The sequence below is a fragment of the Marmota marmota genome, unplaced genomic scaffold (genome assembly GCF_001458135.2).
Source record: "Marmota marmota marmota unplaced genomic scaffold, marMar, whole genome shotgun sequence".
Classification (NCBI taxonomy): domain Eukaryota; kingdom Metazoa; phylum Chordata; class Mammalia; order Rodentia; family Sciuridae; genus Marmota; species Marmota marmota.
The window spans coordinates 8,038,761-8,110,849 of NW_025999961.1; positions in this window are offsets into that span (position 1 = coordinate 8,038,761).

Sequence of the window (72,089 nt, forward strand, 5' to 3'; positions counted from 1 at the left end):
ATTATCTAAAGTGAAGCTTCATAGCAGTCAAGGGGTTTGTGATGTTTTGCAATGGTTTATAAAATTGTAGATACCATCAACTCTAAAACAGGTATAAAATATATTACAATTTCATGGACTTTTAACAAATGCATCCAAACAAATTTTAGTCAAAATGTAAATTTATGTATTAAATACTTTATTGCCTTTGGATTGTGATATCTCTAGAAGTGCTATTGTGGACATGGCACTTTACCATGTATGCTTAACAATTTCATTTCAGGACCATGTTAACAGATCTCAAACTGTATGCATTCATTTTATATCACTGAATTTTTTACTTTGAACATTTTGTTTCCTAAGTCAAAAGAGGTTTTAAAAAACTGTGTAAATAAGATCCAATTGAATGTCATATGTTTCCCCTTTATACCCAAGGGTCATTCTCAGGATGTAATACTGAGTATATGTTAAAATATTGTTCTGAGAGGAGTGTTGACATAAGATAATGTGATTTATGCCTCCCATCCATCATATTGACAGATTTTAGACAGATGTCACTGTTTGTCAAACATAGTACAAAACAAGGCAAAAACCCCATAATATCATAAAAACTATTTGCCTTTATCACCATCTCATCCATCTTTCATTTCTATGAAAATTTCAGTGTTAGAAATAATGATTGATTCAATAGGAAATTTCAAAATATGTTTTTGTTAAACAATTTTCCCTCGAAGACATTTAGCACTTGTCACTCAGTTGTCATTCCAATAAAATGCGATATTTTAACTTCAGTCAAGTAAACATAAAATGCATTGGATTTGAACAATATGAGCATGGGTAGAGAGATTATGTTTTAAATAAATAAAATAAATAGAGAAAAAGTTATCTCAATTGAGTCTTATTTTTGTCTTGGCAAATGTTAGATACTAGTGATTTAAAAATCTAATTTGCAGTGTGTTTAGACTGCCTTTTATGTAAACATGCTGGATGTCCTTGTGATATATACAAATGTGCATTAACAAATCACTAACAGTACACTAATTTGGTCTCTAAGGCTGGAGAGAGAACACTTGAAGCCATCTTCTCACAACAGTAAACACCTATATTATTTATCATAAAATGTCATACATGGGATAATTATTAAAAACTTTCTTCCTACCTTCACAATTCCAATCTACACAATTTTTCCCTTTTCTATGTCTATTTCTCCATATTATCTGCTAATTCCACATGTGTAGATCACGTAAACACAACCTTGTATATCTGTGGCTTCAGTTATTTGACTGAATATTTAACATGTATAAGTTCATTACATTGTACCAACCTGTATTCAGGAAATTATTTTTTAAAAACTTACAGGGGCTGAACATTTTTCTATTCTCTAAGGGAATAGAAGTCTTGGACACATTTATCAATTGCTGCTTTCATGTACTGCTTATTTTGGATTATACTCTATGGATAAAAAAAAAGAATTAAGACTTGAACCTAGCATTCCAGAGGCATACATTTTATTTTAGTAGAAAAAGCATGTGAAAAGCACTTATCAGAAGCTTTTAAGTAAAAAATTCAAGCTAGTGTATTATCAGAGGACTAATGTATAGAATACTTACATTAGGGTATTATTTCTAAGTGAGATCCATAGAAAATTCCATATTTCACTAAAAATGAATATTAAAATGCAAATTTTTAGAAATAAACTCAACTCCAAGTGGCTGTTTGAAAATCACTTTTAAGGGTAAAGAAAAAAATCTGAACTGTAATGTGATTTTCGATGTGTTTTTTTTCTGAACAAGAAATTGGAGGCATTAGATTCTAAGATTCAACCTCAAATGTTTTCTTTAGTATTCAGAAATATAATCTCCCAAATCCCAATCTCATTTAAAACAGTTTATGTACTTTGGCGCAGGATGGATCAGAAGGGTATGTTTGAAGGCAGATAAGTGGTTAATTACATTTATTAATGGGGTTTAATAGATGCATTCTGAAAAAGTACTGGAAAAACACAAATGTATCAAAAGATAAACAAAATAAAATATTATCATGAACACAAAACATAGATCAGGACAGGGCAGACATCAGGCAAGATGTTGTAGTTGCCTTATGTTTTTCCAGAAGATGATGTCTTCCTGGCTTTTTAAGTTCACAATATGCGACCCAATAAAATTGTGTCTCTTCTACTCATTCTACTCCCATAAATAATTTCCTCTTACCCAAGTCTTGCTTCAAAATGTTGCTCTTCATTTTCTTCTCTTCTTTCAGCATTTTTGTGCTGAGAGCCGTAGCCAAGTAGGAATGAAGCATGGCATTTTTGGTTGAAAGGTGACCCTGCTCAGGGATTAGGGTGGCTCTGGGTTTAGGGTGGATCCTGCTGGATTAGGGTGGCTCCAGGTTTAGGGTGGATCCTGCTGGATTAGGGTAGCTCCAGGTTTAGGGTGGATCCTGCTGGGAACAGGGCATATCCTACTGCCTCAGGCGCCCACTCCTTGAGTTCCCCGTGGAGTTCTCGCAGGGTTCTGAGAGAATTGGTACACAGAGCCCGGTGGAGGGAGTGTATTTTTCCCACATGTAGAGTGCGGTGAGAGTTCAGGAATAAAGAGTTGCTGTTGGAATCTACAAGTTTTTGTGATGGCTCGATTATTTTGTGCCCAGCCAGACTGCGGCATTTTTGATATTTAAAAATATAGATAAACATTTAGGTCTCTCTACATAGGCACCTAGCCTATTCCTCATAACTCAATGACACAGATAATTATTATGCAGTTTAGATAATTTATTCTATTTCAAACTTATAGTGTGAATCCTACATTGCATAGTTGGAATTTTACTGAGTACATAATATTTTTGAATTTCAATGACATATTTATCATTGAAAAACATAATTGTAATTGTTGATGAATAGTCCAAAACATGCAAACTTGGTAGAAGCACCATAACATATAACTGTAGTGTATGTGCAACATTTCCATATAAAAACACTGTATCATATTATTTTAATTGTAAAACCTTTAAATATAATGCACTAATTTTAAGGAATAAAAATAAAACTAATAATTTCAGTAGTTTCCAGGTGTGATCTTATGTATAATTTTTCAATTTCTTCAAAACACAGTGATAATATGCCAATTATTTTAAAATATCATTAAATTTAAGATTCACTATAAATAAACAAGAAGGCAATTTTTGCTCAAAAAATGAAGAACAAATATATGTTGTATACATACTCACATAATGTAAGTTTTCTCTCCTTGTTCAGTGGGCTTCAATCTAGTTCAAACTTTCACAAGACCTTCTCCCATAGAGTTTACATTTAGAAATTGTAATGTAAATACATAATAAAGAACTTCAGTATATTTGAGTTTTTCCTTTAATCTGTCTTCTTCTTCTTCAATTCCCCTGTGGGTTCAACTTAAAGGATTTTGGAGAGAAAATACAATTATAACAAGACAAAATGAAAACTTAAACTTAAGAGAACTTGCTATTCCATTCCAAAAGCACAAAGAAAAAAAAATCAAGCTATTATTTAACTTTTTGTTCCACAAATGTGAACTACATAAGACTATAATTAAATTTAAACTGGAGTGTTATAAAGATGTGTTCATTAATTTTATATGAATGAAATATTTGTAATAGATTTAACTTTGAGTCTAGAATATTAGAAAAATTCTTAAGTGTTTTAAATGTATCATTTGTAGGTATGTATATTCTATAGAGTTTCTAGGCATATACCTTTTAGAATATCACAATAGTTGATACTAATATGTCTTAATGTGACTCTATGAATAAAATAATAGAATAGCCTTCTTTAATAGAAATTAAATTTCAGTGGGTTACTACTTTATGCATAGAAACAATGATCATCAAAGAGTGTTGTTGCAAGAATAATATTTTCTAAGACAAGCAATAAGTTTTATATCTGTTAGTATCTTCTAGTTAATATAGATTAGAAAACAGACATCCTAGGTATTGTTTTAAATATTTATATAATTAATATATAGTATATTAGTTGAAAAGTTTGTGTGTGTATATATATATATATATATGCATATGTATATATATACATAAATACATACATACATGTATATACACATACATGAAATAAATAGAAGGCCAATGGATTTTAAAAATTGATTAGAAGTCCTGATATTTTATGGTAATGAAGTAACTTTGATGTCAAAATCCTTCACTAAAATGAAGTTTAACAATGCTGCAAATACTAATTGTCTTCATAAACTTCTTAGCAGTTTATCTTTTTACAGCTAATATTTTCTGGTAAAAGAAATCTTCATAGTCTTTTAGCCATTGATTAATTTCAATAATGAGTAGCAACTTTTTGAGCTAATCCTCAAAGCACACATTTCATATTAATAGTCTGATTCTTTTAAGCAGAAAATTAACAAATTTTGTAATCCAAGGGGAGAATAAATTTATAATTATTTGGCAAATAAAATGTCTTTCCGGTAAAATATCCATGAATTTATCACTGAGTTAAGATTTTTTGTTGGCCATTTGTCATTATGGCTTACTGAATTGTATTTTGTTCTCCATGTTCTATCTGTCTTTCCTAATTTATGCTAATTAATACTATTTAATAAACTAGTTTTTAGATGAAAAGTTGCCCAAATTATTGGAAAAATTACTATATTTATGCAGAAAAATTCATTTCTTTAGCACACCTCTTCCCAAGGAGAAATAAAAAAAAAACAAACATTGTTTCCTTCATAATACCAGGCTGTTTGTTATTGACTACGATATGTGCCAGAGCCTCTCTACAGACATATTATTTTATTTAATCTTATAATTTACTTTTTAAGTAATGAATTATTTTATGCATTTTATGGTATGGAAATGTGCAATGAATAAGTCATGTAACTCAATGTCTTAGATATGGTCAATGTAATCCTGAAAATTTGAATATGGTTATCTAAAAAACTGTCACAAAAAAAGGAGAAATAAATTTTCCAAAGAAAGTATTATCTGCCTTTCTCATGACATGGGGAAACATTTCCAAGTCAGTTACTTTTCCTATTTAGAACAAGAATTTTTATTTTTCTTTTGGCATGATTTGGCTTTAAGGTATTTTTAAAATTATTTTCTACTCTTCTGTAATCTCAGTGGCTCATTAGACTAAGACAGGAGTATCACAAGTTCAAAGCCAACCTCATCAATTTAGCAAGGCCTTAAGGCTTAAGCACTTAGGGAGACTTTGTCTCAAAATAAAAACTAATTTAAAAAAAAAGAATGGCCTGGTACAAAAAAATAAAAATAAATATTCTCTACTCTTTTGTGTAGTCAGCTTTACCTTGCTGTACAAAATTAACTGATAAGAACACCTCAGAGGAGGATAAGTTTATTTTGACTCTTGGTTTTGGTGGTTCAGTCCATGGTTGACCAATTCCATTGCTCTGAAAGTGAGGTGAGGCAGAATTTCCTGGTAAAAGAGCATACCATTGTAGAAGGGCATGTCACAGGAAAGCTTCTGAGTTCATGGCAGCCAAAAAGCAGAGAAACAGAGAGAGAGAAGAAAAAGGAGGGGACTCAGGTACAAAATCCCTAAGGTCATATCCCCAGTGCCCAACTTCCTCCAGACATGCCTCATTTATCCATAGTTACCATTCAGGTATCCATTCAAATTATTAATCCATCAAACAGCATAATTCACTGATCAGGTTATAGCTCTCATAATCTAATCATTTCAATTCTGAGCATTCCTGTATCAAGACATAAGCTTTTGGGGAGACATCTCATATCTAACCATTGAAACCTTTGAAAAATGGCATATTCTTGTCTAAAACTTTCTTGCATTAATTTAAACTACGAAATTATTTTCATTAGAATATACTAGTCTATATTAAAAGTATGTCTTAAACTAAATATTTTGAGCCATTTTAAGAATTTTGCATTTTTTCTAACAATAAGACATAAATAATAAAGTATACTTCATATTTAAAACATTATATTTTATTCATTCAATAATGTGCTGGGTGCCCTTTGATTGAAATAAGAAATTTAATCAAATTTCAGTTAAAGTAAGTCATTTATCTCTTTCATGATTGTGCTATGTAAGAATTAAATTCAGCCATAAAACAACTAAAGTAACTATAGATCCTTTTTACTGTACAAATAATTATCTCTGCTCTGTGGATTGTGACAAATCTGCATATTTCCTAACATACAGTTATTGGTATTTTCCATTTCACTTGATTCCATTCATTGAGTTAATGTCTATTTTTTTTTGCTCTTCTTGTGACTATATATATATGGATTCACAATAGTTGCTATTTTAAATGCTAACGATATAGTAACCAAGTGAATTGAGTATAGAAGACAAGGGTATTGAATAGAAAAGGCAGATGTTGATGCAAAGTAATGTGGGTACAGGAGAATTAATGTGTAGAACATTTGGAAAAGAAACAGAATATCTTGAAAACATGCTATGCTCTCTTGAGATTGGCTGAGCTTGTTATGGAAAGCCCTGAGTTGCTTTCATTCTAAATCGGGGGCAAAGATCTTCCTCATCTGCAGAAGATGATTCAAGGGATAAAACAAGCTATTTTTCCTATTGCTTCTTTCTATTAACTTTCTGTATGGTCTATTTGTTGGATGAATGCAGGGTATTAGTCATTATAGCACCTTCTGATTGGACAGGTCATTGTTGTTAACCTTAGATGTTCTTCGGAATGGATATATAGATAGACAGATATATGATAGATTTAAAAAAAAAGTTCAATTGTTCATTATTTTCCTTGATATATAAAAAACTAAAGACATTCTTATCTCACAAAATAAGCCATGTATTCATTAGATGCAAAAGTGGTTTGATACATATATAGAATAATGATTGTTTTCTTGATGTAAATGACATTTAAAAATTTGTTCTTTTTAGTTATACGTAACAATAGAATTTTTTTATATAGTATAATACATGGAGTATAACTTCCCATTTTTTTGGTTGTACATGATATAGAGTTACACTGGTCATGTATTTACATATGAACATAGGGATGTTATTGTCCAAGTCATTCTACTGGAACGGCATTTTTGATACATGTTCACGCCTCATAATTACCTTAGAGTAAGTTGTTTTTCTAAATTACTCGACTTACCTCTAAAATGTGCATTTTTTTTTTTTTGCACTGAGAATTAAACCCAGGGACGATTTACCACTGACTATGTCCCCATAAACCCCTCCCCCCACTTTTTTTTCCATGTTTTTAGGATGAGAAAAGGTCCAAGTAATTTGCTTAGGGCCTTGCTAATTTGCTGAAACTGGCTTTGAACTTGCAATTCTCCTGCTTCAACCTGGTAAATACGCATGTGCCACTGTGCCAGATCAAAATGTGCATATTTTTGGTTTAGAAATTAGTTGAAGCTGATAATTAAAATAACTTATGTTTGGTTACAACTGAGAATTTCAAAGTCCCTTTCCAATAAAAAACAGACTTCTGAGGTACCCAAATTCATGGCTACATTTTCAGAGACTGCAGTAGTTGTTTACATTCACATTTTTGACATTTTTACAATGATGGAACCAAAAACTACTAAAATCCATCAGGAGCTATTCTTGATTTTTCAGTTGAATGTGAATGTAGACATGAGTGTAGTGGAGGGAAATTTTTCATTTTAGAGTACCCAGAAAGAGATTTTATCAGGGAACTTTCATAACCATACATGATCCCATCTGTGTTACTTAATGGGTTAGAAGCAATATGAAATTATACATTATTACATTGATTAAAGAGTTTATTTACTTCAAAATATAGTACCTACTCTGCATACACGTGTGAAAGAAATATTGAATAAATGGACTTGGTAAGGGGTGTCTAATTTTAGAAGAATCTAGTGTCTGAGTGATGCTTAGAAGGCATAGCTAAAGATGAACACTCTGTGTCTGGTTTATATTGTGCTCATTTAAGAACACCTAGAACATTATTGGTAACTGGGTATTATGAAAGGAAATCTTTAAAGCCCCATAAAAAGAAAGATCAAAAAAGATTTTTAAAATTCACAAATTCAAAAATTCAGTTTGCCAGTGTTACTTATTTTAGTCATGTTTATAATTCTGTATAATAGGTATTATGTTCATGTTTTAGGTGAATAGTGGTGACTTATTGAGGTTCAGTCACTTGTTCAGCTTAGCAAGCAACTTGAGAGTGAATGGCAGCTACGTTGTGTGACAGGCTGCAGGGCTTGCCTTCCTGTCACTCACTATGAGGTCTCTCTATATATATTAAAAAAAAAAAAAAAACACTTGATAAATTAATGAATTGTATTCATTAATTTATCAAGTGTTCATTGAACATATAATATACAAAAGCATGTTCCCTGTTTGTAAGAGCTACAGTCTCATCAGAAGAAACAGACATGTAGATCCAACATACCAGATGTTCTGATTTGCAGCATGTATTTTTATTTATATAAAAAGTCATGGTAGTAACCCCTTATTACCTTTTATTTTATGATAGTCTATCTTTTATTCAACATGGGGCCCATTAAATCTCATGTAGTGATGATCAATATTAGCAGTAAAACAACAGTTTTCTTGATATGACTTAACAGAATAACTGAACATTGATCATACCCCATGATTTCCCATAGGAAAGAGCCAAGGAATCCAAATGAAAAGATGTCCCATTTGTGGCAAAACTGTGGTATCCAACTGTTCTCATTCAATCTAATTCTTAGAGGGAAAGAGATAGGCCTTATTTCTTACCATTAATACAATGGGTATTATTTGAAATTCTCTGGGAATGTGAATTCCCACTTGACTTTCAGGCAAATTTTGCATTATATTTCCTTGTGTTTGAAAATTTAAAGATTTACATTATAACATTACTTAATTATGGTGTATTATTTGCCTGATTGAAAAAGAAAAGAATATTCTATTTCAACTGAGTAGTAATATGCCTAACTTATAATTCCTCTAATTTGAAATAATTATACTCTACAAAGTGTGAAGCCATTTATTATATTTGATTAGTCATATTAATTTTCCTTTAAATAGTTTCGGATACAGCAGCCTTGCATGAATCATTTTTGTAGTTTGACAAAATTTCAGGAAAATAGACAAGATATGCACATTATTTACCCCTGAGCAAATATCTCAAACTATTTAGACAGTGGAAATTCATATATATTCATATGTGGTAAAGAAAGTAGGAAATACAGGGAAAATTAAAGAAGGAAAATATAAATCCATTAGGAATACAACAGAGGAAAGTTTGGCAAATCTCTTAATTTCTCTCTTTTCATTAATTCTATATATCTTTCAATTTCTAGTAAAAAAAAAAAGCCACACTTGGAAAAATGACTAATTTGTCTTAACTACTCTATTCTAAGGCTGGACATAGTTATAGCCCAGGAGAAAATTACTGAGGTGGAGAATTACAAAGCTTTCCTTATCTCAAGAAATACACATTGTCTAATTTTGAAGGGAACGTGTGAGAAGAACAACCAAAATAGTTCCCTGGGAAGCACTTATATTTAAGATGCATTTAACTATACTCATTTAAGTATCTTAATAAATATCTGATTTCACATCATGGACTACATAACAAAAGAAACAAATATAAATACTAGCTAATCTTATGTATTTTATATGATTAAAATTAGGGAAAAGGAATATATAGGTCAAATTTGCCTGGACATTCCCTAAATTATTTTGCTGTCATTTTTGGAAGAGGAACAACATAGCACACTAAGAACATGATATAGATGTAGCAACCATGCTGCCTGTGTTCCTTCAGCTGCACTTTATTAGAGGAATTCTTAATTTCCATTTCATAAAATGGACACCATAATGCATCTGGAGAAGGAATGATGATGAGTTTTAAGTATCATCCTTTCCATATTAAGCAAAGATGGGGTGGTAGTTATCATCAGCCATTTTGCCTATTGCTGTAGATGGAAGTTTTGTGCCCAACCCCCACTCATGTTCAAATTCTGATCCCCAAAGTCGTAGGAGGTTGGGAATAAAGAATAATTAAGTCATGATAGTGGACCCCTCAAAATTACAATTAGTGTCATTATAAAAGGAACCATAGAGCTAACTTGTCCCTTCTACCAGACAAGGTTGCAGTGAAAAGCTAGCAATCATAAATACAAAGAGGACCCTCACCAGAACCTGAGCTTGCTGGTACTCTGATCTCAGATTTCTAGCTTCCAGAACTCTGAGAAACAAATTTTCATTATTTATGAGCTATATTTTATTTTATTATAGCAATCTAAATAGACTAAGACACTTTTAATTTACTAAATATGGGAAATTAAGGCATTTAAAACTATATGCACTTGGTATAATTAAATTTTGATTTTCAGACTCTACTGTAATATAATTTAGTTGTATAATCCAAACCTTTCTCAAGGTTTCTACTTAAATCTACTCACTATATGGACTGCAGGCACTAGCTAGAAATTCAGGATACTTCTACTAGACCAGGATCCAATAGTATGCTTGTGTGGGGTTTAGATAGTGACATTTCCCCATCTGACAACAGAAAAATCTCTGTGACACCTTACTGTCTATAGAATTTGGTGATTCTATGATTCTAGTCAGAGTTACCATTACATTAAAATAGATAATGGTTTGGGCAACAATTCCGGAGGACTACTAGTATCTAAGTTTGAAGATACATCCTAGTCATTGAGATTTCCCTCTAGTCCTTTCTAGTATCAAAATGATAAGAAATGTAAAACAATAGCTTCTTTCAGGAACAAAACAGAAGATAGAGAAATGTGAAATACTAAATATTCATTGAATATATTTTTGAAATTTCCTGGTATATTTTAAATTTTATTTAAGATAAAAATGTATCTATGGAACAGTTATACTTCTCTTTTAATATTAAAGGTGGGGGTTGGAGTTACCGACCACAGTGTTCAGTTAAAGAAATATACTTCAGAAAAGTTGAGATTCTGACCAGACTAAGAAATGACAGACCTATTCAAGTGATTCAGTCTTCACATTTTTTTTTCAAATAATAACTTTTTAAGTTAAAAAATTGTTGTGAAGGAACAATGAAAGATTTCCTTCAAGGATGTAATTGATTGAAATGCAAAACAAGTTTTGAATAGTCATTGGTGAAGTACTATATAATTATTTTATTTTTGGCTTTAAAACCTTCAGTCTGATAGTTTTCAGTTATGTGTTATAATCAATACGATCTTCTCTCTCTGACAGATAATTCAACACTTATTAATTTTGGCTTTGGAATTCTTTCAGAGAGACAATCATATAAATGGATAAATACTATGAAACATCTTTTTTTTTTACACAGTGGTAGATTTCTTAATCTTCCTACGTTTTTACTTTGTCTTCATCTGATAAAATAGAAAAGAATTGTTTTGCATTGGTGTCCAAAAATCTGAAGAATGACTAGTGTTGCTACCCTTCTTCAAACATCTATTTTATCTAACAAGAAAAAGAAAAATATAGAAAACTGTAAAATAAATTAGTGCTGTAAATTATTCAATAAGAAATTATAAGAAATACTCATGTGTTTTTTTGGGTCTATCATTTTGTTTCCTATGTACATCAATAATAAATGCTAACTTTTTGGCACATTGAATGAGCTACATTTTACTCCAAATATTTTCAATTGAATCAATAGTTTAGTCAACAGTATATTATTTCTTAGCTGGTATAAAATACTATGTTTTCTAATATATAATAGACTTTTTATTTTATTCAGGAGTCTGTCTCTGAATTGTGTCCAAAAGTGTTTCTGAAACAGAATTTCACTTTGTAGATTATTTGAGATTCATTTGGACCCATACACATGAGTTCAACTTTACTCCTCAGGGTTCTTTGTCATATTTTTTGCTTTTGAATTTAATCTTTTTGATCATTTCTCTATGAATCTGGAAAAAATAATTATATGTTTAAAAAATCCTTAAATTTGCAATTTGTTGCATTGAAGTTATGAATAGATTTGTCATTTTTAAATACTGACCTTTTCCTCCAGAAATATCATTATTTCCACTTATTTAAGCATTTATGTGCTTCAGTAAGATGTTTTTCTAATAACAAATATTTAATCTTTTAATTGCTCAAAGTCCCAAATAGTATTGAAAAGTATTGCTATATAGGAATCCATTCTAAGGAAGATTTTTATTTTTAAAAATCATGTAAATAAGACAAAAATAATATTTAAAATACTATTTGCAATTAGGATTTGGAGTCAGGCAATAACTAAAGCAAGAGAGGGGCTATAATGCAAATATGTTGCTTTTTAAAATTTATTCTGTATTATCTTTTTTTAGAAATTTAGTAAAATTTTATATTGTGTTTATACCTAGGTCTTACATATTTGAATAAATCTATTTTTTATTTATATTTTTTATTTAATAATGATATTTCTGGTAACTTTTGACCTAAGTAATGCTGATGCATATGAAAGTGCTCTTAGTGTTAGAAATGACTTATTTCTAGTTGAATTAATAAATTTATGTGGTATAGTGCACAAGTCATAGATGAGATAATTTGATTACTTGTGTTCAAATCCCATATCTGACACTTTCTATATGAGTAACTTTGAAGAAATTGTGCCTTACTTTATTCATTCACAAAATGGGAATAACAAAGCACAACTGTTTCATAGAATCTGGCAGATATATTGACTTATTATTTTGGGGTTAATATACATCTCTGAATTTCTCAAGGAATATAAAGCAATAAAAATAATAATATCTCTCTTTAAAACAATATTATTCTTTATTTTATATTGCTTTGGCTTCTTAAAAGACCCTTAGAATTGAAGAATTAACTCTTTTTAGTAAGACATACTATTTTTTCATGTTAGTTTAATAATTTTTGACATAAGAGCTATACTTAAAATAAACAGCGCAATGTGGTATACTTAATGTAGGTTCAGCATTGTACAGCAGATCTCTAGAACATATAACTAAGGTTTTATGCCCATTGGACAGCAGATGTACATTGCTTACTGCCCACAGTCCCTGGTACCCCTAATTTTCCTTTCTGTTTCTATGGATTCACTATTGTTGGCATCTCGAATGTGTTAGAGCATGATATGTTTGTCTTTCTTAGACTGGCTTCAGTTGGCACAATGTCCTTCAGATTCATTCATGTTCTCACATCTGACAGCAACACATTATACTGAAGAATATTCTTTAGCTTTAAAGAAAGAAATATATACCACAGTTTCTTTATTCACTCATTGTCAATGAACACTTATGTTATTATGGTATACTAACAATTATTGTTAATGCTGCAATAAACATGGGAATGGAAACTCTCTTCAAGAGTCTAATTTCAATTATATAGAACTACAAAAGACCCTGAATAGCCGAAGCTATTTTGAAAAAGAACAAAGCTTGAGGTACTATCCTTCATAATTTCAAAATAGTGCACAAAACCACAGTAGTTCATATAATGTGATAGTGGCATAAATACATATGTATAGACAATCAGAAGAGATTAGAGAACTCAGAAACCAACCCGTGTATCCATACATGGACAACTGATTTTCAACAGGTTGCCAAGAATACTAAATAGGAAAAAGATAGCCTCTTAATTAGGGGTGATAGAAATTAGTTATTAATATGCAAACAAATATACTTGGGTCCTTACCATATACCCTACACAGAAATTCATTCAAAGTGGATTAAAGACCAAAATATAAGACCAAAATCTACAAAACTCCTATAAGGAAAACATGTGGATAGGTTCATGGCATTGCCCTTGGCAATGATTTCTTGAGTATTGACACAAAAGCATAAGCAACAATAACAAAAGTAGACAAGTAGGATTGTATCATACAGAGACGCTTCTGTTCAGTGAAGAAAATAATCAGAATGAAAACACAGTCTAATTAATGGAAGAAAATATCTGCAAACCATAATGTAATAAAAGGTTAATATCCAAAATATACCTAAGTAACTACCATAACTCAATAACAAAAACAACCACCACCAAAAAAAAAGACCAAAATTCCTAAAACAAACAAAAGCAAATATGCCTGTTAAAAATTGGCAATGGACTTATATAGGTATTTCTCCAAAGAAGATATACAAAAATCTATTCATATTTTGAAGGGAACCTAGGTTGTTTCCATAGTTTAGCTATTGAGAGTTAAGCTGCTATAAACATTGATGTGGCTGCATCACAATAGTACGCTGATTTTCTCCTCTGGGTATAAACAGAGGAGTGGGATAACTGGGTCCAATGTTAGTTTCTTTCCAAGTTTTCTGAGGATTCTCCATAATGATGTCCATAGTGATTGCACCAATTTGCAGTCCCAGCAGCAATGTGTGAGTGTACCTTTTCCCCTACATCTTTGCAAAGTTTATTGTTGTTTGTATACCCAAAGGACTTAAAATCAGCATACTACAATGACACAGCCACGTCAATATTTATAGCAGCTCAAATCGCAATAGCTAAACTATGGAACTAACTTGGATGCCCTTCAACAGAAGAGTGAATGAAGAAAATGTGGTAAGTATACACAATGGAATATTACTCAGCCTTAAAGAAGAATGAAATCATGGCATTTGCCATTAGTGGATGGGGCTGGAGAATATCATGCTAAGCAAAGTACACCAATCCCAAATAACCAAAGCCAAATGTTTTCTCTAATATACAGATGCAAATTCACCAATAAGGGGGAGGGCTAGGGAAGAATAGATTAGAATAGATTGGATAAGGCAGAGGGGAGTGAAGAAAGGGGAGAGCTATGAGAATAGGGAAGGAGAGTAGAACAAAATGAACATTATGACTATTGCATATATGACTACAAGACCAGTGTGATCCCACAACATGTAGAAACAGAGGAAAGAGAAGTTATATTCCATTTATGTGTGATGTGTCAAAATGCATTCTCTTGTCATGTATAACTAATTAGAACAAATAAAATATCTGATAGGTTGATGAAAAGATTTTCAATGCTAATGATCGGGGAAGTGCAAACTGACACCATAGCAAGATATCATCCCACAACTATTAAGATGGCTATTTAAAAGTAAACGGAACAAACATCTGATGAAGATGTGAAAAATGGAAACTCTTGCACACTGTTTTTGGAAATGTAAAGTGGAAGGTGGTATGGCAAGGGTTATGAAAGCAATATAAAATTTCCAAAATATTTTCAAGAGAACGTAAATATGATCTAATGACTCCATGCCTGTAAATACATAAATAAACAGGCTACATTCTTCCCACATGTCAAATATTCTTATTTGTTTTACTTAATTATTTCCTCTAAAGTAAACAATAGAAATACTCTATTTGGGTTAACATATGAATCTACATTTACAAAGCCTCCAGACAGGAGCTGTTTAAATTGCTTGCAGAAATGTAGTCGCTAATTTTAAAGGTGCCCACATTGGACTACAGTTACGTTTTGAGAACATTTGGGGCCAGGATGTCTGGTGAATTACGTCTCTAGAATATTCAGGTCTCACCTGTTTACTGTGTGAATAAACACCATGCAGGGCACTTCCCTTAACTTTGTTTTGCTTTCTCTGTGTATGAAGAAGTAATGTGCTGCACATGTTAAACTCTTAAAATAAATCACGAATTTCCCCAAATCCACAGTTGCTCTGGCTTCCACGTTTCTTACTTCTGAGATTCACATTAGTTTTGCTCATTATGATTTTGAAAACTAAAATATATGGAGCCTTCAACAACATCTTGTATTAAAAATCCACACAATGTATCTATCTTGGAAATATCGCCCCCCCCCCACTCTGGCTTTTTAAAAAAAAATTCAGTACCAACTCCAGTAATGTAAACTTATTCTTATTGCTTTTCAGTAAAGAAAATCAGGAGTTACAACTTGTCTTTTATGTTCAAGATAACATGCTTGATATTAAGATTATTTTCAGTTTGATTTTAGGACATTTTCGCTTTATTCTCCTCTAGCATTCTTAAACGGGAGCGGATATTCTATTCATCTCAGAGGTCACATCACAGCTGTTCAAGTCCTCACATTTTATTATGATCATACTGCAGGGCAGTATGATAATTCCAGGGTGGGTATGTAACTAGCTGTAGTTAACTGTGCTGAGAGCCCTTTCTTCCACAGCAAGGATGTTAAGTCTTGTAACTCTCCTGGGTGTAGATTTTTCAGAATATTGTCATGCACATTTTGTTTTTCAGAATGTCTTTTTAACTATCTGACTTTCAGAAGAAAGTGTGATGTTTTTTTATAATGTCAATGACAACCTCACTGTATTTAAATAAATCAACTACTGGATATTCAAACACATAGAGATATTTCACATAGAGATATTCTATGGGGAGTCATCAGGCATAATATGTTCTATCTCCTTATGTCTAGGCTCTTGGTAACATAGTCAGCCTTTGTGTGATTTTTTTTTTTCTGAACCTGTATTGTGTTATAAACAGAGAGATATGAAAATACCATCTTTGGGTAGAGCTCTAATTGAACAGATCAAAAGTTACTGATTGCCTTGATTCTCTCTTTGGTAAATATCTATTAGGCTGAGTAGAGGTGAAAAAGAGTGTCATATCACAATCACTACATGGTGTTTTTTTTTTTAAAAAAAAAAACTGGTATATTTTGTCTCATAGATTTGAGGAGAATAAAAGACCATTTCCAGGTGGACTGGATTTTAGAGAATATCACCTTGACTAGACAGTGGCTTTCAAAGAGAAATTGCTTATGATTGCCAGATCTGTATGAGGACCCCAAATCACATCACTAAGGTGAATTAAATCTCTTGGTGTTTTATGCTATTCTGCAACCTGCCCCTGTCTACTGATGATTGTACCAAGACATGTATTAACCCCACCCTTCACTTGCCATGTTTCTAGAAATGAAAATTTCAGACTTAAAAGTTTTCTATCTTTTAGCAACATAGGAAGGAAACTGGGTTCTTTTTGACATGATTTACAGGAACAAGCATTTTAATAGACAGACAGATGGTTTCTTAATGCTATGGGGCTATTGTAAAAGTAATGTCTTAATTGTGAAATATATGGTACAAATTACAATTCATTAGACATTAAAACGTACCTACAAAATTTTCACCTTCACTGTAACTTCCACCATCCTCAATTGCTTAAGTTCAGGCACAGGAAAATAACATCTTCATCTTTGATATCATTGTTATGGACCACAAAGTACAGACAGCATTTTAAATTATGTAAGCCTATTTTCTTCTTCGTTTTATTTATTTATTTATTTTTGTTTTCCCAATGTATCTGATGATTTCTAGGGAGGAATCATACAATTGGCTCTTCTGAATTTTCAGAAATTAGGCTTGATTCTTTGTTGAATAGAACCATGTACATAAGATTTGAAGCATTCATTCTCAGCAGTGCTCAGTCAACAATAAACACATTTTTCAGAAGCCAATCAGCTCTTTTCTTTAGGCTAAATGTGCTAATTTGAGAAAGAACACATGTGAAATTTTAGTCTGTTTTCCTGTTCTGATGCCTATTATCCATTTTGGGATCCCTTTGCTCTAGTCTCTCTCTTTCTTTTAAAATATTTGGTTCCTAGATTGTTATTCTAAAGTGACACTAGACTTCCCCATGTGAGAAAAGGGGTTCTTATTTTCGTGAAATTTTTGATACAATTTATGGTAATTACTTCATGGCCAAATTTCAAGCAGATTATCTTACTGTAGTTGATGCTTAAAGATATTTCCTGAATTGAATTAATCACAGGGTTGCTAACAAAGGACTTTCTATAATTTGACACATAGAATTACATAAATAGGTAATCACTTTAAATGATATGTTTCATTATTCTATTTCCCTACCTATTCATTTTTCTCTGTGAGTCATATATTGTTTATTCCAATTTTGAATTTGAGTTATTAGCAAAATGCAATTTTAAGTCTTTCAAATTGATATGTAAATGTCATCATAGGTTGTTCATCATAGGAATACCCTCATATATTTCAAGGTTCAAAATTCTGATAGCTAGACATGACTTCTATTTACTGCAAACTTGTTCCTGGTTACAATCCGTAATTCTGGAAGAAGGATGATGATGAGGAGGAGGAGGGAATTTGGATAAATAAGGCTTCTGCTTTTGTAAAAAGTCAAATAGTTCTGGAAGAGAATCATACAAATGATTCCATTCTATCTCATTATATCAAGCTATAAGGTTTTGTCAAATATATTAGAGTTTCCATTTCATACTTTGTCATTTGTGGCAGCACCCAAGTGAGTTTCTTGTTCAGATGTTACTGAGTAAACCATGGTATGTCTGTGAACTAATATTTATATTAAAAACCTATTGAAGAATTATGGAGACTACAAAATGCCAAAAAGGCAGCTAATTTAAGCATTATTTCTGAAGCAGAAGATGGACATATAAAAACATAAGTAAATAAATCCATTCATTAATAAATTCTCACTCAAAGAAGGCAAATCACTAATTCCTGTGGGATCTCACTCTAATACTAGAAAACATTAAAAAATTAGACATAAAATTGCTTTCTTTAACTATACTTTACTATTCGTAAACATATTTAAATTATTCCTTTTCATCTCCATCAATGAAGCATTCACAAACACAGTTTGAAGAACAGGTCTATAAATGACCTTAGCCACTCATGTAAATATACTAGTTACATTATAGATATGAGAGGCCCTGTTAATTGCTTATTCATATTTAGTGAAGGAAAGGTCACAATTAGGTCCAAAGCACAGTTGAGCAGCTTTGTGGAAATGTAAGATACTACTGGGTAAGAGTTCACAGGTCAAAAAGAAGTGGCCAGATGATATGGCCTCCAGCATGGAGCACCTTCTGTTTCCCTTGCTGACACAGGAATCTAGCTCAGTCAAGAAAATAATTTACCAGATGTAAGACCTCAGGATAGCACACAGATCTAATTATCACCACAATCAAAGATAATGCTAATGTCACTTAAGCAGGATCAGTTTCAGCACTGATAACTGCTAAAAGGTGAATTGCATTTGCTGACGCATTTGGGGGAAAAATTGTCCTGGGTTTAGCACCTATTTTCTCAATGACATTTTTAGTAAGCAGTAGTATTTTCAACTATTTTAGCCTTTATTTTTGGTCCTATATAACCAATTTCCAGAGTGCACAAAGATTGTTACTAACATGATGAGGTGATAGGATAGAAACATGTGAGTCACTCTCAGCAATCCCAAGGATAAAAATCATACTAATGGATATTCAGTGTGTTGTGTTTTGCTCTTCAGACTGCCCATGTAGCAAGTAATAGCCTAAATTGATCCCTTTATTGATTTATTACATCTAGTTTGTTGGGTCAACTGAGGCCAGTAAATTACTATTATTATAACTGAGCAGATGCTAATAAATATTTGTTGTTTTAGAAAAGTAATTATATTCTTTTATAAATATCCTTGTAATTTCTTGGTTGATTGTAAAGGAATGGTAAAGAAATAACTATCTGCCTACCTATATATATCTCCCTCTCTCTCTCTCTCCCTTCTCTTTCTCTCTCTCTCTCTCCCTTCTCTTTCTCTCTCTCTCCCTTCTCTTTCTCTCTCTCTCTCTCTCTCTCTCTCTCTCTCTCTCTCTCTCTCTCTCTCCCTCCCTCCCTTTTGACCNNNNTCTCTCTCTCTCTCTCTCTCTCTCTCTCTCTCTCTCTCTCTTTCTCTCTTTCCTCCTCTGTATATAAATAGACATTTTATATACACACATATGTCATGTGTCATCTAACAGGTACCAGTTCTGAGGAATGCATCCTTGGGTGTCTTGTGCAAATACCATATAGTGCACTTACACAAATCCATATGGTCTAGATCAGCCACTCAAGGTGATCTCATGAAACAGCAGATGCAGCAACTAGGAGAGGTAAGAGGCTGCTGCTAGGGTAATACAAAATTTAACCACAATAATCTTCATTAGTAGAAATACATGCTGAAGTAACAATAGGTAGTACAGAGTAGTAAATGCATAAACCAGCAACATCCTCAGTTATTATATTTTCAAGTATTATATGCTGCCGCAGTCCGGCTGCAGCAAAATAACCAGGGAGTGACAAGGAACTTGTGTAGATTGATACAGCAGGAGTGGGAGCTGTTTATTGTAGGACCGGAGGGGTATATATACATTCCACACAGCTTATCTTAATTAACATAAACTAGATACAGCAGTCAACTAATAAGGAATCTCCACACTTAATGGCTCCCTGGAGTTACTTCACAAACCACTCCCTCTGCAAAATGCCAGGCGCCATCTTGACTTTTTTACAGACTCTAACAATATGCAACACACAATTGGATCCACTATATTTTTTCTGACTGCCAGCACAGTGATTTGTTTATACCAACATCACCAAAAACAGATTGCTCTGTGACATTATAATGTCTGCAATATTACTGGGTGTGACAGAAAACTCATAGTTTCATTAAAATTGTATGGGTACACTTTCCTATATGTGGTTGGTCCATCATTAACTAGAATGTCATTTTGTGGTGCATGAGTATATATAGTCCACTCAATTTGAATGGAAAGGATTATCATCACTACCTTTGTGTTTGAGGAAAAAGAGACTCAAGTAAGTCAAAATATAATTAGTGAGAAAGGCAAAATTAAATCATGATATTTTAACTAAAAAACCATCTGCTCTTTCAATATTTTTATTTGAGAAGAACTGACACAAAGGACAAACAAAGGCAAAACATAAATACTGAGAGTTTTATATGCAGCAGTAAGACTTGTGAGTCCAAAAAAATCCAGGTCAAAAATCTGCTTCTTATTTTGTCAGTGGTATTCACGATTTATCTTCAGAATCCTACACCTAGCTTCATATTTCTCAGAGAAATAGTTTGATGCTCCTAATGATAGAGACATGAACATTTCTCTTCCTTCCTTCCCGTGTTTGCAAAATTAGAGTTTAAACTAGACATTCTTGAAGGCTTCTTGCATTTCTTATCCTTGAATTCTCAAACCCAGACACATTGATCTGATGGCTGATCCACTGCCATATGTTCTACCTATCTGACTTCCTTTTTCTTCTTGATGGATTTTTTTGGACTTTGTTTATCTAATAAAATAACTGGTCCCCCATTTTCTATATGACAAGTCTTCAGAGACAGAGCCCTATATCCTCTTCTTATTAAGCTGAAATTGTAGCTGGTTTAGCTCTGTTTACTTTATTGCTATCTAAAAATCTTTAATTTAAAGATCTAAACATCTTCAAATAGCAATGTGTTCAGTCCATAATAAATTCCTAGAAGTTATTGGAACCATTTCTAAGACAGTGATCATATTAGGTCATATAAAATATTTTCTTTTATCTTCTTTTACATGAACAGAGAATAAATTAATTAAAATCTCAATGAGAAAAGCACTCAATATTGCTCTCTCTTCAATTTAATAGTGTTGAAAAATCATTTCTTTCAAATTTAGGAAAGTTAATCTTGACTCTTTACATGTGTGATAGGGTCTAAAGTCAAAACTTTTCTATGATTGTGTATTGTGTTAACCTTCTACTCGGAATTCTTCATCTTTTAAAAAGAGCAATGTTATATGCCTTACATCCATGGTTGATAAATGCAGAATAAGTGTAGAACCTTGTAGTATCTGAATATTTGTCACATCTATTTTTGTACCAATAATTGCTGTTACAGTTTAGACATTATGTCCCCCAAAAGGTGAAATGTGAGACAATGCAAGAAAGTTTGGAGGAGAAATGATTGGGTTACAACCTTAACCTAATCAAGGAATTGATCCCTGATAGGATTAATTGAGTGGTAACCAAAGGCTGGTGGGGTGTGGCTGCAGGAAGCTGTTGATTGGGGGCATGGCTATGGGATATATGCTTTGTATATGAAGAGTGAAGTCTCTTTTTCTGCTTTTTGATCATGATGTACGCTTCTTCCCTCCACCACACTTTCCCACCATGATGTTCAGTCTCAGTTTGAGCCCCTCTAGAGGAATGGAGCTGGCCTTCTATGGACTAAAACCTCTGAAACTGTGAGCCTTGAAATAAACTTGCCTCCTTTACAGTTATTCTGGTCAGATCTTTTAGTCATAGCAGTGAAAATTCTGACTCAAACATTGTGCTAAAAGTGAAAAGTGATTCATACACCAAAATGTCAAAGTGCATATCACAAAAAAAGTGTGATCAAAATATTAAGTAAGAAGGCACCATTCTAGGACAAAATCCTGCACGTTAGGGATTGAGAATAAAAATTAGAAGCCAATTACATGTTAAGTGAAATAAGCCAAACCCACATCTGTCTTGATACTTTTATTTTGTGTAATTTCAAAAGAGGTGGTTGTCATTTCAGGCATTAGAAAGACTAAAACTTTTAAATATTGGAAGACTTTTTTTTAAGAAAATAATATAAAGCTTCAAAAGGATTTGTTTCAAAAGTGAATATGAGTTAATAATATTGAATGCTGTCATATAACATCAGCATAAAAAAATCAAAAATACATAATATTTGTGTTCATTGATTAATAAATTCACCCTGTTTTCTAATGCCTTTGGATGGTTGCTCTGATTGCATCTGCATAAAACAATGATTTTATTATTCAGAGAAGTAATTCTCTTTAAATTGGCTGATAGAAATTTAAATTTTTATTAATATTTGAAATCTATAAAACACATAGCTTTACTCATATTTTTGATATAGCTGGCTAAATTCCATTTTGGGATATTTTCTATCAAATATTCCTAAATGAAGAAAAAATTAAAAAAAAATAACTTAATTGTACAATACTGCATAATCAGGTATTTTCCAGAGAAAAGAAAATTGCCATTTTGACCAAGTACTTCTGGTAAGAACTGAATCTGCCACTAATTATTTTCCACAGTGAGCTGCCAGCACTGTATATTCAAAGCTTGCTTCTTCTTTACCACACATACTTGCACCCTTGTGTTGTGGCCACACTAGTGCTACCAAGAGTTCTAGCAGAAATTCTGGCAACAAGATGGTTAGCAATAAAATTCGCTGTTTGCATAAGGGAACAAAACAAAATAAACACTAGTCTCAAAATCCCGGTAAAGCCACTTTTATACAACTTCAAGGGAAGTGTAAAAATATTGAGAGAACAGATCAATAGTTGGTAGACAGTATTAACGCATTGCAAAGAAAATAAGTCACATTTGAAAATTCTGCCAGAGCAATTGAACACCTTTGAAGGTTTGTCTAAGACTGGTAAGGAGTTACAAAGCAATAGTTGTGTTGCTCAAGCTTATGCTTTATTCATGTCATGGTAAATCTAAATTGGTTAATGTTATGCTAAGAATGGCCTGGATTATGGAAGAACTATAGAATGCTGCAGTGAAAATAAATTTTATTATACGCATTCACATTTTAAATTATAAATTTGTCAGGATGTTTCTTTAAGACAAGGCAGAAGATGATCAGCATTTTGAGTTTCAGGATGTTAATACAGGTATCTTAACAATATGGAAACAAGTCTTAATTGTCTGTGAGTTATGCTGGCTATTGACCTCTAGGAAACTGCCCCTAAATGTTTCTTTGATCCCTTTTGGTCGTCTAGATGGCATTGCCTCTCCAAATTTTTATTTATGATTTTTGTTTTCTATTTCTAATTTAATTGCAGTTACCAAGTCCATTCAGAGTCATAAAACATCAAAATTTTAATTAACACAGACCTCCAATGTGGAAGGAGGTCACCATGAATAAAGACTTGGAGTAAAAGAGAAATCTTCATATTTAAGAAAGAATATTTGATCCAGCATTGCTATATTCTACTTAATTGTGAAACACTTTATGCTTTTAAAAAATTATTCATCTGAATTATAGATTTCATTGCATCACACAGGAAATAGTTCACCTTCGTACTGAAGACAGAAGAAGGTGAACAAATGGAAAATGAATTTATTCAAGCTGAAATTTTTTTATTAAAGCCTAAAATCTAGACTTTTCTATAAGTGTCATAAAATAAATTAATTCTTATTCTACAAGCAAGACCCTACCTTGACAAAAATTAATCAAATTTTAATAATCTCTAACTAAGCATTGGAATTTACCTCTAGTATCTACCTTGTATATAGGTTTCAGATTCTAAGAACATTCTACTTGTAAAAGGAACACCACCAGCAGCAGCAGTAATAACATCCATATGAATAATATATTTTCACTGTTGATTGGAGTTTTTTTTAATAATGTTATCTAAGAAAATGTCATTAATATTCCACAAGTGAAGTTTTTATTATTTACTTGTTTTTCCAATAAAAACCACTAATGCTCATGGGTAAGTGTGTCAATGTGCTCTTGTTTGCTCAGTCACCAATCACAAGGATTCTTCTAGCTCAGTTGCCCAGAGACTCTGAAATGGACTTCATTCCCATACATAATCATGGGATGGATATTCAATTCATATGATTTGCTTACCTGGGATTCTGACTAGACATCAGTCTTGATGGTTTATTTATTTGTGTGAAAAAGCTAAGAATGTACCAATGTGCAATGTAAGGCATCCTCTTTCTTCTGCCTGGAACGTCCTCTCTGAGGACCTTTCTCATGTCAACTCCTCCTAGTCATCCAGAGCCTCTCCTCACTCTTTGTCTGAGCCCTAACTTCCAATCTCTACATTTCATTCTTTTTTTCTCATTACTTTCTAATTTACTTTATTAAATTCACCACTGTGCATTTTTTTAATTCTTCTGGTAACTATTAATTGAAAATCTGCCTTTGGAATTTATGCAATAAAATGATAGGAGTTATAGTTGTTCATGACATTGACTCCAGATCTCTGTTTACATTTCTTGGCATATGCTCAATAAATTAATCAAATAGTTACAATACAGGGATAGATGCATTGATAAAGATACTAAAAGCAAGCAGAAAAACAACAAATGAAAGAAGTAAGGGGCACAAAGGCATAAAAGAAAATGTCAGAGGCAGCAAAATTACAGCTAAATCTTACAGGACAAATAGACATTTTCCCCACAAAAGAAAACGGAATACACTTTACAAAAGAAGTAAATAGCATGTGAAAAACATTTGGGTCACGCTATTTGGAAAAAAATTAGAGGTAGAGAAATGTGCCTTGTGTGTGTGTGTGTGTGTGTGTGTGTAAATATGGGGTATGAAATAATATTTATGAGTTGGTACTTCACTCATAAAGGTCTTGGTACTTCACTTAAGAGCTTGTGTCATTGTTTAAAAGAACAGAGAGAAGGGCTGGGGATATAGCTCAGTTGGAAGATTGTATTCCTAGCATGCACAAGGCCCTGGGTTTAATCCCCAGCATTACCAAAAAAAAAAAAAAAAAAAAAAAAAAAAAAACCAGACACAGAATTTTTGCTGTCTTTCATCTCTGAAATAGAGATCATATGATCACCACCTTCTGAGTTCTAGATGTTAATCTGGCTAATATGTATAAATTATTGAGAAGGAGTCTTTCTACTTGTCAAAACTTGTATAACTACCATTATATTAGTGTAGTAGAAGAAATTTCAGTCTTGAATTTCAGATTTCATAAAAGTGAGTAGTGTTTATTATACTCATATTGCGAACAATCATTTTAAATTCCACATAAATTAGAATAAATAATAAGTTGAAAACAGGTTTTCTATTGGAATGAACAAAAGATTTAAACTGGAGAATGGAATTAAATTCTTGAAAGAAGGAAAGTGCACCTCATGAAATTTGTGTTTATAAAACATGTGTGCTAAGAGCTCCCTACAGTTTTGGTGGTGCAATGTGTCTAGAAATCAAGCCAAAATTATAAGTCTTTTTGGTCCATGAATCATAAGATATTATTTGCTAATGCTGACTTGGCTAGAAATGAGGGGAGATGATACATTATAGCATATAATGCTTAAACTAATGAATATCCATATCAAAAATGAAGAAAAAAATAATCTTTATATCACAGAGAGAAACTGAGATAGATCATAGACCTAAATTAACAGTAAAAATGGTGATATTTAGAAGAACAAAGGAGGTCATCTTTGAAACATTGGAATTGGCAAAGAAAAAGCAAAACAATGTAAAATGGACATTATAAAAACACTGAATCTTAAACAAAAGCACTAGATACACAAAGAGATAAACTAAAAACCAGGAAAAAAACACAATGAATGTTATTGCATTGACTAATAATTTCTTTCCACAATCTATAAGAAACTCATATAACTCAATGATAAAAAGACAAATACATGTGACATAAGTAAAAGACAAATGGACATGTCACCAAAGGGACAATCCAAGTGGAGCATAGGCCCAGGAAATAAACCTTAATATCATTATGCTAATGTTCATATTAAGTGAATGACTTGGGATAACAGTTCGGCAGTTTTATTTTTCAAAGCTGCAATCATTTGCCATTTGATCCAGAAATTTTTCTCTTATTTACCCAAGAGAAAGAAAAAAACATGCCAGCACAAAGGTTTCCTTGTGATTTTCAGAGCAGCTATGTCTATAATAGCCAAAATTGGGGGTAAAGTGTTCATTAACATGTAACAAAATGTGATGCAACATTTAGCAATAGGCCAGAACCAATTACTGGTATCTTTCAAGTATGGATTTATCCCAAGATGTCATGTGAAGCAAAAGAAACACACAAGTGCGCACTTCCTATGATTCTAGTTATGTAAGTTCCATAGCAGACAAATGTTTTTTTTTATGGGAATAGCAATGAGGATAGTGACTGCCTGTAAGGTTTTGACCAACTAAAAATACAAGGAGCATAAGAAAAAAATTAAGGGTGAAGGAAATGTGGTGTCAGTATTTCTTAATTAAGATTAGGGATACACTGATTTGTATATTTGTCAGAGCTAATCAGACTATATATTAGGAATCTGTGCATTTTAATGAATGTGAATATACATCTACACATTTTAAAAAAATCATCATCTCCATCTTTTCAAAAAAAAAAAATAGAAGGACATGTGAAGAGAAACACATTGATCACATGTAGAATTTCAAAAGCATACATGCATTATAAAGAAGAAAACATTATTTACAAACCGCAATATTAAAATAAAAGAATATGGTATTAATTAAGAAGAGCTGTTGATGCTACCATATGATATATATAGTTTATTTTCTTGTGAAATTTTCTCATATTTAAGATGTGAGTGTGTATCTTTTAGGATATTAATGTGCTGATTGTGTAGGAGTTTGACTTTATTCTGGAAACATTACCAAGAGGTTAGCGTAGCTTTTATGCTTTTTTATGTAAGTGTTTGATTTTGTTCAGAAGCTGAACTGTCAAAAAAAATCAATTGGTCATGAAATTCAACCACCTCTTCTTCAATAGAATCACTTTCTACACAATCCAATCTAAGACTCTGTGAGGTTATCAGGGAAAGTGTTCTTCTAAGATCTACTCAAGAGTAGCACTAAATAAATATATGAAAGATATATTTCATTGGGCAGATGACTGTTGAACCTGGGGCACCAAGAGTTGAGAAATATATGAAACTTTTTTTTTTTCCACTTTCATGGGTAGTACAGTGCCCTAGGTGGCTGAAAATACTGAGAAATTAAGATCGAACTATTGCTTTTGAGATTGAAACCTCTCATGCATCATGTCTATCTCTTATTTCACAGAGCTGAATGAAAGATTGAGAAGTACTTATTGCTATTCACCAAGGTGGAAATTACAAGCCATAACAGACCATGCTCTAGCACCATATTCTCTACTGAGAAAAGGAGCTTTCAACCACTCACTGCCAAAACATTCAGGTGTGTGCCAGGACCACCAGAGGCAACGAATTGCTAAGCTCAAGAAAAAAGGGATGTTGAAATTTAGTTCAATCAATTTGTTTGAGATTTTAATCAGAGTGTTATGTCTTTGAAGAAAAGAAGTGGCAGTTAGGAGAAGAATTTATTGGAGATATCAAAAATGAAAAACATGATTAGTGAAATTAGAAAAAACATCAATAGGTGGGATGAGTACTAGAATGCTGAGTGCTGAACAGAAATTAATGGTGTGGAAAATTAGGGGGAGGAATTTTTCCTAGCACATAGTACATAAAGATAAAATGGAAAGTAAATAGGAAAAGAAAAGACAGGTGAAGAATACAAATAGAGGATCTGAACTCTCTGGCAGAGTTTCAGAAGTTGAGAATAAAGATTAGGACAGTGATGCAATTATTGAAGTAATGAAAGCTGAGAATGTCCCACAATGAAAAGAAGACACAGTCCTCATGTTAGTAGGTTAGCCAGCTCTGAGCAGGTGGGTAAGGGAAGGACAGTAAAGGGTGATGACCTACAGCAAGAAAATCAGACATCTGCATCAAAGGGAGTCCCTAGGTCACAGGACTGGTGACAATAGAGAACTTTATCAAAGTAGGCAAGAACAAAAGAAGCCCTTATGGGGCACACTTGCTTCAGGAGGAAGAAAACTAAGCCATATTGCTCTCTGCTCCAGAGATACTCAAAGTCAAATTGGTAGGAAAGTGGGTCTTATTCAAAGCCAGCTTTGGAGGAAGATAGAGGGAAAAAACAAAACACTTCATTGTTTCAAAAGTTCTATCTTCAAAAGCTCAGGGAGGAAGAGAGCTTTTAGAAAGGGGGAGGAATGCATGAGGACAAAAGATAAAATTTCACGGATTTCAAACAGGTTTTCACTTTCAGAAATTTCACAGGTTTTAAATGGTTCAGAGTCCCAGGAGCCTTCCTTAGCTTGACTAAGGAAGCTAAACTTCCTGGGCCATCATCTGTATCTTTCAGTTTCAGAAAGGGTGGACTTCTAAGTTCTTTAAGAAACTTGGATTCTGTAAGGCCCACGTTGAGATTCCTGAGGTGACCTATTCATTCTGTCCTGAGCAGCTGTATTCTCCATCTTTTTAGTGAACTCTGTCTGCCACTCCATGTGACTCCTGTGAGATTACAAAAGCCAGAGAGGATTCTTTCTGAAGTACTCAGATTAAATGACCTTATTGAGCATGAATTGTACTTAAAAGAAAAAAAAAAAACTACAATTTTTAAAGCATTGTGCATTTTTGCAAGAAAATCTTAAAAGCTAGCAGAGTGAAAATGTGGATTACCTATAGAGCAAAAAGGATCAGTGATTTCAGAACTATTGTCATCAATGTTTGGATCAAAAAAAAATGAGCATCTTCTACAAAGAAATGAACAGAAGTTTGATTAAATAAATTCATGTTTAGAAAAATGGTTTTGAAGCTTACAATATGAAGGATGAATATAATGCCCACTCAGTAGAATATTTCATAAATTTATTGCCATGACTCCAACAAATTCTGTGTTCCACTAAGAATGAACAAATAAACTCAGAAGAAAGAAAATATGCAAAAGCAAAAAAGAACATGATAATTTTTAATTATAAATAAAACATCTAAAATAAAAATTTTAAATTATACATGTTCTGATGCTAATTTAGAAGGGGAACTTGATCAACTATGAGAGAAGGTAAATTACCTGTCTTTTGAGGACATTTATATATTCTTGAAATATGCAAGCATGAAGAGGTTTGTGAATGAAAGAAGTCAAATTTTCAATATTGTGAACATCGAAGATATTTAATTCCTTCTCAGGAAAGCCTACAGTTAGATATTCAGTAATCTTATTATGTGTACTACTCAGGGTTCTCCAGAAAAAAAAAAAAAAAAAAAAAAAAAAAGAACTAATCAGGTCTAGAGAGATCTACCACATGGGAATGAATCCTGAAGTTTTGGGGGCTGAAGTCCCACCATCTTCAAACCAGAAGTCAAGGAAAACCACTGTTGTCATCCTCATCCAGCCCTGAGAACAAAAGAACCAGGGGAGTCAAGAGTTTAAGTCTCTTAGTATGAAGTCCTGCACAGCAAGAGCACAGAAGCCCAAGCACAGGAGAAGATGGACACTTCAGCTAAACAGAGCAAATCCCTTCTCTACCTTTTGGATCTAAATAGGTTGAATCTATTTAGATCCTCAGTGGATTCAAAGATGTTCACCTGTATTAGTGAGAACAATCTTCTTTGCTACATCTATCCATTCAAACGCCAATCTTTTAAGAAATCACCTTGTTGACACAAATGGAAAAGAAATTTTACCAGATATCTAGGCAACCCTGAGCCTGGTCACATTTAAACATAACATTTACCATCCCATGATTGCTCTGCTATACTACTTCTGTAGGGAGCTATTCTTCTTGTTGCCACTTCATATGTAACATTCCTAAGTAATCTTGTGAGTTAAGATGTTGGCCCCAGTTCCAAATAGGAACCTGTAAATCATCCATCAGAAATTAAAGAAGGTAAAAAGGGATGGGGGACATAAGGTACTGGGCAGTTTTCTTAATAAATTGGGCCCAGATTCTTTGGCTTAAATCTCTCTAAAGAATTCAATTGTATGGCTTAGCAGCATAGATTTATACTGTGATATAGATAGCTATTTACCATTCAAAAAATCAGAGGGCAAATTACTATGGAAGAAGAGAACTGTTATTAGAGAACCAACCTTCAGCATTTACCATTCTTTATTTTCCACCATTTATATTTCCCCATGATTCTTGAGACTATGTTAAATTTAACCATGAAACAGTGATCAGTATTAATAATTTATAACAGTGATACTAATGATAAAAATCAGTATCAATGATTTATTTTTTTCATTTTTTAAGTTAGTGTACATTCAATAAACATTTGTGAAATGATTATAAGAACAGATAAGTGTCTAAGAAAGGAGGCTAAAGGCAGGTCTCCATGATTACTTAAAAATCAACAGAGTGAACACCATGCCTTTTAAACCTTTTTAGCACCCATGGTGCTTATTTCTCAAAAAGTGAATTGAGATGATTGTGTAGCCCAGTAGTTACACAGATTCTTGGATTTCAATTCTAAAGTAGAATTCTGGACAGTAGAAAAGAGAGAGAATTGCTTTATTCTTTTTCTTCAGGAATATAGGAAGATTCTTGATGTTTTTCTAATATGCCTTAACCCTGGAGGCAACTTTTCTTATTAGTTATTGCATCTATGATTTAGTTGTTCTCAAAATGATTAATAATTTTATAGGGAAAATAAGAGATACGTTTTAAAAAATATAATTTCTAGTAGGTGAAATGAAAATAAGGAATGAGTAAATTCCTCCATATATTGTTTTTTACAATATATCCCAATGATTTACGTGTTTTGATGAGTGATTTTGTGTATGCATGTTGATGTATGTATACATGTAAGTATATTCCCATGCACATGTAGTCTCTGCTCTGGAGGAAAAATATACTCCAGGGTTTTGTAAAGAATTGAAAACTCATTCTTATCTCTGTCAGGGTAGGAATATGATATCTCTAATAAGCATATGATATATTCTTTGTCAAGATTGTTGAAGGCACTGCAGTTATCTGCAGGTATTTCTTCCAATTAGGAAAGGTAACCAAGGAAGGGTTTCGAAGGAGCCTTGTGCTGTCAGAAACAGATGGAAACCCTAAAAGTAGAAGTGGCAGCAAACCTAGGTGTAGAGGTATTAATAGAAAGTTAAAGTTGTTATAGCACACAGGAAATGCAAAGAATGAGAAAGGCATAGAGTTTATGGTGGGGACTCTCAGTTTGTCACAATTACTGGTCTTCGGAAAATCACCAGAGCATATGTTAAATGGGATGTCGCTTACAGACAGTAGGATTGGTTCACTGTAGAATAAGATTTTCAACCATCATAGCAATGATTGCAAGCATAAATGTATCTGTTCAGCCCAATGAATTGCACAATTTTAAATGTGTGAGGTTCAAGTTTCTTTAATTATATGCTAATAACATTTACGAGGAGGTATAAGGGAGTGGTGTCAGTGTCCTGCTCCTGATGGCTGTAGTAGGAGGGGGAACCAGCATTTCAGTTTCAGGGTCATATAGGAATTTGAGTCTGGTATTTTCCAGGACACTGCTTCTATTTTTATAGAATGAGAATAGTAAATACTCTAAACTTGCGCCTCCAGCCATCTCAATGAACTTATTTATTCTCTGCAAAATGAAAGTTGAAAAATGCATTCAGATTTTTTCTCCATTTATTTTCACTTATTTTTCTTTTTTCTTTTCTCATCTTTTCCTTCAGTAAGTTCTACTTTTCCCTTCTATTCTGGTCAAAAAGACACAGGAAGCTTGTCTACACCATAGGAGAAAGGACCTTGGGGGTAGAGGAAGAGAAGTGGAGATATAAGGTGAAGAAAACAGTCAAAGGTGTTTGGAGATTGATAATATTCAACAGACAAGTACATTTTAAGCAAATAAAAAATATTGGTGTATAATGGAGGTATTGATACAAGCTCACTTTTTAAATTTTAATTATTTTGATTGGCACAATATTTATACATATTTATAAGCTATAATGTGTTGTTTTGACTCTTGTACATATAGGGTAGTGATCAACTCAGGATATTTAGCATATGCATCTCTTTATACTATTATAACTGTTTATGCTGAATATATTCAAAGTCCTTTGTTCTTGCCAGACATGGTGGCCCACATCTTCAGAACAACTGACTAGGGAGGTTGAGGCGGGAAGATCACTTGAGCCCCTGAATTTGAGACTAGCTTGAGCAACAGAACTCCATTGAAACCTTGCTTCAGTATCTTTCCTAATTGGAAGCAGTACCTGCAGTGCTATCAATAATCTTGCCAGAGAATGCACCATATGCTTATTAGAAATATCTTATTGCTATCTTGCCAGGGATAAAATGGATAAATTTTTCATTCTTCAGAAAACCCTGAATATATTTTGCTTGCTGAGTGGAGATTACCTGTGCATGGGAACACTTACACAAACCTCCTCTACTGTAACTATTTTGACTATGTACTGTGTTACTGTTAATTATATCCACCCTGGTGTGCCATAGAACACTATAAAAGCTTACTCCTTCTGTCTCCCTGCAACATTTTGTCCATTGATCAACCTTTCCTCCTTCCTAATGTCTCTGCTCTCCTTAGTCTCTGGTAGCCACTGACTACTCTCAACTTCTATGAGATCATTTTTGTTTGTTTGTTTGTTTTAGATTTGATATATGATTGAGGATATATGTTCATCTTTCTATGTCTGATTTATTTCATTTGACATAAGGTCCTCCAAGTCCATCCAGGCTGTTGAAAATGACAGGATTTTATGCTTTTTTATGATCTGAAAAATATTCCACTCTGTACATATGCATTACATTTTCTTTATCCATTTGCCCATTGAGGGTTACTTAGGTTGTTCCCATATTCTGGCAATTAGGAATAGAGCTCCAACACACATGCAATGTAGGTATCTTCATGATATGTTGATTTCATTTTCTTTGGACATATGCCCAGGATTGGGATTGCTACCTCACTCAAAAGTTCTGGTTTTTTGAGGACCCTCACCACCTTGACAGCTATACTAATCTATATTCCCACCAACAGTATATAAAAGATATTTTTTCCTCTACATTGTTGCCTGCATTTGTTATTCTTCTGCCTTTTTTTGACAATGGCCATCTTAATTGGGGAGAGATGATATATCAAGCAACAGAAATCAACAGAACAAAAAACAATCTAAGAATTGGTAAAAAAATGCAAACTATGCATCTAGCAAAGGATTAATAACTATAATATATAAAGAACTATGGTTTGGGGTTGTAGCTTGGTGATAGAGTGCTTGCCTATCATGTGTGGGGCATTGGGTTTAATCCTCAGCACCACATATAAATAAATAAAATAAAGATGTTGTGTCCATTTATAACTAAAATATTAATATATATATAGAACTAAAACAACTCAATAGCAAGCAACTAATAGAATTAAAGTGGACTAAAATCTGAATATTTCTCTAAAGAAGATATGTGTACTCATCTCCAACAGATGCATAAAAACTGCTCAACATTGCTACATATTTGATAAATGCAAATGCCCCCCAAAGTCACTTTTTAACATATACATACAAATAGATTTTGAAATAATTATGGTTGCTTGTGTAAAAGTGTGCAACATACTTATATTTTCTTGCTATGCTCTCTGTGAAAGTCTAGAAACCATAAGCATACTACATACACCAGTCTATCAATTAATGAAAAGGAAGTTTGTGTTACTATATTTTTTAAATTACTTAGGACAATTCAGTAACTTTAGGAATCTGCCCAGCTTCCTCTTAATTAGACTAATTGGACCAAAGTTAAACCCATTTCATAAATTATTAAGGTTTAGTATTATTATATAATCACCCAAACTGATGAGGTTTTTATCAATATTGTCAGATCTTGGCTTAGAAATGAAGTAAAAAAAAATTATAGCTTTAAGTAGTCATAACAAATTCATTAGAAGAAGTGCTCCAAATCTTCTCTTGCTTTTATGGAATTGTACAGTCTTGAAAATGGACAAGAAATGTTTGGTTCCAGCTATTAAACTAATTATACTCTATTCATTCCATCAATCCATATTTTCTAAGGGTTCATGTTGACAAATTAAGAAAAATACTATTTTGACCATCTTGCTTATAAAACATTTTGAAAAAGTGGATCAATTAAAGTATCTTAGTTCCTTAGAAGAAGCTGTTTAGAAGTATCACAATGACCAGCTCTGCAAAACCCTCAGGTTTTATTTTTCCCTTTATGTGAGTTAAGAAGGATGAGCTTTGGCAGATTAAAATAAGAAATATAAATTCTACCTAGTGTTCAAATCAAGTTTTTAAACTAATACGATATTCCAAAGAACTAGGTTAATGCTTATTTATGGAAGTAAAGTGGTGATTATTCAAATTGCAACTTCAATATGGTTTTCATTTCATTAACAGACTGGAAAGACTCAGAAATCAGAAAAGACTCTTCTTAGAATTCTATGAAACTGAGATCAAAATTGGTGATAGTTCTTTTATTTTCTCTGCATCAACATTGTCCTAATTTCCTCCTATTTTGTTGGATGAAGGTAATCAGGCTACTGATTGAAAGAAATTTTGATTTGGGATATCTGTTTGTAGACAGTTCCTTAAAAATTATCATTTTTTATAACTGTAATATCATCAACTGGGCAGAGAAAACAAGCAATAATAAGTGTTCCTTTTATTTCTCTTGTTTTTAACACTCACAATAAAGCAGACTATGTTTTAAATGGACTATCTAATGGAATAGTCAAAATGATGCAATGAAATATTCATGACTATTTTCCTAACTTAAAAGAAGAGAACACAGAGGATCAGAGAGATCATGAAATATGCCAAAAGTCTAGGAGTCACATAGTGAGGTGAGGGAGCCATGATTATTGCAACATAACAACATATTAGTTTAATGATTTTACTTGATTCTGTTATTGTTCTAAAGGTTTAAAAACCTTCATTCATTGTATAGCTAAACACTTTTTTAATTAATTTAATTAGTCTGATTCAAAATTCATATAGGTCACTCTTAAACTAGAAACAAAAATCTGTCTTGTGGTGGAACTGTGTTTATTGATTAGGGATAACAATGACATGTGATACATACATATATATATATATATATATATATATATATATATATATAATTGATTGACTTTGATATACACATATACACACACACACTAATTTCATAATACTTTGACCTTATTATTTTAATCTTATTTTACTTTGGTCAGCATGCATTAATTGTGCATTAATTGTGTGTTTTCTGTGATATTTCAGTGCATTCATACATTGTGCACTGGTCAAATTCAGCCTCCCTTTATCCAACCTTATCCTCTTCCCTTCTTTTGTAATCACTACTCTACATTTGGATTGACTTATTTTAAATGTCCACATATTAAATATAACTTATCTCTCCATGTCTGATTTACTTTACTTAACAAAATAGAAATTCCTCAAAAAACTAAAACTAGATCTATCATATGATCCAACTATACAAATCTTGGGTATATATCCAGAAAAAATGCATTCAACATACCAAAGAGATACCTGCCTGCCAATGTTTACTACAGCACCCTTCATAAGAGCTATGATAAGCAATCAACCTAGGTGCCCATGAAGGAATGAATGGATAAAATAAATGTGGTATATATGCACAATTAAATATTATTCTGCTGTAAATAAAGTGGAATACTGTCATTTGCAGCAAAATCCATGGAACCAAAGGAATCTTATTGATAGTCCTTTTACTATCAAAAGAATTATCAGATTTCTTACTTTTGGAAATGACTATTTTTAGTAATATCAATCATGTCCTAAATATCTAAAATTAAATACTGTTAGAGCACTTACTGCCTATCATTAATGTTCAGTTTTAAAATGACTAAGGAAAATGAAATATATATTTTTAACTCATGCAAATTATTACAAAATGTGGCCTCTGTGTATATGTTAGACTTTACAAACTACAACTGCTTAGTCCATATTTAACCAAACATAAATTGTTTAAATTATTTTGAAGTGCAACACACAGAAAGGAACACAAACCATGAGCAAGAACTAAAATATCTTCATTTTCTCAATTTTTATCTACTTCCTTCTCTCCAAAAGTAGCCATTTCCTCTAGATTTGATTTAGTTTAGTTTAGTTTTGTCAATTTGGGGCATCTATACAAACATAATGATCCATGATGCATTCTACATCTGGTTTATTTCACTCAGAATAATTTTAATGAGATTTATTAATTTTGAAAGTCAATCAATGCAATTGAGCACTCGGTAACATAAAGGGGAAATGAATGATACTTTCAGCAGATTGAAGTAAAACATTTGGCAAAATTTTAAAAAATTTTGATAAAAAAATTAAGACACTTGAAATAGAAATAATGAATACTTTAGTAAAAATATACAGATGTCTAAAAGTGTCAATGCATCTTCAGTTTCAAAAATAATATGAAATATTTTGTTGTAAAGTTGAATCAGTACCATTTTATTTTGTTATATTTTTAAGGTAGTGAGGTTCATATAGCTTGATTATCATTATGATTCAAATCATTTAAGACATCATTTATAGATTTTTAACATTATTTAAAGACTTTAGTTTTTTAGAGCTGACAGAACAAATTACCCCAAATTGGGTGTTTATGTGTACAGAAATTTATTATCTTACATCCTTTCCGCAGGCTGGCTGCAGCAAAATAACCGGGGGTGACGAAGAACTTGTGTAGATTGATACAGCAGGAATGGGAGCCGTTTATTGTAGGACAACAGAGGTATTTATACATTACACACAGCTTATCTTAATTAACATAAACTCGATACAGCAGTCAACCAATAAGGAATCTCCACACTTAATGGCTCGCTGGCATTACTTCACAAACCACTCCCTCTGGCAAAATGCCAGGTGCCATCCAGACTTGTTTACAGACCTTAACATATCCTGGGATATTAGGAGCCTGAAATCAAGGTATTAGCAGGGCCAGGCCCTCCTTAATAGTGCTAGGGAAGGTTTCTTTCTTGTATCATTTTAGTTTTTGATGTTTTCCAGACATTCTGGGTGTCTTTGTAAAACACCCGGTTCATTAACCCAGTTTCTGTCTCTCCCAGAGTGTATGTGTATCTTCACATGACTTCAAAGGATGCTAACCATACTCTAATCCAGAGTGGCTGCATTTTAACCCAACTCAATTTCATCTGATAAGACCCAATTTCCAAATGTGGTCAAATCTGAGGTTCATGAAGATCATGAATTTGGAAAGACACTATTCAACCCATAAAGTCCATTTAAATGTTTGTACACAGTATCACTTATCTTCAAAAACATTGAAAGCCTGTTTTTAATTAAAATAAAACTAGTAATTTTATAAAAGAAGATTCAACATTCATGTCATTTTACTCTAAAATATTCATTTAAAAATATGAAATATAGCTAATGTTTATAAAATGCTAATAATATGTAAAGAAATGTTTATTTATTTTATACTTATCTATTTTATAGTAATTTATTCTATGCTTTGTTACATATTTATGAAACATTTTCAAATTATATGTATTAAAACAGTCCTTGAGCCCCAAGTCCTCTATACAAAATTGGATTGATTTTAATTAAAATCACACATTACTGGATGACTTATATTCTATCTTATACTTATATACTACTCTTATATACTACTCTTGATCAGTATTGGTATTTTTACCTAAGCTTCTGTAAGCTCTTTTGCATATAAAAATGTATAATATCTGAATATAAACATTGTCGTTAATTTCAAAATAATAACCTTGGTGCTTTTTATGTTGAATTATTTTAGTTCCTTACTATATTTTCCCACTGTACTTCTTAGATATTTTCATTTGAAATATTCTTATACACATTTTTTATTTTAAAAAATAATTATGTAATATTTAGATAACATGGTTATGTCATAACATTATTTATCTGTCAAGGCCAAACGCATATTGTAAATGCAAGAAAATAAATATACATTCTTTTAAGCCAATGACATTGTCCTTAAGTAAATAAGAATGACATTCATTACATACTTGCCAGCACATAACCTCCCTGACAGATGTCACCAAAGCTCAGTCCTAACCAGTGGAAACATACACAAATGATTTAGTTGTTTATTTTTTTGAATCCTATTGATATTTTAAAAATTATGGTTTGTAAAATGACATGACTGCAAATTAGTTTACTTTTAATTGAATATCAAATGAGTGGGGATTATTTACTCAAATTGACTGGTGAATAAGGAAAAATAAAGCTGATTAGTAAATGCTGTATTTTATGAGAAACTATCTGACATAATGTGGATAGTCATGTACACCACACTAATTATTAAAACTGACAATTAACATAGCACACAATAGTAATTGAAGACATTTTGCTATTCATTATTGAGAAACTTGTATTTGATTTATCAGTATATCATCAAAGTATGCATGCACACTCCATTCTCCTTGAAAAATATTTTTCTAATTTCATTATCCTGTTTGCTAAATTGACTTTAAGAGAATATTTAGTTACTCTGAATGTACATTATATGTATTTTAGTAATGAATAACTTTATCAAACACATGATGAGCTGGGAAGATATAATCTTAAAGAAATTTTTTTAAAAAAATATTTATTTCAAGTGTAATTATTTAACTCAAGACCAATACATCTTTTTTATTGCTAAATATTAATGTTTCTATAGAATTTATTTTTTTTCTGAATTCTATATTTTTTATATGTTGTTTTATATATACATGACAGTAGTATGTATTTTGACATATTATACATACATGGGGTGCAGCATAGTACAATTTTGATTCCATTCTTGTGGTTGAACATGATGTGGAGTTATACTAATTGTATTTTCATATATGAGCATAGGAAAGTTAATTCAGATTCATTTTACTGTCTGTCTTATATTTACCCCCGCTTTCATTCCCCTTTGTCCAATCCAATCAACTTCTATGCTTCCCCTCTCTACCCTTCCTTGTTATTGGTTAGTGTTCATATATCAAAGAGAACTCTTGACCTTTGTTTTTTGGGGAATGGCTTATTTCACTTAGCATGATATTCTCCATTTCCATTCATTTATGAGCAAATACCACAGTTTCATTCTTCTTTACAGCTTAGTAGTATTCCATTGTGTATATATACCACATTTTCTTCATCTATTCATCTGTTGAAGGGCACCTAGGTTGGCTTCATAACCTGGCTATTGTGAATTGAGCTGCTATAAACATTGTTGTGGCTGTGCATGGTATAGGCACAAAAATAGAATTGAAGACCAGTGGAAAAGATTAGAAGACACAGAGCCATACACACATAAATATGTCATCTCATACTAGACAAAGGCGCCATAAGCATATATTGGAGAAAAGATCGCCTCTTCAACACAGCATGCTGGAAAAACTGGAAATCCATAAACAGTAGATTGAAATTGTACCCCTATATCTTACTCTACATAAAACTCAACTCAAAGTGGATCAAAGACATTGGCATTAGACCAGAGATCCTGCACATACTAGAAAAAAAAGTAGGCCCAATGCCCCATCATATTAGCTCAGGAACAGACCTTCTTAATATGACTCCTGAGGAACAAGAAGTAAATCCAAGAATCAATAAATGGGATGGCATCAAACTAAACACTTCTCCATAGCAAAGGAAACAATCAAAAACATGAACACAGAGCCTATAGAACACAAGAAAATCTTTACCACCTGAAGAGCAGATGGACCATTAATATCCAGGATATTCAAAGAACTCAAAAATTAAAAAAAAATAAAAACAATAACCCAATCAACAAATGGGCAAAGGTACTGAACAGGCTTCACAGAAGACATATAAATTGTCAAAAAATATATGAAACAATGCTCAACATCTCCAGTGATTAGAGGAATACAAATCCAAACTACACTGGGATTCTATATTCCTCCAGTCAGAATGGCAATTATCAAGTATACAAGTAACTATAAATGTTAATGAGGATGTGGGGAAAAATATTGGATGCTGATTCATAATGGTAATGGGCAGGGCATGGGAGGAATAGAGGAACTCTAGATAGAGCAAGGGGATGGGAGAGGAAGGGAGCGGGCATGGGGGTAGGAAAGACTGTGGAATGAGACAGAAACCATTACCCTAAGTACATGTATGAAGACACAAATGGTGTGACTCTATTTGTATACAAGCAGAGATATGAAAAATTGTGCTCTATATATGTACTATGAATTGTGATGCATTCTGCTATGATATATAACAAATTAGAATAAATTTTTAAAAATAAAATAAAATATTCACTTATGCACTGCTGGTTGGAATGCAAGTTGGTACAACCACTCTGGAAAGCAATATGGAGATTCCTCGGAAAACTTGGAATAGAACCATGATTTGATCCAGTTGTCCCACTCCTTGGCTTATATACAAAGGACTTAAAATGTGTCTCTTTTAATAAAACCAACATTAAAATTCTTATTTCCATAAACTAAGAAAATATTGATTAGATCTATATATAATACTAAGTATTCCTTGATACAGCTTCAAAACTTACTATGCAGTATGCCTCTGCTAACAAAGTTGTCCAGAAACTTTCAGAAACACACACCAAACACAGAGTTTACAAAATCTTAATTGTGAGATGTTTCTCTATTGTTTTTAAGCTGAAAAACTACAAATAAAACTCTTATTTTTGCATCTAGAAAGTATTCATATTCAGAAGAGGCATTCCTTCCAATGTCTCATGCAAATTATAGACCTTAGTTTCAATTGTTGAATAAAAGAACATGAATAAAAATTCTAAATATATTTTAATCTTGTATCACATTGTTTAAGCAGAAAAATGAATCTTAAATTTTAATTAAATTTGCATGTTTTTATGCTTCCAAAGGAGAATATTTTATTTAGAAAACAAAACAAAACACTTCCATGCAAAATGAACAAAACCTCAATACTTGGTTTCTTTTATTATTGGAAAACAGAATGGATGTACTTTTTTCCTCTTCCTCCTGTTTAGTAAAAGTAAAACCTCTACATAAAAGATAAAAAGGCTGTGGGAAGCAGAAGGAAGTCAGAGGGGCTAGAAATCAGAGAACCCAAGGACTGACACTATAGTGTCACTCGGGTTTTCTTTTTGCCTCATGCATTTCAGAGTTGGAGTTGAAGAAGCCAATAACCTGCAAATGTCAATGAACATGGACAAGAAAAACACCAACACAAACATTCACTCTCTAGACAAAGAACCCTGGAAAGGTCATCAAGCCCAACAGACATGTATGACCCTGGGTGCTCGAGTAGGCCAAACAACATCCAGCTCCTTAGCTTCACCCCCATTTACTCCAGTGAAGCTTGAAGAGAGATCTTTGTCATATATCCTGGTGGTCTTAAAGAGATCCTTCAACCCTTCAGCTTCAAACCAATTCCTGGTTATTTCAGAAAAAAAAAAAAACAGGGAGCTGGGATTATCACTCCGTGGGGTGTAAAAAAGACACCTTCACATGCTGTATAAGTATAGACCTCATGGGGATCTTGGACTTCTACCCCATCTTGCAGGAATTGTCCTGATCATCTTTGGGAGAGGAGTTTCAGAAAACCCAGGAGAAAGTCAAGACTGACTAAGACATTGTGTCAACTTGGTGTTCCGCCTAACCAAAGTGAGTCATAGAAAGTCACAAGGGAGCAGGAATGGTTCACTACTAGCATTCCTTGCCTGGAATGTATTCAGTGGAGGCATATTGGGGAGCTAGAATTTTCACCTCTGCCCAGCAGTCGTGAGGATGCCTAGGGACTTAACAAGGATCATTTGGGAAACCTGGACTTTTACTCATATATTGCCAATCTCCTGGATATTATGTGCAAGGTGTTATCTTAGGGAGAAACTGACCAAAGAATATGAAAGAATGATGCTGTTACTATAACCACACATGCACCTACAATTATCTCAAAGTTTAATTTTAAAAAGTTGAGTTTTATGGCCAGGTGCAGTGGTTCACATCTGTAATCCCAACAACTTGGGAGACTGAGGCAAGAATATTGCAAGTTTGGACTAGCCTCAGCCATTTAGCAAGGCCCTAAGCAACTTAGCAAGATCATATCTCAAAATAAAAAATAAGAAAGGGCTGAGGATGTGGCCCAGGGATAAAGTGTCCCTGGGTTCAATTCCCAGTGAAAATAAATAAATTAATAAAAGTTTAATTTTATGGATATATTATCCATAAAATGTTAACAATTTATATTGTTTTATATTAACAGTTTTTTCTTCAAACTATAATAATTGTTTTTTAAGGTTTTACTTTTATATTTTGTTATTCTGACAAAATATCTGAAATCGGGAAATTTATAAAAAATCATATGGGGGGGAGTTAGCTCATAGTTTTGGAGGCTGAAAGTCCAAGATAATGCATCCATATCTTGTGAGGATCTCATGTTGTGTCATACCTGGCAGAAGGTATCACACAGCAGGAACATGTGTGAGAATGAGAGTCAACAGTTTAGAGAGACAGCAAGAGAGTGAGCTGAGAAAGCCACTCAACTGATAATAACCCATTCTTGTGGCAATCAGTTCAGAGTGGCAAGACCTATTCTACTCCATTGAGATGGCATTGATCACTTCTAAGAGTAGTTATTGTGCATGACTTCATCATCTCTGCTAGGTCTCACCTGTTGAAGATTCCACCTACTTTCCACACCTACAAACTGGGGACTAAGCCTCTAGCACATGAACCTACAGGAGACAAACAACACTCAAATCATAGTTCTATTACTACACTTGGATGATCAGATGATAGCTTTAAAAACAAATTTTATTGTGTTATTTGTGGTAAAACAAAACTACATTATTTTATTAACATACCTTACAAACAGAATGTCGATTTCCAGAGTATCCAGTCAATAATTCTTCCTTTATATCCCCCCAAAACAGAAATTGTCAGTCCCTGGTAAAGGGTAGATTTGAGTTTGGACACAGGTGTGATGGTGGTTATAACTGATCACTGACCCAGCACTTACATAGAAAAAAGGAAGGAAGGAGGGAGGGAGGGAGGGAGGGAAGGAAGGAAGGAAGGAAGGAAGGAAGGAAGGAAATGCGAGGCCAATCACCTCCAAATAATCAAAGCAACAGCCTTCACAAATAAAAGAAAATCCCAGCACAAAATTTAAAGAATGAAAATAAAAATAATGAGAGGATGAAAAAGAAACAAACCAACACTGATGTTGGAAACTGTAATGAAAATTCACACAGCCAAAGAGGGTAGTAATAAACTTTCTAAAAAGATGCTTCTGAGCTCTATGAATAGATGGGGTCTATTAAATGGCCCTGGCGATGATAAAGCAGTAATAGTAATTTGAGGTATGACTTGGTGGAAAATTAGTCTCTCATCATTCTAAAAGAGATGTACTTTAATAACTAAAATAATGTACCTATCCCATAGGTTTTTTTAGAAATCAAATGAGGCAATTTGTAAAGATTGGTCTTCCATGTCATATAGATCCAATAACTTTGATTATTTTTATTGATAGCTTTTTCACTCAAGTATATAAAGCAGTTTCCTTGGGCTGATTTATTTTATTGGTTTTCCCATAATCCACCATAATTTTACCACTGTACGTTATTAACACAGCCACAGAAATTTTCTACTATCCTAAACCAGAGGAGATTTATTGCCCTACCCAACAAAAGTACTTGGAATTTTTGGTGACTTTTGGCATGCTAATACATTACCTTCTAAGCTCATTATTCTCTTTTTTTTTCTTTAAACAATTTTATTTTCCTTTGATTCTGTTTTCTATGTATGTTTCCAATTATTCCAGAGCAATCTATTAAAAAGGCAAACCTTTGTCATAAGGCAAGTGGCTAATGTGTGTGGTTATATTCCTGGAAAAACTAGAGTTTTTTCCTTGCTTTGTTCCAGAACCACATTTTCCTAATTATTCTAGCATTATACAAACTCTAGAAATCTAGTAATATAAGTTTTCCTACTTCATATTCAAGATTACCTCAGTTTTTCATCTTTTTTGTCTTTTTTACTAATTTCACCATTGACTTACCAAATTTGCACATATAAACAAACTTTTGGAATTTGATAGAAATCACACTGAATACAGTAATGAATTTGGAGGATAGTGGTACCTGAACAAAATTAAATAAAGCCAATAATGGTTTTAAATATCTCTCATTTATTTAGAGGGTCATTAATTCCTCTTAGGAAGAATTACACGAGTTTTATTATAAAAATTTGACATATCCCTTGTATATTCTTTCCAGATATTTGAAATTTTGATACCACTAATTATATTTAAATACTTATTTTATTATAATTTTGACACTTTGGAAGTGATTCAATATATTGGCCTGGAATCCTGGGCTTGTTGCATTAACTTTTTGTCTCTAATGCTATATTTATAGATTGCTTCTATCTGACACACAATCCAGCTTAAAAATCAATTTAATCTGATTTCCATTTTTTACCACATTAACAAGATCTAAATCTGAAGTATATCCATATAAACGTTACCAACCAATCACCTATTTGGCTTTTTTGCTGAAATCTTATTTATGAAGCTGATCTTTTAATGGCTTTAGAAACTTAAAAAACAAAAAACAAAAAACAAAAACAAAAACCAAACAAACAAAAAAACCAGTTATTCTTTCCAGATTTCTGAGAGTACTTTTTGCTATCAAGTAGACTTTTACCTTTAGCCTATAATCTTTATGTGAAATTAATTCTTGTTTTTTCTAGCTGAGCTTGAAAATAAGCTAACAATTTTCTATTGATTTATGCTCTACTTGTGTCAGAGATGGAAATTATATAGAATGTTATATAAAGTGACTTGGCTGTTTGAAGGCTTTTCTAAAATTTCAAATAGAAAATTTCCAAGAAAAGTTAATTTTCAAAATTTATTTATTAAAATACTTTTAAATCACCTGGGTATATTTGAATGTAACGTAACATTTTCTTATAAGTATATTGTTGGAGAAGGCAGTAATTTTCTTAAATTTCTTAAAGTTTATTGACTGAGGCTCTTAAGAGAATTGAGCCTCTCCCAATCCTCTGATGATTTACAAAGTGATTAAGTCACTGACAGCAATCTTAAAATTAGATGAAATCCAATTTGTCCCACATGCTCTAATTTTTAAATAAGTTTTAGTTATAGGTGAAATGAGGGTTCATAATCATGTACTGAGCAATTTTCTCATTACCGAGTTTAGAGAGAGTAGTAAATTCAGGCAAAGAGTCATCCACACGTCCATTCTTTAAATATTTATAGGGTACTATGTGCTTTTAATGTGCCACTAGCTGTGCTAAATTCTGATAAAATGGCAAAGAAGGAAACATGATGAAATGTTCACACTAGTGCCCAAACTTCCAGTGGGACTGGTTCTGTAGGCGGCAGCCAGTTCTCTAGCTTCAACTGTGGACCTGTGAGCAGGATTCTCCTAAGAGGCCAGTTCTAATAGGAAATAGGATAGTTCTGCAGAGTGAACCAGGATAGGATTAGGGACACCTGCTGACAGTGGCAAAAAACAACAACAACAGCCTTTTATTTCTCATTGGTTTTAAAATTATAAAAATAATTTAATAATTTTAAGTATAGTGGTTGATGTAAAGTGGTGTGAAAATCTGGCTCTACAGAAGAAAGTTTCAATGTTTATATGCCTTTCCCCCATCACATAAGCATTCTATTTGGGAGATGACTCTTAAGAACTGGTATTTACTAATTTGGGGGAAAGAATGTCACAACTGCCATTTCCAGGCTAAGTTTTAGAAGAAATAATTACCTTACAAGATCTTGAAAAACACATCCAGGGGCTGGAGATGTGGCTCAAGCGGTAGCGCACTCGCCTGGCATACGTGCGGGCGGCCCGGGTTCGATCCTCAGCACCACATACAAAGATGTTGTGTCCGCCAAGAACTAAAAAATAAATATTAAAAAATTCTCTCTTCTCTCTGTCTCTCACTCTCTCTTTAAAAAAAAAAAAAAAGAAAAGAAAAACACATCCACTCTTCCTCCTGGAATAATCAGTTCTCTCATGGAACTTTGAAGAACACCTTTGCTTTGAAAAATGATGATATAACACACTACATATTTTAAGTATTCAGCTGATAATAACCTTCAAGCTTTTATCATTAATTTTAAATTGTCTATTAGAAAAGAAACGCATACTCAGCATTAGTAGGACATTGCTATTTTATTTACATGCATTTCAAGGTAACAGGGAATAGTCCACTCACGCTCTCTTTGTGAACTGTTAAGAGAAATAGTATAGTGGATAGAACTCTACGGAAAGAGAATATAAATAAAAGTGGTGAAATCCTCCATACAATTGATACCATGGGTTATCCATGATGAGTCCTGCTTCCCTCCCCACATGTTGAAGTTCGAACATTAGAGAAGCATGCCCAGGCAAGTATATAAAGCAGGATTTATTTAAAAAGAGGTAACATAGACTTTTCCCAGGAGGGATAAGGGGGCCATAGCTGGTATCTTGTTATCCTAAGAAGAGAGGTGTCTGCCCTTTTTATTTGCCCTAGGCTTCCTTTGTGCTCCTGCGTTTTCCCCCTAATCTTTTTCCTTCCTGCATACATGACTAGGCCCAAAGGTGGGAAACAGGTGGGCTGAAGGGGCAGGGTGGAGTAGCCAAGGACACATTCACAACCTTATAGCTCCCTGTAGGGAGGGGCAATTCCTGGGACAGGGTACCTTAACAACAGATTGGAGCAGGGGCAGGTTCTTGGTCAGGGTGGAGGAAGGGCTCTGGAGGAATTAACATCTCAATTCCTCAGGGGATAGTCTCCAACTTCCTGAACTCCCTCAAAATTGGCCTCCTGGATTGGACCTGACTGGATTTGCCTATCTATACTGAAGGCCTGTCTAATTCTGGCTTCATAATCACAGTAACACCTATTGAATTTACTCTCCAGATCTAATTATTAGAAATTGTAAACCAATATTGTATAAAGCGGTAAAATAAAGCTTTCAGTTATCATTCTATTCAGACATCTGCCTAAAGATAATTTGATTCTAATAAATTTATTTTCACAATATTTATTTTATATTGATGTATGGTAAAATGAAAATTATTCCTTATTTTGATGTGATGCAAATTATTACTTTTTAAATTATAGAAAATTTTAAAGTAAACTTGCTAAAGTACAATGATTGGTTTAGGAGACCACATGAAATTAAAAAAGAATGATTAATCAATTTTTCTATTTCCATAATAATGTTTCTTCACTCCATATTTTATTATTTCTTCACTTAATAATAAAGATACAGATGAATCAAGCTCATCTTTTCAAACTCTTTCTACAAATAATGCAAAGTAACCTGAAGTGTTTGTTTTAAATGGTTATTAAAGCTACAATTTCTTTGTCAATCCTTCAAGATCCATTCTCTTATTTCCCAAACCCAAACTGATCTTATTGCACTATGGCCAATATTATTAGCTTCTACTAGATGTATATATAGCCAAATATGGTATATTTTATTTTTTTGATATGGTCTACTCTAGTAGCTTGGATGACTGTATTCTTACTTACACTATGGGGTGCTGCTTCTTAGTGAATTATGCATCTGTGTGGCATGCAGAGCTGCCCTGCACTTTTTCCTCCATAGGAATCAAGCTTGCCTAGGACTTGCTATGTCCAAGCTGAAACTTTAAGAAACATTGCATGTGTCTGCTCCTGCTCAATCACCTATTAGCCATGGTCTCAGCATAGGAAAATATCCAGCAGAATGACAGTTGACCTACTGCCAATGTATGACATGAATGATAAGTGGATTGTTGTTGCAGGACATTGAGATTTAAGATTGTTTTCTGAGCATAAAATAGTTTAAAAAAATGACTTACACACTTGTCTTTCTGAAGCTTGTGTTTTCACTCAAGATAATTTTTTTTTTTGAGGGTCTGTAATGACACATATAGCTTTAGTTAGGAAGTTAGCAAACTAAAGTTTATGTACCAAATCTGGCCTCCACAAGTTTTTGCACAGTATGGTTTCAACATTTTTAAGTGGCTAAAAAATAATAACAGAAAGAAGAATGTGAAGTTCAAATGTCAACGTCCATAATGAAGTTTTCCTGGAACCCAGCTGTTTATTTGTTTATGTACGGTTTATTGTAGCTTTTAAGCTGCAATGGTAGAACTTAATAGTTGGAGGACTAGAGACCAGAATGTGTCTTCCTGCACTTCAAACCCAGCCTTTTAATGTACATGCACATTTATTTTTAGTAACACTCCCTGCACAATATACCTTTCGACTCTGAATATCCTGGAATCTGTGTTTTGTCTGGGTATAGCAGAGCACTTAAGAAACCTGGGGCATAGGGTAGGGGGGAATGGTTCTGGCTGAATTAGTTGTCTGTTTTCTTTTCTTCACTTTGTCTCTTCTCCATAGAGCCACTCTGCTTTTGTTCTTCTGTTGGCCACAGTCTATGACCCGCCTTCAGTTTTCTCTTCATTCCAGCCCTGCTGTATTATAGAACTTTACTCAACTATTGTCACTAGTTTTTTTGGATTTTAATAGCTAAAAATTGTCAGACTTTGTTCTAGGTGTTTTATAGATGATGTGCATAACTTTCTTGATTTTTGTTTTTTGACCACAGAACATTAATTATCTGACCATTTTTTAAAAATTAGAAAGACTGGCTCTTACTCATTCAACTTTAATTTTGTATGTTTTTTCATTGTAAAAATAGGCCTCTGATTATTTATGCATCTGATTATTTATCCATTGATGGATATTTTTTTCTCTCCTAATGCTTTGCTTTTTAAGGTAATGCATTAATAAATACCTTTATTAGGTCTATTAATATACACACATACCTTTTACTTCTTGTCTCTGAATTAGAAATAAGAATATTCATTGAAGACTTGAGAGTAGAACTATTTCACATTATTTTTTGCCAGATGATGCCCAAGTTGTCTTTTGATAGTAAATACTATTTTTTTTTTCTGAAGAATACACAAAATGTACAAATTTCATTCCAAGTTATCTTTGTTAAAATTAGGGAAATAGTGTTTTTTTTTCCCCTTTGTTTGGAGGGAGTTTTCTGACATGCCCAAGTCTTTGCATTTAAAGTCTTGTGCATATGTATGCACTTACATACATACATATGCACTTACATACATACCTAGTATACATACTATGTACTCATTGAAAAAAGGCACACCCTCTCCAACTTTGGCTAGCAATCTATAATTTATTGATAAATTAGACAGTTTTGATATGACCACTGTGGTTTGAGTTTGGAATGTAAGTGTTCATGTGTTGAAAGCTTGGTTCTCAATGTGAATGTGTTAAGAGGTGGGGCCTAGTGGAACATCTTTAGATCACAGGGCATATGTCCTAAAAAAGAATTAAAGTAGCTCTACAGAGACATATAGAGGAGTTCTCTGCAAGAGAATTGCTATATTAAAAAAAAAACAAGCTTGAGTCCTCCCCACTTTCTGACTTCCGGCCCCACCACATGGTCTCTCTGTCTTGCTCAGACTTCCCCCATGTGATGCCATCCACCATGAAGTTGAGCAAAGCTGATGCAAGTATCACACCCTTGAACTCCCAGAACTATGAAGTGAAAAATCCCCTTTTCTTTCAAGAAGCTTCTCTCCGGCATTTCTCTTACAGTGGTGAAAAGAGACTAACAATGAGATCACTACTTAGTTTTCCTTACAGAAGGTATAAGAAAATAATTTTGAAAATATCTGGTTTCCTTCATTGTCTCAGAAATCTATACAGTTATTAAAATTAAGCTTTGGTAGAAAATGTACAAAGTATTTTACAATTAAGATCTTACATTTAAAACCAGGCATTTGTTATCTCCACTTCTAAATATGGTATTGATGTAAGAAACTTTATTCTTTAATTTTTTATTGATTTTTACTTGAATTAAGGAATATAATATAAATAAGTATACTAAGAAAACATTTTTACAATGAATAGCTCTAAATAATTTCTGAAACAGGAATCTGCATTCATGAAACTACTCCCTTGCCCCGATCCCTGTTACCCACTCTCCCCACAAAATCACAAAAATATTGAGAAGGAAATTGGAGATTTTTTTTTTAAAATTATGCATACACTCACAAATACAATTTTATTTAAGAAATTTTGAAATCCTGAGATTAATATCCCTAAACACTGACATTTCAAATATAGAAATGAATACCTGATATGAATGTTGGAATACAATTTTGTAATTTGTTTTCTAAATTCTAAATGATGGATATGACAGCATCTCTAAAACTTTAAGCATGTTAGCCAGAATTTTACCAAAGACAATTAGAGTCTATCAGCCAAGACACATAACCTTGATATTTATAAATTAATTAATATTCAAGAGACAATGGTACTGTTTATATGAATTACTGTAAAAGTAAGAAATATCAAAACTTTATATTCTGCCATCAAATAATCTCATAGTTCAGTATCTAGCACAGTTATCAGCAAACTTACTCAGCAAACAAAGCACAAAACATTAAAAGTTTTTAGGCTTTGGAGGTCAAAAGGCAAAATTAAGGATGTTCTCCAGATCTCTGTCACAGCTACTCAGCTCTTTTGTGATAATGCAAAAGCAGTCAAATAGAAAATGGAAAAAAGAATGAGCTTGAGAATGTTCTAATAAGCCTGTTTTATGGACATGGGAATTTGATTATTCTCCTTTCAATGCTTTACAATCATTTAAAAGTGTGAAAGCATTCTTTGCTCCTCTGCTGTGTGGACAAACATAGGTGGCAGGCTACATTTGGCCTCAGAGTTGTATTTTGACACACTCCAATTGAGGATGCCATACAACAAATGATATTGCATGGGGATAAAAGTTAGAGCTGTAAGATTAAGTATTGATCATTTCAATATCTGTTTAGGATATAACCTAGACATAAACTTTGAGGCTGCTGGTTCTTCAGATTTGGACTCAATGCACAGGGTTCTACTCACAAATTTCCCAAAGATGGGTACTGAGTGCTGACTTTCTGACAATTATTTTGAAACCATCTTAGTCTAGATCCTGCAAGAGAAAAGAATGCATGTCCCCACCTTCCAAGTTAAATTTCTATTCTACAGAAACAATCTGTGAAGGTTTTCAGAAAGAGTAATAATGTCTTAAAAATTCGATCTGGGAGCTCAATTTTTTGAAATAAAACTGTAATTAAACAAGACCACTCTGTTTTTTTGTACCTCTGTTGTGGGTTGAATAATGACCCTCCTAAAGGTATGTCCACATACTAATTGCAAATAATGTCAAATTATTTGAAAAGGGGATTCTTGCAAATGTTAAGATCCTGAGATAAATGGTCAAACTAGATTATACAGGAGACCCAAAATCCACAGCAAAGTGTCCTTGCAAGACTCATATAAGTGAGTCTCTGACAAGGATAGGAGAAGACCATGGGAAAATGGAGGCACAGAGCAGAGTAAATGTAGCCACATGTCAAGGAATGTTAACAGTCACCTATCTGAAGCTGGACTTGGCTCAGGACAAACCTTCCCTAGACTCTCTGGAGGGAATATAATGCCTTAATTTTGAACTTCTGGCTTAGGAAGATGTTTTGGTTGATGTAAGCCTTTAAGATTATAATTTGTTAGAGCACTTGCAGTTCAAATGCAAAGACTTGGGTGTGCCAGAAAACTCCCTCCAAACAACATGGAAGATGACACCTTCATTTACCTCTTAAATAGGTAACAGTAAAGAAATACAATCCAAAGTTCCACCTCTTTGATTTCCTAAGTATCAATGAATTTAAAGAAAAAGTAATGTAACACTTGTAAACAACTCAGTGAACTGTTGGAGACATTTTAGAGTAGTGCAGATGAATCATGTAAAATAACAGTATTGTATGCTCAGTAACTCTACTGAAATTAAGAAAGCAAGCACAAGAATCTAAAGTATCAAACAATGAAGGCTTATCAAATCAATAAAATTGACAGACTGAGTAATAATCTTCCTTGTATAATTTATTATTGTTGTTGTTATTACTCACAGAGCCTAAGATAGTGCCTCCTTACATCAGGAGAACTGTTAGAGTCTGTAAACAAGTCAAGATGGCGCCTGGCAAAATGCCAGAGGGAGTGGTTTGTGAAGTGACTCCAGGGAGCCATTAAGTGTGGAGATTCCTTAATTCCTTATTGGTTGACTGCTGTATCTAGTTTATGCTAATTAAGATAAGCTGTGTGAAATGTATAAATACCGCTCCTGTCCTACAATAAATGGCTCCCACTCCTGCTGTATCAATCTACGCAAGTTCCTCTTCACCACCCCCCCACACCACTGCGGCAGAGAACAATTTGCTTTTAGAGATCCTGGGAGCCACCAGGGCTGTGACATTTTTTATTTGCCCTGTGTTTTTGCTTAATGACTAATTTCTGTGAGAGACTTTCATCTTCTTCTTTCAACCAGAACTGGTGCTCTGTGTTCTGGAGCATTTATGAAATGACTTTGGAGCCTAACAGATTTAGAAATGGAGCAATGGAATTGTTCTTTATCGTCAAATATAAGGTTCTATTCAAGTGAAATTTGCAGTTGGACAGGATAGCTTAATATTGTTTTACATGGGTAGGTTGGTTATTTTGTCAAGTTTTGTTTTTGAATATAAAAAGACCTTTACCTATGCATAGTATTTTTCCAGGGAAAAACAGAAAATTATTTGAGAAAACATTTCTGCCATGAAAACAGATATACTTAAATCATTCATCAATTGATTTCCAGATAAGAAGAGAATTCTGAAAAAATGAGACTATGATGTTACTACAAATGAAATTGCTTAAGAATAAATAATTGTCTCTCTTATATTCTCTCTTGTTCAGAAGAAAAAAAAACCAAAAAACACAAAAACATTATTTCTGCTTTTGCCAAACAGTCAGGAAGTAAAGGGATACTAAATTGGTAAAATCCTCAAATATGCCCCAAAGTCAATTTGCTTTTTCTATGGTCTGAATGCTGTTTCCCTCCAAATTCATGTTATGACTTAATCTTCAAAGTAGTGTTACTAAGAGTGCCTTTGGGGATGAGTGTAGTCTCTTTATAGGACAATGAAAGAGATCTGTGGGAGCTTACTCTCCTGTTTGGCCATATGAGGACACATGAAGTAGGTGCCATTTATGAGGAAAAAGGCCCTCAGCAGGCAGGAATCTTTTGATGCTTTCATCTTGCCTTCCTAGTCTCCAAAGCAGTGAGCAATACATTTCTATTGTCTATGAATTACCCAGTCTAAAGTAGTTTGTTATAGAAGCCTAAACAGAGTAGGATAGTTTCTTAATAAATCAACTTGTCTTTTAGTTTATAATATTTATTTATTTGTTCTTTTTAAATATACATGACAGTAGAGTACATTTTGACATATTATACATACATAGAATTTATCTTATTCTAATTAGGATCCCATACTTGAAGTTGTACGTGATGTTGAGTTTCAATGTGGTGTATTCATATATGAATATAGGACGGTTGCAACTTGTCTTTTAGATAGATTATCTCTTGGTAGAAAAGAATAATTTTAAATGCCCTTGTTAGTATGCACATTCATTCCAGAAGAAATAAGTACAACTCACTTTGCAAGGGTTACAAACATCATACTTAATACACAAATTGGGTTTGACCACTTCCTTGAGGTCTGAGAATTTTACACTGGTTTCCCATTGCCCACTGGGTAAGATGTAAGTCTTCAAGTGAATAATAGCTGCATAGAACTCTACAGCTATAACCCTAAGATCAATGAGAATGTGTGTGAATTATTATTAAATATTTACTTCATTTGAAGGTACATTTACTAGATGTCTTGAACATGAATGGATTTTTTAAAAAATTCTGAATCCAAATATTCTATGATTTCTTCTATCACAAAATCATTATAACATTACAGAATGCTGCTGTGGACATGCAGGTCTAAGATGCTAAGTCCCATGCCCATGTGGGTAATTTGCATCCCAGATTCTGTAGTTGGGAAATGATCTACCAACATCTGGGGTATGTAGATTAAGTTATGCACACGTGTAGTGAAGATGAGATGTTTGAATAGAGTCCTGAAAAACTGGAATCATTTGATCATTACTTAGGAGGGAATGGGATCTCTGTTGAAGAAGCAAAAGAAATTGAAACTCAAAACCTAACATTGAGATGTAGAAGTTTTTGACAAAAATAATCATTTATATGAAATCCCAAAATATATTTGAATGATAAATAGTGTGTTTGCCTAAGCAGTAGTTAGAAAATAGCTTCTTGATCATCATTATTGACTGTCATTATATATGTGTATGAATTTCATGAAGACTGAGTTAAATCATTTATAAATTTCTTCCAAGTCCATTATTCTATAATTCCTTGGAAGAGTATCATATCTCTTAAAGATTCAGGCAGTAATATCTGTAATCAATTCATATTTAACTTAGAATTAAGAAACACTTTTCTCAATTATATTGAGTTAATACTGTAATAGTTTAGAGGAACAAAAAGACAGACTGGAGAACAAAGTTAGAATGTAACTGACCTTTACATAATTGTGCCAACAACAACAACAGAAGCAGTCTTCTCCAAACTCATATAAGAAAGATTAATAAAACACATTGATTTCCAAAGCTTTCTTGAAAGCTGGTACCCTTGTTTTTGGTAAAAGAACAATTAATTACCTGCTCAGGAAGGTGAGACACACCATTGCTAACAGGTTTGCTTAAACTAGACCATCTCCTTAGAATTAGTAATATGTATCAAGCATTTCACATACACCTTGAACTTGACAAGTCCACTGAGAAAAAAATATTTTCCTCCTGCTTTTATGGACTTAGCTATTAAAGTTTGAATTGCACAAAAATTTGATTTGGGAGTCCAAAACAATCAAGACTGAGCAATTCCATGTGACTTGTAAGTAAATATTTATTATGCACACCCATGAATGTGTACAGAAACAGCTTCAGTGAGGTGTTAGTAATATAATAACAAATACTTGAAGAAAAAAAATTATCTCAAAATTAAAATTCTTCTTGAAAGAACAAAAAGTAATTTTTCCTTGAAAGGAGAAATATGGACATTATTTTCAGCCTCAACAGGCATGATTTCTGCACATTTTATGATTTGAGTGCACAATTCTGATCAAACTGCGGAATCACTTTTGGTGCATCTGAGGTCATAATCTGCTGAGATTTGTGTAGGGGAAGAACTACACTCATGAGATATGTCACCCCTTGACAGCCTCTCAGTAATGACCTGATAAGAATTCTAGCCAAACAAAGGGACACGGGTCAGCTTCTGGACCTCTGTGATAATTAATTCTTGTAAAATTACTCATTCAAATCCTTCAGATTATGTAAATTGTTCCAACAGCTGATCTTGATAAAGAAACTGGAGTCCTTCTATTTCACAGCTTCGGGCTTTCATTACCCTGTACATTACCTTAGTCCTCCTGTCATTCTTTGCCTTGAACTTGCCACCAGTTACCTCATCAACATGGAAACACCTTCTTTGTTCTGGAAACACTAGGCAGACAAATTCATTCATTGGTATTAATAGACACAGGTTTCTTACTTAGAGTGTGGGTAATGACTAGGTAGAGGAATAAAGGCTTATTACATTCTCTTCCTGTATGGTTTCTCCTCATATTTGAATGGATCCCTATTTTCTTATCTATTTTTTTTTTAAGTTTATCACTTTTTTACACCACATTCTACACAGGATGTCTAGCTAAGGTAGTGATAGGTTCTAGGATTTTACTAAGACTCTTTCCTATGTCACACTTTTCTCAGTTTTAGCTTCACAAAATCAGTATTATTAATATCAATCCTCTAATATTTAAACAAGACCCTAGCTGTTACAACAGTTGATGTGTGGATATATGGATTTAATTTGCTGATTAAGGACAACTTAGATCTTGGTGCTCTACTCCCTTTTTTATATAATCTGAAAGAATGTCTACTGTCACTGAGATATGGTCTTCTGGAATCACTGCAATTTTGGCTCCATTTTATAATTTCTACAGCACCACAAAACTGTCAAGTCAACCATCTGCCATTTATTTGTGGATCAATATGATAGATAGTGTAGCTCAATTGTTCTAAAGTTGCTAGCAAGAAAGCAAGGAAGTGATGATGAGTCTGGTATTGATTGACTCATGTCATAACCTGTCATGGGAAAAAAGAGTGCTAAAATTATATGTCTGATATAAAAATAGAGGTCTGGAAATACAAAAATATATCTTTTATTCTGAGTTATTTCCCAATAATGCTGTGGAAACTAGTCAATGTTCAAACAATTATTTACTGTGGTAAAGGCAGGATGGAGATGTGAGGGCACCTAAATATTTTATCAATACTTTATGATTTCAAGGGCTGGAGGTAGTGTTTATGCATAGACTAGAACATAAATAAATAAGAAATATGGAACAAACAATGGCGGTTTTTAAACCTGTGAAGCTAATGGTTAAAAGTGGCAGGCTGGAGTAAAAAGAAAAGTTTCGTGGTTATTTCCATCAAGCCTCAAGAATTATGAAAAATTGATTTATTTAAGCTGAGGAAATATCGACATCAATTCAGTAGTTGTCCATTGAGTTTCCAGTTTGAAAACACTCTTGATATAATCATGCCTGAAGGAGAGAGCGGGACTTGATAGATTTCTCCTATATCTTCATTATTTTCATAGCTCAATCACTTGAAGTTCTACTTAGTTGGTAAATGCTCAGGCTCCATTCCCTGCTGGAACTTCTAGATAAGTCACAAAGCAGTGTGTCTGGTTCCCCAGAGCCACCTCATTACCAATCTCCCGCATCCTGAGTGGACCTGCACCAAGATAAAACACTGTGGACTTGTAAAAAGATTATGCCACATCCCGTGATTAAAAACAGGAAAAAAAAATTGGCTCTGACTAGTGTTTTGTGCTCATTAGTAAGTCTTGCTTCTCCAGGAGGAGATTGTTAATTTTGTTTCTTCCTCACAGATAATGATTCACTTATACCAACACAACTTCCTACTCTCGACTGAAGGCAAAATTTCCCAATGGCTCAATCAAGGCGGTGGATCTTAAAGTCCCTGGAAGACAAGCTTTCTGGATTTGATCTCTGCAGCAGTAATGTGCAGAGTAAAATATCACATTTCTAGCACACAAATGGAGATTTCACTAATCATTTAAATCCAGCCTCCAGTTGGCATACAGCAGTATGCTCTGGAGAGTCTCCTCTTATTATTTGCAAATGATGCTTTCTTATGCCACACAAGTTTGAAATGTCTCCATCAATTTGATTTCAAAGAAAGTATATTGCATTCCCTGATAAATACACTTTAATCACGTTAGTATTTAAACATGGATTTGCTCTCTTTGCAGGATGTGATATGCAGTAAAGTGGAGGGAGGAAATCAAAGTGCTGGCAAAGAATTTTAGTTTCCTGAAGAAAACAACCTTAAATACATAGCTGAAAGAAGAGGAAAGAAGTGGAAATGTACTATTAATGCCCGTGAACTACTGAAATATGTAAACTAAAAATGTAAGAGTGTTATATAATTACATAGATAAATGTTCTGTAGCTATACACTAGAAATCTATTTTCAATATTCTGATAAAAGTCAGTTACTTTTATTTATTTTTTTACATCAACAGTCATTTTTGTTTAATCCTCACTTGACAAATTCAAAAAGGCCTTATCTTACTATTTGACTCATTTTAACAATTTCACGTAAATTTGTCTTAGATAAACTTGCATTTATTGCAAGCAAAGCTTAATGCTGTTCCTTCTCCTGAGTTTAAACATACAGATACAGGCAACTCAAATAAATAATTTGGCAACTTGCTGCTATGCAGAGAACACAGGATCTTTTTAAAAAAACATGGCAGGCATTAACACACATATGATTATGGTATGTTATTTAAATCATTATGTGTCTTCTTAACAATTTTTTTTAAACTTATGTGGTCTCTGTTACCTATTTTGCAGGCTAACTTTATAGTAGCACACAAGATTATGTTCTCCATTATAGTCAAATATTTTGTTCTCTGGCTCAATGCCCACCTGATCAGCCCATTTTCTCCCTCCATTTCCCCTATTCTGAGATTAGGTATCTTTTATTCTAGCCATAAGACTTCTGGATGTCCTTCCTGTTCTTGCATGATCCTGATCCTGGGTATATTTGGTTACATCATTATTTACTTGCATTTTGCCACACAAGATACACTTTTTTTTTTTAACTCCTGAACTTGTTGGAAATCTTATTACTCCATTTAAAGCAAGTTACCTGTTGCTCCAAAGGATGAAATCTGGGTGCTGAGGTCACAATAGAATCCATGTTCCCATTTCTAGAGACAATTGAGTCCCAGCAGCAATACCACCCTCCCTGCAACATGGTGTTTCAACCTCTCTATCCATCACATGGGGCAGCATTACTTTTGTATTTCAAGTTGGTCTGAACTGAAATTTAGTCATTTACAAACTACCATGATTTTCAGATACATGATAATGAATATAATGTGTTTTGACTCTGTGGGGATTAATATTCTTTATGCAACAGAGTGAGAAATAAAAGTGGTTTTTTTGTGTGTTTGGAATTTATGAAACAACAACAAAAGATTAGTTATAAAAATTGATATAATATGGGTATTTCTTAAATACTGTTTAAATTTAGTTATTATAAATTAGAAAGAAAAAAAAACAACAAAAATACATAAGCACAAAAACAGGACATCTTCCCTATTGCTAGTTTGGTTACAAAATGTTCCTTCAAAGGCCCACGTGCTACAGGCTTCATCCCCAATCCATGTTGGTGACAACTTTAAGAGGTGGGGCTTAAAGTGGGATGTTTTAGTCCATTAAGGACATGCCCTTGAGGGGATTATAGGACTCCAGTCTCCTTTATTATCTCTTTTTCACATGCTGGCCATGAGGTGAATGGTTTTTCCATGCATTGCAACTGTGATGTACTCTCTTGCCTAAGGCCCAAAGTCAGGGGATTAAACAAACATAGACTGAAACCTACAAAACTGTAGTCCAAAATAAACCTTTTCTCTTTATAAGCTGATTGTCCCAAGTATTTGTTATAGTAATAGAAATCAGGCTAAATTAGGTATAGATTATTCGACATATTTTATTACATGATTTATTCGTGGTTATGCATTTTTTTATAATATTTGTGGTGATTTAAGATTGTCAAGTGACATAAAAATAAAGGCAACAATAAAAAGAGAAGTGAGGTTCTATACCAAAAATAAAATAAAATTCTGTCATATAATAGTGATGCATGGGTGCACAAGATAGTAGATGATAATTTATGACCCACATCTATTTTCAATTTCTTTCATTAGAACTATGACTTAATTTTTCACACTTAAAAATATATTTACTCATTATTTTTGTCAAGTGTTTAAAGTTCAGGCCAAAGAGAAATATTTGAATTGTTATTTGGGACTTTTGGGATCCTGCTTTTAAGATACAAATTCAGCTATGAGTAATTCCTTCTTTGCTCTGAGACCTTTAAAATAGAACCCTTCCTCATCCCCAGATAATAAAATTGCAAAACAGAAGTAGTCCCCATCTGGGTTCTAACTTGTCTACTTATATTATGTTAGAAGTCCACTAATGCATGCATTTATTTGCTTTTTCTTAAATTTGTTTTATTACACTTAGAACCAATTAATCCTATAGGTTCTCCAGATATATTATCTAACAGAAATGTTGAGAAGAAACCACTGTAAACAAGGGCTATGGAATTTGCATTTTGTGCAGGGAGAATCTGTAAATCAAACAGGGAACATCAGGATATGGAATTAGAAAGGTAAACATAGATAACATATATCTTGGTTCAAAAGTTATATTTTATTCTTCTCCTACTTAGTCTGTTAGGGCATCTATAACAAAATACCATAACTAGATAGCTTATGGACAGCAGAAAATTATTTATCACAGTTCTGGGGACTTGAATGTCCAACATCAAGTTGCTAGCAGTGTTTGTGTCTGGTGAAGTTTAATGTTTCCAAGGCCAATAACTACAATGGTTCTCCCACACCTGGAAGCTGATGAGTAATGAGCACTATTAAGGCTTATTTCAAATGTAAAAAACCTTGAGATAATGTACTAAATTGTTCAGAAGGTTGTTTTCTTAGTGGAATGCTACAGGATTTTCTTTAACATCATTGCTGGAGTTCCTGCCTTCATCCCAGTGCCAGTGAAAACAATAGTGGAAGAATTTCCAGTGTTGCTGAAAACCGGACGAAACTTCGGCTGAGAAACGGACGAGACTTCGGAGCTGTTGCTGTTTCTGCTGCTACAGATTAGGCTAGCTGCCTGCAGAACTTACCTGGACTGTGATTTAAGCTAGCTGCCTGCAGAACTTACCTGGACTGTGAGTTAATCTATTTGAGACACTGCTTTACCTGGACTGAGACAACAAACTGTAATCTACAACAAATTTTAACTCGGTATCTTTGCAAACGGTGTCATTGCTGGTATAATTTTTCCAAGGGCTTCTTGCATGGAGCCATCAATTGGCTTGGTATTGTGGCATTTTGTATCCTACCTTTCTGTTTGTAGCAGGTTATTTATGGTGTTTCTGTAAAAATCACTATGGTCATTATTTAAATTAAACAAAAGGGGGAAATGTTAGAGTCTGTAAACAAGTCTGGATGGCGCCTGGCAAAATGCCAGAGTCTGTGGTTTGTGAAGTAACTCCAGCGAGCCATAAAGTGTGGAGATTCCTTATTGGTTGACTGATGTATCTAGTTTATGCTAATTAAGATAAGCTGTGTGGAATGTATAAATACCGCTCCTGTCCTACAATAAACGGCTCCCACTCCTGCTGTATCGATCTACACAAGTCGTTTGTCACCCCCCCCTGTTATTTTGCCCAGCCAGTGTAGACTTCATGCATATATATTACTTTTATTTTTATTCAATTCTATAATTATAATTGAATAAATAAATACAGAATCCTTCACCTGCCAATTTCTCAGCAAACACTGATTAAACTTAAATTAATGATGACTGGGGTTTTAGTTCAGTGGTAGGGTATTCTCCTTGCACGTTTGAAGCATTGGGTTTGATCCTCATTACCACATAAAAATAAAATAAAGGTATTATGTCCATCAGCAACTATAAAAATATTTTAAAAAATGAATGAACAAATGAAGAGTAAAGCAATTGGCATTTTATGAGTGTAACTTGAATACCTTTGATGAACCAGAAAGAAGAGGTTATAGAAACATTTATAAAGTTCATTTAGAAAAAGGAAGTCATAATCACCCAGTGTTTTAGCATGAAAAAAATGTGAATGTGTTCTTCTATTGTATCCTATAAAACCCTGCGAATTATCTCTGCTAGAGCTCAGAGAGACCTTATAATCTTTGTTACCATCAGAGAGATTATATCTCTATTAAAAGCAATAGACTTTGATTCACTGGCCTGTAGGAAAAAAAAAAAATTCAACAAGAAATTACTAGACCTGAGAGGCGAATGTGGAAAAGTAAAGTTCTAGAGATCAATTCTCACCAACCATCTCATGTCATAAAACCAAACAAGAAGGGAAAGATGAGATTCAAATATTGTCTCCAAATTTAACCATAGGTAAATATTAGATTTAAATAAAAATGGATAAAATTGGCTTTTCTGAGGTTGGAATTGAGAGGACAAAATAAAAGCAATCACATGAACTCAAAGAATTAATATACATTAATCATAGCTCACGCTTCTATTTAGTCAGTTAATGGTTATGTGTGGTTAATAGTTCAATGTACTCTATGATGGTGCAATGACATGCAATTCTATCTCAATTACGATATTATTAATATACAATTTTGACTTCGGATAAAAAAATGTTCACTTATATATGAGGTTTTACCACAGTAATAAGTACCTCAAGGTACTACATGAGTACTTCTTCATATTTATTTTGTGTCTTTTTGGTCTCTGAGCTCCTTGTAGGACTTTGAAGAGTAGAACTGATTGGAAAGAAAGATTATTTTCTATGAAATAATATTCCAAGTAGGGAGAAATATCCATGAGAGATATTGCAATTTTTCAAGAGGGAAAACTGATTTTTCTACAAAGAGCCATAAAGAGCTTCAGTGGTGACATAAAGCATAGAGAATAATATGCTTTTTTACTAAGAGCAATGTAGAACTGAAGCCAACCTCTGCCATTTGCTAGCAGTGTGTCACGGGGGAATTTTATTCAGTTATGTAACTACAGTTTCCTTATTTGCAAAATAATTATAGTAATAAACCCTAATTAGTAGTGATGTTGTAAAGAGATATTAGCTACATAGTATGAACACAATAAATATTAATTTTATTACAGTATTATCTCTTATTGAATATAATTTTCTTAAAGGAGTCTTAGGGTGGAAAAGTATAAGTGATAAACATGGAATTTCAATTGATGTATGCCTTAAAGAATTGTTTGGTATTTTGTGAGGTGGGAGTTGGTAGGGATCAGATAGGAATTTATGTTTGCAACTTATATCAAAATACAAAGGAAAATTTCAAAAAAATTAAAAGATACTACAATCTCATCTATACAACAAATTATGAAAATAAAGCCAGCTGGATAGAGTGAAAACATCACTTAGAAGTGTATGAAATATGCTGCATAGAGAGACTAATGAAGGAGGTAATACCATGAAAGAAATTCTGTAAGAGTAGGACATCACCTATACTATTCTGAAATTTTTTTCTTGGAAGAGTGGTAGACACATGATCAAGGATATATTCAATTATTATTATTTTTTATATTTTAGTTGTAGATAGGCAAAACACCTTTGTTTTGTTTATTTAGTTAAATAAAACTAATTTATTTCATTTTATGTGGTGCTTAGAATTGAACCTGGTGCTTCTCACATGCTAGACAAGTGCTCTATCACTGAGCTACAACCTTAACCCAAATTCAATTATTTTTATTTATTCAATTTAAAAGAAGTCAAAATTCCTTTTGGTTATACTGGTACACACCTATAATCCCTGTGACTCAGGAGCTGAAGCAGGAGAATTACAAGTTCAAAGCCAACCTCAGCAATTAAGGGAGGCCCTAAGTAACAAATTACTTACATTTTTAGAGATTACTCAGTTGAACAATATAAATCACATTTTGGTTTATACTGTATGGAATTGAGTACAGGTGTGTGTGTGTGTGTGTGTGTGTGTATTGTGTATATGTAATTTGAAAGCAGTTTAGTATTTGGTTTAATATAAAACAGAAGATGAAATGAAATTTTACAAGTGCAATTGAGGAATAAAGAAAAGAATAGTAATTCCTCTATATATCACCAACTTTTCATTTCCACAACACTAATAATGGCATAACAAAGTGACTAAATTGTATCTTAAGAAAGATAACTAGAATGGGAATATTAATTTATTTAATAATTAATTTTCTTCACATACACAAAAAATTTTGACCATAGAAGTATCATTAACCACAAATGATGGAATGTTCTTGTTTCTACTGCTAAATGACTTTATTAATTTAGCATTTTATGGATTTCATTATTGTAATCAAATACAAAGAGCAGTCTGAGATATTTATTGTATTGTGGGGATATGAAAGCTACTTTTAAAAATCTCTTCTATTAAGTTGTAGAATTTTGTGATTTTAGCTGTTCTGTATCCTCAGCTCTTTCTGGATTGTCACAAAACTGAGGTCAAATAAATCCCAAATGACTAGAGCCCCATATGCCCATCGTATAGAAAGAATTGTGAGATGTACCTATTAATCATTCCACTGTGGGTATTGTGCGGCAGGTGCATGTCAGCAGAATAAAGTATTCAGCAGACAAGATGTGTTTTAAAATGAATATGTCTTTTGTTACTTTTCTTTGAGACTGGATTCAATGGAATTTTGTTGCAATTTATTAACTAAAACTTTTTTGTTAACCAATAACATTTCTCACTTTAACATTTAATTAATTTTAAATTTTTCTTCAAATATGATAAAGGGAAAAATAATAACTATATATGATTAAATCTGGGGCCCTATTTTTTTTAAAAAATTATGTGATTTTCCCAAACCAGCAATGATAATCTAGCTCCACGTAAAAATAATCCTGTAGAACAATATATACAAGGAGAAATGCCCATCTTCTTTCCCATAATTATAAAAACACTGTCTTAGTTCATTCAGAGTACTCTAACATTTTTGCCTTAAAGTGAGTAATTTATGAACTACAAAAATTTATTGCTCAATGTTCTTGAAGGCTGGGGAGTACAACAGCAAAGCTCCTGATCAGACCTGGTGTCTGGTGAGGGCTACTGTTGGATTCAATGATGATGCCTTCTTGGACTGTATTTACATGGTGGAAGAGGTGAACAAACTGCCTTGATTATTTTCATACCAGCACTAATCCCATTCATGATCTCATTATTTCCCAAAGACGCCCAACTCAATACTATCCCATTGGAGGTGAAGTTTCAACATATGAATTTGGGGAGAAAACATTCAGTCCATTACAGGGAAGAACTTATGTATGAAGAATGTGTTAAAGAAATTTTCTCAAACTTTTTCCACCTGAACTTTTAAGAAGTACTTTTAGCTAAGGCAGCACATGTTGGTTTTTATCATTTATAGAGAAGAAAACTGGGACCAATATTATTTTAGGGTATGCCAGGTAGTATGGGTAGCCAGTTAAAGCCCCAAATCAAACATGCATCTTGTTTTCTAGTTACACCAGGAAGCAGAGTATTTTTTTTCTTATTTTTTTAATTTATTCTAATTTGTTACACATGATGGTAGAATGCAATTCATTTCATATTACACATATAGTGCACATTTTTTCAAGACACTGATTGTACACAAAGTATTTTCACACCATTCTTATCTTATACATTTACTTAGGATAGTGATATCTAACACATTCCACCATCATTCCTACTCCTTTGCCCCCTCCTTTCCCCTCTCTCCCGCTTTGCCCTATCTAAAGTCCCTCCATTCCTCCCATACCCCCCACATTGCCATTATGAATCAGCATTCTCATATCAAAGAAAATATTCTACCTTTGCTTTTTTTGGGATTGACTTGCTTGCTTAGCATTATATTCTCCAACTTCCTCCATTTACCTGCAAATGTCATGATCTTATTTTTTTTTAATGCTGAGTAATGTTCCATTGTGTATATATACCAAACTTTCCCTATCCATTCATCTACTGAAGTGCATCTAGGTTGTTTCCATAATTTAGTTATTGTGAATAGTGCTGCTGTAAACATTGATATGACTGTGTCTCTGTAGTATGATGTTTTTAAGTCCTTTGGGTATCAACTGAGGAGCTGGATAGCTGGGTCAAGTGGTGGTAACATTCTAAGTTTTCCAAGGAATCTCCATACTGCTTTCCAGATTGGCTGCCTTAATTTGCAGTCCCACCAGCAATATATGAGTGTACGTTTTTCCTCACATCCTCGCCAACAATTATTGTTGTTTGTATTCTTTTTTTATATATTTATTTTTTAGTTGTAGTTGGGCACAATACTTTTATATTATTTATTTATTGTTATGTGATGCTGAGGATCGAACCCAGGGTCTTGTACATGCTAGGTGAGCGCTCTACCTCTGAGCCACAACCCCAGCCCCTGTTGTTTGTATTCTTAATAGCTGCCATTCTGACTAGAATGAAATGAAGTCTTAGAGTAGTTTTGATTTGCATTTCTCTGTTAGAGATGCTGAACATTTTCTCATATATTTGTTGATTGATTGTATATGCTGTTCCCAGGAGTGTCTGTTCAGTTCCTTGGCCCATTTATTGATTGGGTTATTTGCTTTGTTTGTTTGTTAAGAGTTTTGAGTGCTTTATATATCCTAGAGATTAGTGCTCTGATGTGCTTGTAGTAAAGATTTGTTCCCAAAATGTAGGCTCTCTATTTACCTCACTGATTGTTTCTTTTCTGAGAAGAAGCTTTTTAGTTTGAACCCATCCGACTTATTGATTCTTGGTTTTAATTCTTGTGCTACAGGAGTTTTATTATTAAGAAAGTTGGGGTCTAGTCCGACATGATAGAGATTTGGGCCTACTTTTTCTGCCATTAGGTGCAAGGTCTCTGGTTTAATTCCTAGGTCCTTGATCCACTTTGAGTTGAGTTTTGTGCATGGGGAGAAGGTCTATATCACAGAAAAAATATACATAGCAGGTAGTATTCCAGTAAATCTTAACTACATTATATTAAGCATTTAAAGTTTGTCACCAACTATTTTAACTGTGTATGTCTGTGTTAGCTCATTTCATTCTTATAACACTTTGTGAAATAAGTACTTTTTTATAGATCAAGAAACTGAGGGCAAGAATTTTTATTGTTTGTCCAGGGCTACACAGTTATTAAGTGGTAGGGTAAGACCATGATATAAACCAGGATTATTGTTATTATTATTATTATTGAGGATTTCTCTGTTGTACACACACACACACATACACACATTTCTCTACCAAATTTTCCATCTTTCTACAAAATAATTTTATATTACCTCTATTTAAAATCTCCTCTACTCTATAAAATTTTTGCTTTTCAACTTATTTCCAATTCCACAGAGAAAAATACCAAACAAATAAGAAAACAAACAGAAAACAATCATAAAAGAAATCCCTCATGTTCCCAATACCACATCAAAACCAACCCCTACAAGTGCACCTACATCTGTTTTCTCCTGTAACTTGGTGTCCCCTGAGGCTGTCTCCAGCCAGCTCTCTCCCCTGACAACTTGAGGACTCTGTACTACAGTAAACCCTCATCCTCAATATTCCGCATCATTAGCGTTTATGGTACAATGGATCATCCTAAAAACACATATTAGCTGAGCTATTTTCCCTGTAAAAAATAATGAAGACACTCGCTTCACATCACATGCTACTCTATTAGTACCTGGCTCATATTTTCCCCTTTATGAAAAAGTACTTTTTAAACAGGTTAAGCCAACTGCCATCACTTTCCACCCATGTCTCTGAACTTAATCTTATGGGGATCTCTTTCCTTTGATTTCCCCAGCCTACTCACAAAGATTCCCAAAAGATCCTTTTAGAAGATATCTAAAGTTGCGTCATCCCTCCATTGGAAAACTTCCATAGAGTAAAAGCCAGGGTCAGCAAGGTCCACTTGGCTGTTTTGTTCATCTTTCTCATTTGCTATTCTTCAGGCACGTGTAGTATCATCCCTGTTCCCAAATATGTGAAGTATAATCTGACCACAGGACACTTAGACTTGCTGTTCTCTCTACCTCTAATCCTTTGCAGGCAGATACCTTTATGCTTAACTCTTTTTATTTCTAATTACTGCTCATATTTTACCTAATTAAAAAATCCTTCCCCTTCCAAATACCATAAAATAAGATTTTCACCAATTCTTCATATTCCTTATTTTATATGATTGCTTAATTTTCTTCATAAGCCTGTCATTAGTAATTTAATATATAGGTTTATATGTTTTTAGTTTATTATTAGCTCCCATATATTTGTTAGCTCCATGAGGGAAATTATTTTGACTATTTTATTATTTCTCTAGTTCCAGAATGTAAAATAAGTTATAGCACATAATAAATATTTCTATTTCAGAATAATAAATAAAACATTAAAAATGTGTATATTTCATTCTTCTGAATCTAGAGAATATCATGCTAAGTGAAATAAGGCAATCCCCCCAAATCAAAAGCTGAATGTTTCCTTTGATATGAGTAATTCACAATAAAGACAGAGGGTAGTTAGGGAAGGAAGGAGTTACTTTGGATTAGGCAGTAAGGAGTGAAAGGAGGAAGGAAGATGGGGTTAGGAAAGATAGTAGAACGAAACGGACATTATTACTGTGTGTGCATATACAACTACATGACCAATTTGATTCTACATCATGTACAACCAGAAGAATGAGAAGTTATACTCCATTTATGTATGATGTGTCAAAGGGCATTCTACTGTCATGTATAACTAATTAGAACAAAATTTTTAAAAAAAGGAAGAAAAAGAAAAAAAACTGTATATATTAATAGGGTACTGTATGACACTGCATGTATGCACTGAAATAGACATTTTAAATGTTTGTTTTTCTCAAATATGTATTACTTCTGTAGAGTAAAATTATTCAAAACCCTTGCTCAGGTGGTATTTGTAGTTCTGTGTGCCTGACTTATTTTATGTAGAAGGATGATCTCCAGTTCCATCCAAATTGTAGCAAATGACAGGATTTCATTCTCTCTTAAAGTTATGTTTTATTAGTGCATTATGATTAACATAATAGTGAGATTCATTTTTACATATTAATATGTGCACAAAACATAATTTGCTTTCTTACATTCCCTAGAACTTCACTTTTCTTTCCCTTCTCCCTCTCCTTTCCTTTCCATTCTCCCTCCCCTGGATCTCTTTGCCCTACTGTACTGGTCTCTCTTCTATTTTTTGTGAGATCTCTCTCCCCTTTTTTAAATTATTATTTTTTCTCTCTGCCTTCTGCATATCGGAGAAAATGCTTGACTCTTTGAGTTTCTCAGTCTGGACAATTTCACTTAGCATGATGCTCTTTAGTTCTATCCATTACCAGATAATGCCATAATTTCATTTTTCTTTATGACTGAGTAGAACTCCATTTGTGTGTGTGTGAGTGTGTGTGCGTGTGTGTGTGTGTGTGTGTACATACCACATTTTTATCCATTCATGTGTAAACAACTAGACTGAGTTCATAACTTGGCTGTGGTGAGTTGTACTACTATAAAATTTGCAATGCACTTATCACCAGAATATGATGATTTTGGAATAAATACCAAAGATTGGGATAGATGAGTCAAAGGGTAGTTCCATTCCTAATGTTTTGGAGAATATCCATACTGCTTTTCAGAATTGTTGTAGTAAACTGCAGTCCTACCAAAAATGTACAAGTGTACCTTTCTTCCAATATCTTCACAAACATTTATTATTATTTGTATTCTTGATAATTGTCATTCTGTCTGGATTGAAATGAAATCTCAGTGCAATTTTTATTTGCATTTTTCTGGTTGCTAGGGTTATTGGACTTTTTTTGCATATGTTTCTTGGCCATTTGTATTTCTTCTTTTGAGAAATGTATCTTAATTCTTTTGCTCATTCATTGATTTGTTTATTTATTTATTTATTCTGATGTTAAGTTTTTTAAGTTCTTTATATAATTCTGGATAGTAATCCACTATCCCAAATAGCAGAAGAGCAGCTGCTATTATTTGCCTTTATCCCATGTTCCTCATTCATTCCAATTATTCTTTAATGTGGTCCCTAAACACTGTGCCAAAGTTGTTTTTTTTTTTAAATTATGGTTAAGGTTACTTATTTTCTTTTCATTAATTTTGTCTCAATTTTCAAAGACTCTCTACTTTGTTTATGAACAATGGTATTGAATCTTCAGCCCTATCTGTTCTGTTACAGAGACTTTCTTTTTTTTTTTTTTTCAGAGTAGAAATTAGAAGTTTATTAAAGGACAGCAGAAAAGACTTCTCCCGGAGGAAGAAGGGGACCCAAGAGGTGGAATCCCGAGACTTTCAACTGACCATTTTATTTGATTTATTGTTTCTTCTAAGATTTCTGATTGATTATTTTTCTATATATCTATCTCCATATTGAAGTTTTCATTCATATCATATTTTGGCTTCTTTATACATTTATTGTTCTGTGTTCTCTTGGTATTCATTGATCATTTTAATAATAATTTTTTTGAATTATTTATCTGGTACTTCACCCACTTCAATATCTTTTAAGTCATTGCTGATGAATTATTAATAATAGGAGGCATTGTGTTAGCTCCTTCTCCTAACATTCCTTGCATTCCTGTGTTGGTCTTTATGCTTCTGTTGTGATAGATTTCTCTTCTACTTTTATTGTGGGCCTTTTTAGGGCACAGATGTCTCTTGCCAACATGTTCTGTGATATCAGTTTCTTGTGAATTTTTCAATATGTTTCCAAATGGGTTTTGTCGTACACAGTTCTTTGGTGATGATTAATTTATTTCAATACATCATATCATGCCATAGCTTGAGGATTCAACTTTCTGTATATATCACAGAAGAGTAGTGTCCATCTGGTAGATCTGGCAACTGTGTTGTATACAACAGGGTATGTGAGATACACCCTCTGTGATTGCTCTTCTTCACTTAAAAATTTTGCAGTTGTTATAGTTTAGATATAATGTGTTCTTAAAAAGTCATATGTAAGACAGTAAAGGAAAGTTTAGAGGTAAATTGATTGGGTTATGTAAGTTTTGAACTTACCAGTGCATTAATCTACATTTACTAATTAATTGCATTGTAACTATAAGTAAGTAAGGGGTGGCTGAAGCAGGTGAGTCACTGGGGGCATAACTTTAGGGTATATATTCTGTTCCTGGTGAGGAAGATCTCTCTGCTTCCTGATTGCCACATCCTGACTGGTTTTCTCTGGCATGCACTCTGCCAAGCTGTTCTGCCTCCATGAACCCAGCAAGGAGTCAGCCATCTATGGACTGAGACGTTTGAAATCATAAGCCTCAAACAAATGTTTTCTCCCCTAAAATGATTCCTGTCACATCTTTTGGTCACAGTGGAGAAAAAGCTAACTAAAATAATATTTTAAGGGGTATGGGAATGATCTAGATTAAGACCCCTCATTGGTATGGTTCTACAGCCTTTGTGTGAATTCTCTCTCTTTACGCTATAGGAGTGGATGTCCATGAGGGGCACCTGAGATTTCTGCCTAACTGTTCCTACTTGGTGACTGGTCATTAGTTTGGAGTTTTTGCCTCCTCGATTCCTTACATTATTGTGCAAGTTCGAGTGTGGTTAGTTTGTGTGTGGAGTAAAGTGTACTGTCTCTTGGCTGCAGTTAGCTTAGGAATAGAATCTCTACCTTGTGAACGTACAATGCTCCAGTGTTTCCCAGCACGCAAGGAAGAGTAACCTCGTTGCTTGAATTCTGAGCTAGGGAGCTACTGGAAATTCAGCCTTCCTCTGATCCCTATTCTAGATCTTAAGGTAGAAATTTCATCATTTTCCCATTCAGTATAATGTTAGCTATTATGTTATTATAAATAGTCTTCAATATAGTGAGGAATTTTCCTTCTGTAACTAATATGTTCAATGGTTTTATCATGAAGAGACATTTAGTTTTATCAAATTTATTTTCTGCATTTTGTGAGTTGATCATATGGTTTTATCCTTCATTCTGTTGATGTCCTGTATTATGCTTACTGATTTGCATCTACTGAGCCATGCTTCATCAATCAGGGTTGAATCCTATTTGTCATGGCAAAAAAATCTTTGTAATATGATGGTGGATTCAGTTTGCTGGTGCTTATTTAATAATTCTTCATTTATGTTTATTAATTCTTCATTTATGTTTATTAAAGGCATTATCCTGTAGTTGTATCTGTTTTTGTTGCATCTTTTAATAAACATTTCCTGAATTCCTGAATAGAAAAAAAAAGTAGATCTTTCATCCCTTAGCTTACACATAATCCCTACCAATAAACTCTAAAGTTGATACTCTGTACAAATTACACTCTTCCATCATTCAGGAACATTAGGTATGCTACATTCTCTATCATATCCAAAATGATAGTTAACTTTTTGGGGAGGATGGGAAGTACCAAGGATTAAATTCAGGGGCACTCGACCACTGAGCCACATCCCTAGCCCTATTTTGTATTTTATTAGAGACAGGGTCTCACTGAGTTGCTTAGCAGCCTCGCTAAATTTATGAGGCTGGCTTTGAACTCGCAATCCTCCTGCCTCCACCTCCTGAGCCACTGGGATTACAGGCATGCACCACTGTGCCAGTCCCAAAATGCAAGTTAACTTCTATCTCCTCCATGAACTCTCTCTTGAAAATCTGAAAATGTCAGACTAAAGGTGACAATCAATGATGGTTCCTTCTCAATACCTTAAGTGCCTTAGCAACTCCACCATCATTTTTGTTTTCCCTGTGACATTTCATTTTTCTTTATGATTACTATTTAACTGATTGATAATTCCACAATGCTTAGGGTTATATCTTGCAGTTTAATCATGCTTGGTTTCATCCATTTTTATCT